A 70354-nucleotide genomic window follows, 5' to 3' on the forward strand; every position below is an offset into this window, starting at 1 on the left:
TTGAGCATAGCCGCAACATCTATTGCGATGTGTTTGTTCTAGGTGGCCTGGTCATTAATCAAGGTCACGAGCTGATCGTGGTTTGCTTGGCTTCGCTAAGACATGCTATCCAAACGCCCGTACTTCTGCTGCAATCCTTGCCCTAGGGTTTGTACCTGATTAACAAGGTCGTCAATCTTTCGTTGCTCTTCCGCGAGCCCTTTGCTTGTCTTTTCATAGTACGATGCATTGTTTTACTGGAAGATGGCAAGCTTCTCCTCTATGCTCGCATTCGGTGGGATAGGAATGGGCATAAAGCCATCCAAAAAGATTTTGCCTCCCACCACCTGAGTGGTGTTAGATGCATTACTAGTCCCAGCGGGCTGGCTAATAGGATCATTGTTGCCCTCAGTGGCGGTGAGTGGAGAGAAAATCTTTGGATTACCTGTTCGTCAGAAAGACCACGACAGTCTGCACGAAAGTGCGGGCTGTAATTGGAGGTCTTGTGTTTCGGGCAGTTAACGTAAACCTTTTGATAAGGGTTTGCGCTTGACTTCCCAATGGCTTCTAGATGTCTAAATTGAAAAAGTAGCTAAATTTAATAAGACATTGTGGATTAAGGTTTAGACATGCAGCCCAAGTATAGTCGCCTAGACACAAATTTTCTTTCAAATCCTTTGGGCAACCTTACTGAAATGGCCAGGTGGGGGGAGGGCGAACAAGAGAGGCAGGATCTATTTTGGCATAAGCTATTCCCACTTAGTGGTTTAGGCCCATTTGCACACACTTCTGGATTCAAGAATCTATCATGAACGTTGTCCCCTTTCTAGACACCATTTCACATAGGCTATACTTACTAAGATGAAAAATGTCATAAGTGTGAAGACAGTTCAACAAGTGTTAATAAAAGCCGCCCTTAACCTTAAAGGACCTGAACTAGGCACCAATAAGGAGTTTAGGCCAATATTAACAAAAGAGACTTCACCTATTCCGTTATGATTCACAACCCCTTACCAAGCTAACTGTCCCACTGGGCCTGCCACAATGTTTAGCTCCAGTTTTTCTTGAGCTGGTCAACAGTCTCTTTTCTTGCGTGGACGTGCCAGCACAGTTCGGGTGCGGTCGTCGGGGGTGTCCCTTGACCTGACTTCTTTTAAGCGATTGTGGACGAGGAGAGCACCAACCTCGTCGTGGGACTCTTTGTGTCTCGTGGCGAGGACTTTTGTTGAGCTTCTTCAAAATCACAATCGATACTCAATGTTGTAGATCGAGCAGAGCGAGAACCACTGGGAAGTGAAGAGAACTTGCTAAAGCATGACTTTAGCTTGGCTGGAAGGTTTAGTAGCATTGACAGTCGGCTCCTGAGAAGACTAAGACTGGAGTGTGACTACCGGTAAGAGAAGGAGAGGGGTTGCTCTAGAGAGGCTTGGATAATCTTAAAGATTGTTGTTGATGAATTGTCTGTTCAAGTGTTTCATTGTAACCTCTATTTATAGGTTACAATGCCAAAATGGTTGGCCTTAAACAAATGATAGTGGAACACTAATTGGAGATAGTGGAGCACTAAATGGGATAGTGGAGTACTAATTGGAGATAGAAAATGATGAGTTTTGGAGTGATTTTGAATCACTTTAGGCTCCTTTATTCCTTCAATTATATCTTCATCAAGAATTCAGAATGGGCCTTCGACTTCTTCATATGAAATGATCCACCATGAGTGTAGATCATTCTATCTAAATTTCAGAGCTTAATTCCATGTGGTTGGGCCGGAAACGCTGCTGGACTCCTTACAGGTCTAGTTTTTCAGTTTTGTTTCTGTAGAAAATTGGACTGATTGTTTGAAGGTTTTCCACTCGAAACTAGCTCTGGCACTCTTCATAAGAAATGATCATTGGGATGTCTAGAATTATCTAGCAAGTTTTAGCCCATTTGGATTTCGTTTGGTTAGTCTGCCGCCCCTCCTTCCTTGTTTAGCTCGGTTTCTCCTAGCCGAAGTAGGAAAATGTCCTAAAGTTGACTTTTCATTTCTATACTTCCATCATTTCCTTTTCTTGTAGCTTGCATAATCTTCCATAGTAGGCTTTATTTAGCCTCTAAATAATATATTTCGAACTTGTCGACAATATATACCTTGAGTAACTGATATTGGCTCAATTTCTCCAAGACACGCCTTGTCAGGCCAAAATACTTATTTTGGGTCCAAACAGCTACTGGTGCTACTGGTGCTATCAAAGGTCTCTGCTACTGCTACTACTGAAGGTAAGCTTTGCTACCACTCCAAGATAACCTTCACTGTTCCCAATTCAATAAATGTAGAGATTTCACAATGTTAACCCGAACTGGAATTCAGTCTACATAGTAACAGTCCTAATACTCCATTGCTCACATAAACAATTACTTCAAACCTCTACTAAATCATTCCTATCTGGGACCTCATTTATCACATTAACCCATTACATATTATACATATACTAAATGTGAGTTCAGGTTACTATTTTCAATTGTTCATCCGCGTTGAGAAATGACCCAACTGTCCTTGGGTTTGGGTTTGAATCACAAAATTGCTGCAGGTGTTTTTGGAGAGTCAGAAAAGTGCTGTGGGGGGTTTTTAGGGAGAGTGCATATTAAAACTGAGTTGAGGTGGTGAGTTGAGATCGGGGTGGGAAATGACGTAGCTGTCCCTGCTTTTATTGACGTAGATGTTCGGTATGTGGGTGAAAATGTGAAATCCCTAATGTTGTTTAATATATCAACTATGAAATGGTTTGGTTTTTGTGTTTTGTTTTTGTCGAGAATCCAGAATCATCGAGAGAGAGAGAGAGAGAGAGAGAGAGAGAGATCTGGTCCCTCATCGTTGCAGGCAGAAAGAGAGAGGTATTGAGCTTTGCTGTTTTGTATTGGTTGTGTTTTATTCAAGGTGATTTTCTTGAATTCATTATGTGTGTTTTTCAGTTTTGTAGTGGTTATAATCGGTGTTTGCTTCATTTTTTGTTTTGTATTCAGTGATTTGCGTTTTGATTGGTCCAGTTTGTGACGAGAAGATTGGGTTGAACACAAGTGGAACAGGTATGGTATTTGGTTGTATTTTTCTTTCTTTAAGTGATTAGTTGAAAATTGTGTGTGTTCTGATGGGGCTTTAGCTTGAGAGCAGATTCGCATAAATACTCTGAACTTTCATTCTGGGTCTGTTTAATCTTATTGGTTTCTTCCATTTCTGAGTTGAATTGACAGAGTGGGGGTTGATTGGTTTGATTACGTTTTGGCTGTCCAGTATTTGATTCGAAAGTTTGGTTCTTCTGAAGAATTTGTAATTGATTGATTGCAGATAGAGGTTCTAGGCGGTTGGTTGGGCTGATTGGGGAAAATGGTGGAGCTACAGACGCCAAAAATCTACGGGTGAAGGTAATTTGTAGGCGCAATTGATGAAATTAATGCTATTGTTTAAAAAGTTATGAACTTTTTAGTTTTGTTCTTCTTGCTAATAGTTATTAAGTTACTGTGGGTGTGGAAAAGTGTAAATTGAAGATTATAGGATGAAGAACATTATGGTTTTAACTAATCACTGCTAATTAACTACTATTGTTATATCAACAAAGGCGTTGGATCCCTTGAAAGATTCAATTTTTATAAAATTTTCAAGCAGACTTCACTTACAAACCAAACAGAATTATTTTGTTTGACTAAGAGCTCTCTGCCCCTCTCTTCTCCTTCTTCCCCGTTCTTCTCTCTCTCTCTCTCTCTCTCTCTGGGCGAACAACAAAATCTGAAAAGAAAAAACACCTTTTATCGAGGGCTAAAACCTTGATAGTCTGCAAGATCTGATATCGGTGTAGAGATGTTGCAAATCAGCATTTCCAGAAAGGGCAAGAACCATCATTTATCCTTCTAATTATCAAAGTCAGAAGAAATCTGTACATCAAATATGTACATTTGTTGTGGACAATCATTTACTTTTCTAACCCTATTTTGAAACGACATTATAATGCATACACACTTATTATATGTCTAAAAGTGTTCTCTATCAGTTTATTACTATTACATGCCAAATGAGTTCATTGCTGATTTTCTTTTTTTATATTTAGTTTATACATGACTAACTGATAAATTTACTGTTTGTATTATCAGCTATACTTGAACCATTGAATCAACTTTTGTCATCAGAGGTGACCAACTTGGTAATTCTCTTGCTTTTTCAGTTCATATGTGAACTGATTGTTTAGTTGTAACATGTTTTATCAAAAATATTGATCGAGTTTATAGACATGTTCATATTCAAGAACACCTCTTTGGTCAAAATTGTAGACATGTTCATATTGGTTGCGTTACCCTGTTTTGAAACATTGTCTCCAACATTCTTTTTGTTATGGTCTTCAATTAATTGAATTATTTTAGTGAATCCATTAGAGAGTCTTCAGGAATGTAAATCTGGTATCATTATTTAGTCAACAATGTTTAAACATTAAATCTTTCTCATTCTAGGAGCTTTGGGGAAGTTATCCAACTTATTTTACAAGGCAGAATCATCAAACTCCCAAAATAAAAATAGCAGTAATGAATCCAGAGGAACTAAAGAGGAAACGTCATCTCTAGAAGGGTTCTACGAAGAACTCCCTATCGCAAAAAAAATTGCCGTAGTGAATTTAGTAACTGTTTCTGTCAGGAAGTGCCCTGAGACAGCTAAGAATCTTCTATATTTGGAAACAAATTTACCTGATCATGTTGTTGTTGTTCACTAGGGAGTTTGCAAAGATGATGCTAAAAGATGGGAAATTCCAGCAGTCCCACATCCGCCAGAAACAGTAGTTTTCAAGGATAGGGCTTTCCAAACCCGACTGCAGGTTTGTATAACCGTATCATCTTTGCTATTACCTCTCCTCCCTTATTTGATTCTTTTTTTTTTTGCTGGCTGGACTTGGCCATTATTTCTCCTATAAACAGTGTGTGTCTACTTCTTTTACATGCTCATATGCTAGCTCTGACACCGTGGTTAATTTTTTTTTGTTTTTTAGGGAAGGGAAAATTTCCCTCAAGTCTGCGTGACAACATATTAAGTTATTACTGGGAAAGGAGTTCTGTACATATTTTTCTCCTTTGGTCATGCATAGGTAGTGCCACTTTTTAGGTTTCCACTTCATTACCAAAAAAAAAAAAAGGTTTCTATTTGGATTATTGTTCATCGTCGTCATCTGAAGGTCATGGAATCTGACAATGAGAGGATGGAATATTTTTTTGAGCATGCATGTGATCAAAGGTTCATGGTAAGGATTTTACTAGAACTTTGTTCAGTGTCAAGACTTATAATACATTGTTGATAGAGAATAGTGGCATTGAGTATTGGCTATATGAATCCTCATGCTCGGAACAATTTCTTTAATGAAAGCCTTCATTTACTTTCATCTTTATTAGAAGCTGTCTAGAAAAAGCTGAAAAACATGTTAATTGTGGCTACTTAAAGAGATTTTTTACAAAGCTAATAAATTATTTTCTTGGTTCCTGTCTATAGCAAAAGGAGGGAGCAAATGGACGTTGGGCATTGTTTACTTGAGAAGAAGGAACTGCAGGATTTCTTTTTGTTTTCAAGCTAAGTGAAAGTACATGGTTGAAATGTAAGGGCAATGACTTCTACATTCCCCTTTCAAGCGCAAATAACTCACCTGCTGCAACAAAGGAGGATCAATCTGAAGGTGCTGATGTAGATGAGGGAAGTGCAGAAGAAATAGATGAAAGTTCTTTTACTGAATATGCCAATGGAATAATAAATGAAATAAGGACCTTGGTGAGTGGCATTTCCTCTGAGAAGAGTCGAAAGACAAAATCCAAAGAAGCACAAGAAAGCATTCTTCAAGAAATAGAAAAATTGGCTGCTGAAGCCTATAGTATCTTCAGAAGCACTGTTCCCACATTTACTAAGCTATTTCAGAATCTGAAGAATTAGCACCCTCTGAAAATAACCTCAGGGACAGGCACGGGATTTGAAATATTGTGCCAATGTTTTAATTGGGAATCTCATAAATCTGGAAGATGGTACATGGAGCTCAAAGATAAAGCTGCTGAATTGTCTTCACTAGGTTTCACTGTGATTTGGTTACCACCCCCTACAGATTCTGTGTCGCCTGAAGGGTACATGCCGACGGATTTGTATAATCTGAACTCCAGGTACCCTAATACCCTATGACGGATTAGTTAGTGGTATCTCAATCAACTACTGTTATTCAGGTAGAAAGTTTAAAGTCCATTGGATAATTATTATGTTAAGTTTATAATTTGCATAACTATGGTAATGTTGACTTTTCTGACTGTTTCTGTTTTGTTTTTTAGACAGGGTGTGGCATTGAATTTTTCAACTGGTTGCAGTCCAAGTATGGATTTTCAAAGGAGAGTGAATTTTTGTCTGTGATTTTGTAAATAAGACACTAAATATGAATTAAACTGGAAGCATTTTATTAGTTTTTATCATTTATAGCTTTGATAGTACTTATTTACATCAACATTTTTAAAGGCTAATAATAAAATTCATTCTGTTTCAAGAAACGAACAAGCCATTCTGATGCATAAGATACCAACCTTCTTACTTAGTTCTGTAACTTATATCTCATTTTGTTTTTCATTTTGAATACAGTAATGGCAACAAAAACTGGAAGAACAAAGATGATGAGACTTTTACGAGATGATGATGCAGAGGATCAAGGTAGTCAAAGACAAGGAGAGAGAATATCTGATTATCAAGCTTTGGTTGCTATTTTTGATATGGACACACGTCCTCAGATTATATCAAAAAAGTGGAAACAAGGTAACAGTCATTAAGAAATTTGAGTTTTCATGTATTGGGAGAAAAGAAACCGCAGAATATATTAATTCAATTAATAACTATAACTTTGAAATTTTGTGATTTAAATTCAAATTCCATCAATATGACATCGGTCCCAACTCCAGACCAAATGGCCTGTAATAGTTAGCACTGCAATTGATAGCTAGATGGAACCTAGAGGAGGGGACCTAATTGTCATTCTTGCTGCGATTCCAACTTCACCTTCTTGATCGATCATCTTATAAAGTTGGCCATGTTAATTGGGTCAGTTGCTTAATTGCGTACCTACTAATTTTGGTTTGGGGATGGATTCATACTTGCATGTATCTCTATCTATTTGATAGATTTAGCTAGGATATCAGTACTCCTTAATGGAAACAGTTAACAAGATTAGATCATGGAGATATGGTATAGGCTGTAACTAGGCCACAGATTCAGATGAGGTTTTACTTGCATATGAAATGAATGGAGAGGTAAATTATGAACAACTTTGGTTTTGTGGGTCATTTTGTGTGCTGCTGTGTTCAATTTCTGTCTAGATTTTCAAGTTATGTAGATCTCCTAGTTTCTTGAGTAAATTCATCCATGATGCTCACAGGTGTTCTTCAAAGATCGATGATTCCATGAGCAAGAAGTGACGTCTCTTCTTCCTGGTAGTAGACGCAAAACCTGGGGCAAATATTTGCCCTTTTCCTCTGTTTTTAGGTGATTCGTTTTTCACTTTAGATTAATTGTTTAAATCTTCAATTTCGTTTTGTTTGGTTTGTAGTATTTGTTGCCTCCTCAAGTGGGAAGGAGTTGGGAAAGTGGAAATCCCCATGAGGCTGTAGATTTCTAGGGTTTGGCCAAAACCCAGGTGAGCAAAACTTCCCAAGTTTGATTTTCATTTGGTTGTGGAAACAGTTTGTTAGGATTTTATTCAATTGGTCTGTTTTGGGTTTGATTGCTGTGTGTGAGTGGATTGATTGTCAGAATACTTCACAATGTGTTGTGGTAAGAAAAAGTTTGAAAATTGGATTTATGCCAAATAATTGAGAGCTTAGAGCTTCATTGAGGGTCTGAATTTGTTCTGCCTTCAAGTTTTTTGACTCAGGATTTCATGGGTTGAAAACAAGAGGGGAAGAGAGGGTTTGGAGGGATTAATTAGTAAAAAGGAAAGTGATGGTGAAGAGGTCAATGTTGAGAAGGTACAGTCAGAAGAGTTCAGAATAGTTATAAACACCTTTTGCAGAGTGTGGTAGTCTTACTTTTCCTAATAGCTCATTTTTTCTTTTTTTTCCCCTTCCATTTTGAATCTATTAGTCACAATTGTCCTGTGTTATCAAATCACTGATATCAATATTGTCAATAACAGGTTGTTGACCCATCCACTGGAGTACAAGAAAGTCTACTGGTCGAAATGATTTCTCTCTTGAATATATTCCTTAAATAGTGCAAAACCATGGTATTAATCAAGCAAAACATGGTGATACATCAGGCTTCAGCAAAGGAGATTCTCAATGCATGGTAGATCAAGAGACTTCAGATCAAATCAGATCTAAGCCATCAAACAACCAAAGAAGTTTGTGCAGTAATGGTGGCAAATCTCTAGAAAATTTGACGCTACTATGATAAGATCGTTCTTTTAAGTTTGAGAGTAAGAAAAGACATTATGATTAAGATTTTCATCCCGCAGCAAAGCGCGGGCACTATTGCTAGTTCATTTCTAATACTAAACTTGCAGAAACTATTTTTTATTAAACATGCAATTAGCCTTTGTAGAGTAACACAAAAGAGTACCAAATCCATCATTACTGGGAGTCACAAAATATATACAATTGGGCCTGCCCACAAATCCGACTATTTCTCATCGTATGTGTAAACGAGAGACTTGCCTTCATTGAAGAGGCCTTTGGTTTCGGAGTAGCGTATGGATTTGGATTAGGATTGCTATCTGAACGATTCGAGTGCTCCTTCAATATCACTAGCACCACCGCTATACTGCTGCTGCTGATGGTAGTTCATTGAAGCCGTCAATGCATCTTGGACAGATAATGATTACTCCTCTTTGCGCTTCACGATTTGATATTTGCCGTCGTTGTCGAATTAGAAATTGGCGTGCAGCGGCTTGATGTCGAAATTGAAGTTGTGGCTCCAAGTCTCGGCGTCGTCGTCGTTGACATGGCTTAACGGAATCAGATCGAGCAACTGAAAATGAAAAAGGCCTACTGTGCGGCGATTGAAATGAAATTGGTACCTACCGTTCAGGTACGGCCGGTCTCGGAACGCCGACGACAAAACTCTCTGGATCGACGCCATTGATCTCTGAAACCCGAAGATTATTGGGGATTAATTGATATTGTGGAAGAGAGAGAGTCGGTGGCGGTTATGTAATATTTTCAAAAAAAGCTGATAGTTTTAGTCATTTTCAGTTAAAATGAGAGCTAGGCCTGCTTCAATTCGATTTGGGCCCGGGCTGCGTGTCCTGATTTGTTTAAATCTTACAACATATGGTTTTTCAGTCTTTATATATTTTGTCTGGTAGTAGTATGTCATTTTCTTTTTTCTTTTTTCCCCCAACACCATAAAAAAAAAAAAAAAAAAAAAAAAAAACCCACCCCTCCTCTCCGCAACAGCCTCTTCCAATTCTTTTTTTGTCTGAAAACCAAATTCGAAAACCCTAATTTTCTCAATTTCGCGGATTTCCGGTTGCTAATTAGGGTTTGTTTTATGGAACCGCAGCATGACAAGGACGCGTCGTCCATGGCGCCCAAGACGAAGAGCGCTAATTCGTACCAGATGCTGAACGGGCAGTCGCTGACGCACTCGGCCTGGTTCGAAATCCGGTTGTTCTACGTCCAGATCGCGCCGTGCGTCATCGACAGCGTGCCGGACCACCTCACGCTCTGCCACCTCCGCCGTGACATTGGCTTGTCTCTCGAGATCAACGGCGCCAGGATTCCGAACTCCGACTAGGCCTCGTTCACGCTCCGCCACGACCGGCTGGACAAGGAGTCGTCGGAGGTGACGTACGTGGCCACCGACAGCGTGAAGGTCACCGGCGGGGTTGAGTTTGAGGTCTACGAGAACAATGACATGGTGCTGTGCGGTTCGTTGGAGAGGATGGAAGGCGTTTGGCTTAATGGGAATGCGGGGATGGAGAATGATTCCAAGACGGGTTGGAGTATGGATTGTTATATGGCTGCGTCTATTAATTCCGGCTCTTCGGCGTTTTTCCAGCCGAAACTCGAGGTTTCGGCGCCGTCTATAGAGGTTTATATCGCCGGGTGCTGCTCTGGTGTGCCAGTGATATTGACAAAGACAATACATATTAGTCCCAGGCGGAAGTGCCCAAGGCATGCCACTCTAGATGCTATTCCTGAGGAGGAGGAGGAGGAGGAGGAGGTCGGGAAGGAGCATAGCAAGAGCTGTAATGGGTTATTTCGTCAACCCATTAATGGGTTGGATTTTAGGACTTCTACAAAATGTATTCCATTCACACGCTCTAATGGGTTGGATTTTAGGACTTGTACAAAATGTATTCCATTCAAAACGCTCTAGCCGAGAAAAAAAGCTCCTTAAGCCTTATAGCCCTATCCGAGTTTTCGTGACCGTCCGACGGCGTGTCCTAACGACATTGTCGTTAGACAGGATGTTAGGATAAACTCGTTTGTGGCTGCTATATTGGTTTCTTATGAGACTTTGGGTTTGAAATCCATGTTAAGGATGGGGAAAGGAGGTTGGGCTGTTGGCCAGAGACGTTCTCAGGATCTATAGTGGCGGATGGGTGCAAAAGGTCGGATAAGGAATAAGATGGTGTGATATGATGGTGAAAGGGATGAGAAGAAGCTCACGTGCTGACAGGACCCGACCCAAGAAACACCCCGTAACCCTGGATACGAGTCTGCGGGGCCCACGTTAAGCGAAATCCTACCGAAAATTCGGCAGAACCTCCGCTAAATATGGGCTACCCAAAATGTTCACAAACCTAGACATGATTAAAACTTTAACTTCTACTCAACCCACAATACCATATTTAGATTCCAAGCATATATATTACATTCGGAAAGTTCAAATCCCAACACAATCTCCGTAAAAACATCAATTCGAACAAAAACATCCACCAAATACTAAAAAGGTTTATCAGAGCAACACTAATAACTAAGCCGATATCATACAAGGTAGGTTAAGTAATAACCTACGGACAAAACGGAAGCGCTGATTCCAAAGTCTCTAGAGCCTAGACGCGATCTCGGCAGATCTGAAATCTGGGCATTTGAAAACGAAGGGCCAAGGGGAAAACATATAAAATCCATTAGAGTGAGTGGACAAAACCGAAACAAAATCTGAAACAATTAATGGAATGCCTCCCCATTTCTCTTTTTAACAAAACCAACATGTAGCGAGACTCCATAATAAATCCCACTCAATTCTTTCCAAGAAAAACTCATTCGATGACTAGGAATGACTGCTTCCTAGGCATCTCATGCCACCTGGGAGGGACTGCCACCCAGATGACGCATCGGAAGGGACTGCCAACCGGAATAGGAGGCGGTGGTTAGTTAGGACTGCCAACTAGCCACAGGTAGTTAGAAAGGACTGCCAACTAACTACCTCATGTCATCTGGAATGGACTGCCAACCAGATGAAGCATCGGATGGGACTGCCAACCGGGCTGTAGCCTAGAAGGAACTGCCAACCAGACTATTACCTAGAAGGGACTGCCAATTAGGTAAGATACGCATGTGCCAAAACTGGCCTCCTTGTCAACTGCTTTCTTTTTAAATCCTTTACTTTCCACAGAGTCACATTTTCTCAAATAATAAACCAACTGAAAACTTAATTCCATGCTGCATGCATTATTTAAACAAAATAAAAGTCCACTCACAAGTAAGTCCCGCAGCTAATCCTGCTGCCTGCCCGTGTCCTCCTCGCTCGAGGGCTCAGTACGTCCTGTAATAATTGGGCATGATAAAATTAACCTCACAAAGGAAATCATTAAAGAATTGAAACTCATTCCCTTGAAAATTTAAGTAACTCGTTACTCAACAATTGCTCTACAATTTCGAATCTTTCCAATTTGGATATTTAACATCCGACAACGGAAATCCTAACATTCTCAACATCCTCTAATTTCTTTTTAGCCTTCAAAAGTCACTTGTCACTTCTCAAACAATAAATTTCAAATCCGTAATCACAATTAACCACCAAAATAATATAATTTCCTTTTCTAAAAATCTCCATATCAACTTCAAATTCTCAACCAAGTAGATTAAATCTGTACTAGGCCTAATAGCAAGTTATCAAGGGATTAACCCAGAAGATTGTGAACTATAACATCAAAACAACCAACCAAACAATTAATCACAAGTCTAAAACAATGCCAACCGAAAGTTCCAACAACAACAACACCTCACAATGCACTTAACTAGCCTGAAAACAACTCAACACGCCACCACCAGTGGCGGCGCGTGGTTTCACGCGCCATCACACCAAACTCCATCTCCGGCCAACCTAACTAGCCTAAACACTTCACCACAGCAAACCCAACAATCTTTAAACCTGCAATAACATCTAAAACTAAGCAGAAGTAGTCGAAAATTCAACCCAAAATCGGAAAAACCCGACAGCACTGTTCAACACCACTGTTCATCATCCCTACCACTTCCTCTAGCCAAATCAAGCTACAAGGAGGTTGGAAAAGTGTTCAACCCTTTACAGAGAACCAAAATCACAAGGATTTCCGGCCGGAGACCCCCGGAAATCGAAAACCCAGCCGGAGGTTCTCAAACCCGATCGGCAATCTTCCCCCAAAATCGTTCAAATCAAGGCTACCCAGCTAAAATCACGTACCTGAGATGAAAGAGAATGAAGAGAGGAAGCTGCGGTGGCCGGAGGCGAGTCCAACGAGGTCTGGCTGAGGTGAATCGCCTGAAAAACGAGTCCGGTTCGGGGAGAAGAAGAAAAGGCAAGGGGGAGCGTTCGGGAGGTCGGCTCTGTCTGATTCTCTCTCTCTCCCCCCCCTTTTAATTAACTGATTTCCCTTTCTTCTTTTTTTAATAAAACAAAACCAACATTTTAATAAGGAACAGTACCTTCCAACACTTAAATCACAACTTTCCTGTAAAAACTCCGATCGATACAAACTGCGTGTCCACGAACTAAATTTTTCGTAACCTACGACGTACTTAAGGAATATTCTGACGTAACAGACAAAAATAGAAAGTCAACTCCTCGGTCAAAACCGATAAAAACGTACTTCATAAAAATGTTAAGGTACGGGGCCTTACATTCTCCCCTCCTTACAAAATTTCGTCCTCGAAATTATACCTGTCAAGGAAAAAGATATGGATACTGTTGCCTCATTTGATCCTCTGGTTCCCAAGTAGCTTCTTCAATCAGGTGATTCCTCCATAATACCTTAACCAAAGGTATAACCTTACTTTGGAGTACTTGCTCACGATGATCAAGGATCTGTACTGGTTCTTCTTCATATGTTAAATCTTCTGTAAGTGTAATGGGTTGAGCTGGTAACACATGTGAAGGATCAGTTATGTACTTGCGAAGCATGGAGACATGGAAAACATCATGTACTTTAGATAATTGTGGAGGTAAAGCCAAGCGATAAGCGACAAGACCAATTCATTCCACAATCTCATAGGGACCAATATACCTTGGACTTAGTTTCCCTCGTTTACCAAACCTTACCACACCCTTCCAAGGAGATAATTTCAAAAATACCCAATCACCAACTTGAAATTCAAGATGCTTCCTGTGATTATCGGTGTAGCTCTTCTGTCTGCTTTGAGCCGTCTTGAGCCTCTCTCTGATCACTTTAATTTTATCTGTTGTGATTTCAATAATCTCAGGACCAATGAGTTGTCTTTCTTCCACTTCATCCCAACATAATGGGGTCCTACACTGTTTCCCATATAAAGCTTCGTAGGGAGCCATACCAATACTCGAGTGATAACTGTTGTTATATGCAAACTCCATCAAAGCCAGGTGCTTATCCCAACTTCCCTTAAATTGTAGAGAACAAGCCCTCAACATGTCTTCCAAAGTCTGTATAGTCCGCTCAGATTGTCCATCAGTTTGAGGATGAAAAGTAGTGCTAAATTGTAATTTTGTTCCCAAACATTTGTGAACCTTCCTCCAAAATTTTGATGTGAATCTTCCTCCAAAATTTTGATGTGAATCGAGCATCGCGATCAGAAACAATGGACTCGGGAACACCATGAAGCTTTACAATTTCGTCCACATACAGCTTTGCTAATTTATCCAAACTAAAGGTTTCCTTAACCGCCAGAAAATGAGCTGATTTGGTGAGTCAATCCACAATCACCCAAATACCATCATTACCATCCTGCGTACGAGGTAACTTGTAAATAAAATCCATGGTGAGATGTTCCCATTTCCATTCCGGAATTGGCAAAGGTTGCAACAAACCCGACGGTTTTTGCGTTTCCGCTTTCACTTGCTGGCACACAAGGCATTTACCCACAAAAGCTGCAATTTCTCTTTTCATGTTTGGCCACCAATAGTATTCTTTGAGAGTCCGATACATTTTTGTACCACCAGGATGCAGGGCATACGCGGAGTTATGAGCTTCATCAAGTATTTCTCGTTTAGGTGCTTCAACATTAGGAACACAAAGTCTCTTTCCAAACATCAATGTCCCATCTCTTCGAATAGAAAACTCAAGTTGCCAACCACCACGAACACCTTCCTTAATCCCTTCAATTCTTGGGTCAAGAGGCTGAGCTTCCCGTATTTTATCAATGAATGCTGGTTTCACATGAAAACTAGCCACCAGAGTACCAACCTCATCAACCGATAACTCAACCCCTGTAGACCTCAACTCTGACAATAGGGGTACTCGAGTGGCCCATAAATATGACAAGGTCACGGATGGGTTCCTACTAAGTGCATACGCCACCACATTCGCCTTACCGGGGTGGTACTCAATGGTACAATCATAATCTTCAATCAATTCCATCCATCTTCGTTGTCTTAAATTTAAATTTGGTTGTGTATTGAGGCTTTTATGGTCAATAAAAATCTGACATCTGGCTCCATACAGATAATGCCTCCACAACTTAAGAGCAAACACAATAGCTGCCAACTCTAAATCATGTGTAGGATAATTCGACTCATGTGGCTTCAACTGTCTAGAAGCATAAGCAATCACATTACCATGCTGCATTAAAACACAGCCTAAGCCTTGTCTAGAGGCATCACTGTAAATTACATACTCCCCACTAACATCAGGCAAGGATAGGATTGGAGCACTAGTCAACCGACTCTTAAGTTCTTGGAAACTCCGCTCACAATTTTCAGACCAAACAAATCTGACACCCTTTCTCGTTAACTTGGTAAGAGGAGCGGCAATTCTAGAAAAGTTTTGCACAAACGTCGATAGTAACCAGCAAGACCCAAAAAACTACGAATTTCCGTTACATTGGTAGGTCTTCCCCAATTCAATACTGCTTCTACTTTTTGGGGATCAACGCTAACACCAGCAGCTATAATGACGTGACCCAAGAATGTCACATGGTCGAGCCAAAACTCACACTTACTAAATTTAGCATACAATTGGTATAGCCGCAGAGTCTCCAACACAATATTCAAATGCTCAGCATGTAACTCCTCACTCTTAGAATAAACCAATATGTCATCAATGAACACAATCACAAAGCGGTCAAGATACGGGCTAAACACCCTGTTCATGAGATCCATGAAAGTAGCGAGTGCATTAGTCAACCCAAAAGGCATAACAAGGAACTCATAATGACCATAACGTGATCGAAAAGCAGTTTTGGCTACATCCTCCTCTTTAATCCATAACTGATGATAACCAGACCTAAAATCAATCTTTGAGAATGTTTGGACCCAAAATGAGCATTTTGGCCTGACAAGGCATGTGTTGGAGAAATTGAGCCAATGTCAGTGGCTCAAGCTATATATTGTCGACAAGTTCGAAATATATTATTTAGAGGCTAAATAAAGCCTACTATGGAGAATTATGTGAGCTGTAAGAAAAGGAAATGATGGAAGCATGGAAATGAAAAGTCAACTTTAGCACATTTTCTTACTTCGGCTAGGAGAAACCAAGCTAAACAAAGAAAGAGGGGCGGAAGACTAACCAAACAAGATCCAAATAAGTTGAAACTTTCCAGATTAATACTAGACATCCCAAGGATAATTTCTTATGAAGAGTGCAAGATCTAGTTTCAAGTGGAAAGCCTTCAAACGATCAGCCCAATTTTCTACAGAAGCAAAACTAGAAAACTGGACCTGTAAGAGGTCCAGCAGCGTTTCTGGCCCAGCCACTATACCAAAAGCTCTGAAATTTTACCAGGATGATCTAAACTCATAGTCATTTTTTATGAAGAAGTCGAAGGCCCATTCTGAAGTCTTGGTGGATAAATAATTGAAGGAATAAAAGGGGCAGAAACTGACCTAAAACCAGCTCAACATTCATCATGTTCATGTTTCCTACCCACATGAAGAAAGCTAGATGCTTTTCTCTTTTTCCTTGGATATATTTTTCTACTACAATCTCTTTAATAGATCATCATCACTTCCATGTTTCTGCACCTTCATGCTTTGCTTTCATTTCATCATTATTCTATCTTTTCCATATTTTACAAATCACTTCCATACTCCACTTTCATTATTTTTCTTCCACTCATCATTTCACTCTTCTTTTTCTTCCCTATATAAACACCTTCTCCTATCATTCTCAAACACACATTCACAACATCAAAACATCTCTAAGATGATCTAAGTTCTCTCCAGAGCAACCTCTCTAAGAGCAACTCCTCTCCTTCTCTTTCTCTTACCGGTGATCACACTCCTAGTCCTAGTCTTCTCAGAAGCCGACTTTTAGTGCCACCAAACCCTCTGCCAATGTACTTCAGTCCTAGTCTCCCTGGGAGCCGACGGTAGTGCCGCGACCACAACGGTTACAGAACCAGCCAAGTAAGGGTAACGTCCTCGCAAACTAGCCAAGCTAAAGTCAAGCTTTAGCAAGTTCTCCTCACTTCCCAGTGGTTCTCGCTCTGCTCGATCTACAACATCGAGTATCGATTGTGATTTTCAAGAAGCTCAGCAAAAGTCCTCGCCACGAGGCACAAAGAATCCCGCAACGAGGTTGGTGCTCTCCTCGTCTACAATCGCTCGATAGAAGTCGGGTCAAGGGACACCCCCGACGACCGCACCCGACGGTGCTGGCACGCCCGCGCAAGAAAAGAGACTGTTGACCAGCTGCAACAAAATTGGAACCAACAGTGGGAAAATTTACTGATATTACTGTTTGTTTGTTTGTTTGTTTTTTTTTTTTTTTTTTTGAGAGGATTACTGTTTGCTTCTACACAAGCGAAATGTCATAAATTAGTTTTCATTAAAATTAAGATTTAAGAATTAGGCATCTTTAGCATTTTTACATAGAATCTAATGCTTCCTTCAATGTGAAACAGATGAGTTGTTTCTATAAGAAGAATATTTGCTTTTTGCATAGATTTATAATTTTATATCAAACTAAAAAAAAAAAATGTTTTGGCTCCAATTTTGTTGCAGCTGGTCAACAGTCTCTTTTCTTGCGCGGGCGTGCCAGCACCATCGGGTGCGGTCGTCGGGGGTGTCCCTTGACCTGACTTCTGTCGAGCGATTGTAGACGAGGAGAGCACCAACCTCGTTGCGGGATTCTTTGTGCCTCGTGGCGAGGACTTTTGCTGAGCTTCTTGAAAATTACAATCGATACTCGATGTTGTAGATCGAGCAGAGCGAGAACCACTGGGAAGTGAGGAGAACTTGCTAAAGCATGACTTTAGCTTAGCTGGTTTGCGAGAGCGTTACCCTTGCTTGGCTGGTTCTGTAACCGTTGTGGTCGCGGCACTACCGTCGGCTCCCAGGGAGACTAGGACCGAAGTACATTAGCAGAGGGTTTGGTGGCACTAAAAGTCGGCTTCTGAGAAGACTAGGACTAGGAGTGTGATCACCGGTAAGAGAAAGAGAAGGAGAGGAGTTGCTCTTAGAGAGGTTGCTCTAGAGAGAACTTAGATCATCTTAGAGATGTTTTGATGTTGTGAATGTGTGTTTGAGAATGAGAGGAGAAGGTGTTTATATAGGGAAGAAAAAGAAGAGTGAAATGATGAGTGGAAGAAAAATAATGAAAGTGGAGTATGGAAGTGATTTGTAAAATATGGAAAAGATAGAGTAATGATGAAATGAAAGCAAAGCATGAAGGTGCAGAAACATGGAAGTGATGATGATCTATTAAAGAGATTGTAGTAGAAAAATATATCCAAGGAAAAAGAGAAAAGCATATAGCCTTCTTCATGTGGGTAGGAAACATGAACATGATGAATGTTGAGCTGGTTTTAGGTCAGTTTCTGCCCCTTTATTCCTTCAATTATTTCTCCACCAAGACTTCAGAATGGGCCTTCGACTTCTCATAAAAAATGTTCCACTATGAGTGTAGATCATCCTGGTAAAATTTCAGAGCTTTTGGTATAGTGGCTGGGCCAGAAACGCTGTTGGACCTCTTACAGGTCTGGTTTTCCAGTTTTACTTCTGTAGAAAATTGGGCTGATTGTTTGAAGGCTTTTCACTTGAAACTAGATCTTGCACTCTTCATAAGAAATTATCCTTGGGATGTCTAGTATTAATCTGGAAAGTTTCAACTTATTTGGATCTTGTTTGGTTAGTCTTTCGCCCCTCTTTCCTTGTTTAGCTCGGTTTCTCCTAGCCGAAGTAAGAAAATGTGCTAAAGTTGACTTTTCATTTCCATGCTTCCATCATTTCCTTTTCTTACAGCTCGCATAATTCTCCATAGTAGGCTTTATTTAGCCTCTAAATAATATATTTCGAACTTGTCGACAATATATAGCTTGAGCCACTGACATTGGCTCAATTTCTCCAACACATGCCTTGTCAGGCCAAAATGCTCATTTTGGGTCCAAACATTGCCCCCCAGACCTCGAAGTCAAAGGTCCTCGTCTTGACTGAAGAGGTCTTGAATCAGTACCGCTCTTATAATGTCGTTGCTTTAAAGTCGTTGTTCCAAAGCCACTTTTATTGGCTTGGAATTGCTTGACTGATTCCATATAGGCCTCTAAATAGGCCATAAAGCTTGAACACCACAATCTGAATTGCCTTTGTCATGAACTGACATTTTCTTTATCAACTTTATTGCCTCTCATGTATCTGATGTCTGGTATGCAGTGAATTGGTGAAACTTGGGTAGGTTGTAGGAGATCAGAACTTTAGCGTGCCACTCCCCCCCCCCATGAGAAGGAGACTGGTTTCTATCGCGAATGAGGATCCTTCTCTTCCTTGGTGGTAACTTCACCATGTGTATAGCAGCAAGTATCTGCCTTGTTCGCTGGCTCTCTGTTGATTTTCTCAAATGTAGGTGTTGGAGCCACTTCGCTGGCTAAATCAAGTTTGATCAAGGCCTACGTACTTGGCGAAATAAGATGCAGAATAGCAAACTATTTGCTGTCATTTAATCCTTCACGAGTCTTAAGCTGAAGAGGATGATTGGATCATGGCTATCGACATCATGACATGTGACCAAGCGAAACCACCATACTTGCTGCAACTTTAGCATCTAAAACCGCATCGGTTTTAATCATGTTTTAATTAAAAAACATCAGGCCACTATGCTGGCCTTGCGGTGGTTGGAAAAGGTGGAATATCTTCACTGTTTCCTTAGATGCGATTCTTAAGATGGAATAATGATTCATTAATTATCAACTAGGGCCACTCACTGGCCCAACTAATAAATTAATCTCCAAAATATCTGAGCTATAAATCAAGGTGTAATGGAGAAGTATCTTCACTGTCACCTTAGATGCGATTCTCAAGATGGAATAATGACTCATTAATTATCAACTAGGGCCACTCACTGGCCCAGCTAATAAATTAATCTCCAAAAATATCTGAGCTATAAATCAAGGTGTAATGGAGAAGTGTTCCTTGCGACCTAGAAATGGCATCCAAGAAACCATTCGTTATATATCAGGCAGATGAAATCACTGAGAAAGCCGCATTCACCTGGTGGACTAACATGAGTGTTCGATGTAGAAGTCAGACCGGAGAGGAGAGAAGTCGACTGATGGGCTTTGGTGGCGGTGATAGTCAAGCGAGTCTGGGTCCCACACCTCGCGATCGTTTGCCAGATGATGCTATGGCCTATTATGGGCTTCCCATCCGCCGTCCCATAGCGGCTCTTTAACAGGTGCCTGGTGATTTTAGTAGTTGGGGACCAAGGAGGAAAGTGGGCTTCTGGCCTACCGTCGCTCACTAGGAAAAGGTTTGGTATCAGGAGGTTCGAGCGAGAGATTTGGCCCGATGGGATGCGGTGGGAATCACCCAAACCATCGATCTATGCTTCTGTCTTCCCCATAATACTAGCCCTGTACCGCTAGCCGCCACTCTTTGCTTCTGGAACACCTTTAGCAATACATTCGATTTCCGGTTTGGGCAGATGAGCATAACTCTGCTGGATGTTCTTACCATCACGGGGTTGCCCATTGACTTTGACCCCTATGTGCATGGTCAGTTTGATGACATTCAATTTTCTTTGAGAATGGATATGACTAGTCGGGGGCATCACAGCAGATCCTACCCAATCTGGCGCGACTATTACTGTACCCAGCATGACCATACAGGAGGTATCGCATTCCTGGAATTCTGGCTTTCACTACACCAATTTTTCAATCAGACAACACATATCAGACGACAGCAAACATTTTAACTGTCGTCTGAAATAATCAGACAACAGCAAAAAAAAATATGTCGTCTGAATTTTCGAATCCAACGACAGTCATTACTTGGCTCTTGTGCAATTACTTTTCAGACAATGGTTGATATAATAGATGTTGTCTGAATGGATCAATTCAGACAACAGTTATTATTTCAATGTTGTCCAAGGTTTATTCAGACAATGGTTGATTTTTGATGTTGTCTGAATGGATCAATTCAGACAACAGTTATTATTTCAATGTTGTCCAAGGTTTATTCAGACAATGGTTGATTTTTGATGTTGTCTGATTGTTCAATCACACAACTGTTATTCATTGTCTGTTGTGCAATAACTTTTAAGTCAATACTTGCTAAAAGATATTGTCTGATTTGGTTTCACACAACTGTTTTTATTCATCTGTTGTCACATTATCTTCAGACAATGCACCCTAAATGATGTTGTCTGAAGTTAGATTCCCCTAGGGGTCATCATGGGCCGGGCTAGGGCCGGCCCTACCCTAAATTTTAGGGCTTAGGGTCGGGCCGGGCTGGGCCTAGTCAAAGTCAACAAAATTTAGGGCCGGGTAGGATGCATTTTAAAAAATTCTATTTCGTCCCCCATTTTGCTCATGGAGGGTAACAAGCCTAATAAACTAGTTATACTACATTACAAGACATATAAGGATTATGTGCGATCCAAAAATTTTGAAATGAAAATCGATCAATTGGAAATTCTTATATGTTTATACAATAGTGATAGGTATTGTGTAAAGAAATTAGACCGATCCGCCGTGAATAAGGCACCTAACGGAGCGGTCAACGCTTTGCACAAGCAAACTTCCCTAAGGGGAGCGGCACCATGCGCGGACAAACGTTGCGGAATTTTGACATCCATAAGTAGACGCCCTACCCATGAGAGTGTGGGAGCTGAAATATTGAAAAAAGTGAATTGCCAAGGACCGGTTAAGAGCATATTTGTTTTATGTTCTATTTAGGGTATTGAGTTGACCGGGTAGATCGAGGTCCAAACGAAGGCGGAAATTGCTGAAATTTCTACCACTAACATATATTCATATGCAAATAACATCCAGCGGTGAATTTTAAAAAATTCCATTTCGTCCCCCATTTTGCTCATGGAGGGTAACAAGCCTAATAAACTAGTTATACTACATTACAAGACATATAAGGATTATGTGCGATCCAAAAATTTTGAAATGAAAATCGATCAATTGGAAATTCTTATATGTTTATACAATAGTGATAGGTATTGTGTAAAGAAATTAGACCGATCCGCCGTGAATAAGGCACCTAACGGAGCGGTCAACGCTTTGCACAAGCAAACTTCCCTAAGGGGAGCGGCACCATGCGCGGACAAACGTTGCGGAATTTTGACATCCATAAGTAGACGCCCTACCCATGAGAGTGTGGGAGCTGAAATATTGAAAAAAGTGAATTGCCAAGGACCGGTTAAGAGCATATTTGTTTTATGTTCTATTTAGGGTATTGAGTTGACCGGGTAGATCGAGGTCCAAACGAAGGCGGAAATTGCTGAAATTTCTACCACTAACATATATTCATATGCAAATAACATCCAGCGGTGAATTTTAAAAAATTCCATTTCGTCCCCCATTTTGCTCATGGAGGGTAACAAGCCTAATAAACTAGTTATACTACATTACAAGACATATAAGGATTATGTGTGATCCAAAAATTTTGAAATGAAAATCGATCAATCGGAAAATTCTTATATGTTTATACAATAGTGATAGGTATTGTGTAAAGAAATTAGGCCGATCCGCCGTGAATAAGGCACCTAACGGAGCGGTCAACGCTTTGCACAAGCAAACTTCCCTAAGGGGAGCGGCACCATGCGCGGACAAACGTTGCAGAATTTTGACATCCATAAGTAGACCCCCTACCAATGAGAGTGTGGGAGCTGAAATATGGAAAAAAGTGAATTGCCAAGGACCGGTTAAGAGCATATTTGTTTTATGTTCTATTTAGGGTATTGAGTTGACCGGGTAGATCGAGGTCCAAACGAAGGCGGAAATTGCTGAAATTTCTACCACTAACATATATTCATATGCAAATAACATCCAGCGGTGAATTTTAAAAAATTCCATTTCGTCCCCCATTTTGCTCATGGAGGGTAACAAGCCTAATAAACTAGTTATACTACATTACAAGACATATAAGGATTATGTGCGATCCAAAAATTTTGAAATGAAAATCTATCAATCGGAAAATTCTTATATGTTTATACAATAGTGATAGGTATTGTGTAAAGAAATTAGGCCGATCCGCCGTGAATAAGGCACCTAACGGAGCGGTCAACGCTTTGCACAAGCAAACTTCCCTAAGGGGAGCGGCACCATGCGCGGACAAACGTTGCGGAATTTTGACATCCATAAGTAGACCCCCTACCCATGAGAGTGTGGGAGCTGAAATTTCGAAAAAAGTGAATTGCCAAGGACCGGTTAAGAGCATATTTGTTTTATGTTCTATTTAGGGTATTGAGTTGACCGGGTAGATCGAGGTCCAAACGAAGGCGGAAATTGCTGAAATTTCTACCACTAACATATATTCATATGAAAATAACATCCAGCGGTGAATTTTAAAAAAATCCATTTCGTCCCCCATTTTGCTCATGGAGGGTAACAAGCCTAATAAACTAGTTATACTACATTACAAGACATATAAGGATTATGTGCGATCCAAAAATTTTGAAATGAAAATCGATCAATCGGAAAATTATTATATGTTTATACAATAGTGATAGGTATTGTGTAAAGAAATTAGGCCGATCCTCCGTGAATAAGGCACCTAACGGAGCGGTCAACGCTTTGCACAAGCAAACTTCCCTAAGGGGAGCAGCACCATGCGTGGACAAACGTTGCGGAATTTTGACATCCATAAGTAGACCCCCTGCCCATGAGAGTGTGGGAGCTGAAATTTCGAAAAAAGTGAATTGCCAAGGACCGGTTAAGAGCATATTTGTTTTATGTTCTATTTAGGGTATTGAGTTGACCGGGTAGATCGAGGTCCAAACGAAGGCGGAAATTGCTGAAATTTCTACCACTAACATATATTCATATGCAAATAACATCCAGCGGTGAATTTTAAAAAATTCCATTTCGTCCCCCATTTTGCTCATGGAGGGTAACAAGCCTAATAAACTAGTTATACTACATTACAAGACATATAAGGATTATGTGCGATCCAAAAATTTTGAAATGAAAATCGATCAATCGGAAAATTCTTATATGTTTATACAATAGTGATAGGTATTGTGTAAAGAAATTAGGCCAATCCGCCGTGAATAAGGCACCTAACGGAGCGGTCAACGCTTTGCACAAGCAAACTTCCCTAAGGGGAGCGGCACCATGCGCGGACAAACGTTGCGGAATTTTGACATCCATAAGTAGACCCCCTACCCATGAGAGTGTGGGAGCTGAAATTTCAAAAAAGTGAATTGCCAAGGACCGGTTAAGAGCATATTTGTTTTATGTTCTATTTAGGGTATTGAGTTGACCGGGTAGATCGAGGTCCAAACGAAGGCGGAAATTGCTGAAATTTCTACCACTAACATATATTCATATGAAAATAACATCCAGCGGTGAATTTTAAAAAAATCCATTTCGTCCCCCATTTTGCTCATGGAGGGTAACAAGCCTAATAAACTAGTTATACTACATTACAAGACATATAAGGATTATGTGCGATCCAAAAATTTTGAAATGAAAATCGATCAATCGGAAAATTATTATAGATGAGGCCTAGATTCCCCACCCTCTCCCTAAAAAACTTTTGTTAAAATTTTTGCGGGAATCACAAAAACCGGAGCGGTGAACTTAAAATTAAAACAGTTGAAGGTGGGAACAAAAATTTTAATTCCCACACTTGGATATATTTTCCCACACGTGCATTTACTCCCCAAACCCTAACCGAGAACAGCTCATTTTCTCCCAACTCTCCTCTTCATCCTTCCCCGCCTCCGACCAACACGTTTCTCTCTTCTCCTTCTCTCTCGCTTCCTTGTCCTTCCAAACCCTACTCTCTCTCTCTCTCTCTCTCTCTCTCTCTCTCTCTCTCTCTCTCTCTCTCTCTCTCTCTCTCTCTCTCAGTTTCTAGTTCACCAACCTCGAGAAAATCAAGAGCTCCGCGGCTCCGATTCATTTCACAGAGATCGAGGGATTCGAGGTCGGAGATTTCCCGACGGTGATTTTGAATTCGGAATTTGTGCGGAAGCTGGAGTCGGCGCTTGGGGTTTCGCTGGGAGGCTCGGTGACGGACATGGCAGTGGTGATAGCGACGACTTCAATTGAGTTGATAATTGGGTTTTTGGTGGTGCTGTGGCGGAGATCGTCTGATAAGACTAGTTGGGTGGTGAAGCAGCTGGCTCTGGCTCAAATCGGAAATCCTCATCTATAGCAGATCTCTCCTTACTACTCCTTTTGTCTCACAGCTTCAATTACCCGCTCCAACTTTTCTTCAACATATGCCCAGAAACCCTAATCCCAAAATTCGCCCTATTCGCTGTACCAAATTGAGAATTCGTTTCAAAGCCGAAGGATATAAATGGGTAAGTTTCTGTACAAAAATAGGTAAGTCGCTCTCCGAATCGATGTGCTCTGATTCTCAATCACCCAGCGCGCATCACTGACTTCGATCTATAGCTTTTCTTCCTTGAATAGCCTTCTTCTGTTGTTCTCAAGTGCTTATGAAAAATAGGCTGGTTCTTATTCGATTATGCTTATATATCTCTACTCTAAAGGTACCAACTTCGCTATTTTTTTCTCAAATAATTTCTTCGAGTTTGTTTGTAGGATGTTTATTTTTGGCATTGATATTGATGATTCTGAAGTGGGTATTTTAAATTCATAGTTTATTGCGTATTTCTTGAGCTCAATTTTGAAATGGGTCTCTGTGCTTCGCTTCTGAATTAGAGTAATCATGTTAAAGATTAGATTTTGTCAAAATTGGTTTGTCTTCTCTATTCATATAAGGATTATTTTGTCTCATATGGTTGGTACTTGAATTTTGTCTCATCTTATGGCTGATTGCCCTTGTAATGATCATCAGGAAAGATTGTTGGGGTTTTAGAAATCACTTGAATAAGGTTGATGCTGCAGATGATGGAGATGTGCGCGCATCTACTTAGTGTTGCCCCTCAAAGGGATGGGGGACGAATCAGAGGAGCAATTGAAAGTTCTGCAGCAGCATGCGACTGAGGTGAAGGCGGAAGTGGAGGCCTTGAGGTCGAAGCCGTCGCCTTATGAGGCATTGGAGAGGGAGAAGAGTATGCTGGAAGAGGATGTGAGCAAGTTCCATGAGATGATTGAGAATCTCGACAAGAATGTGAAGAAAGTGCAGAAAAGTTTTGTTGGGAAAGAGAAGGCATTGGAGGCCAAGAGGGAAGAGAAGAAGAGGATTTTACAGGATAATGAGGAGTTGAAGAAGACAGCCTAATCGTGGAGTTTTAACAAGAGGGATGTGGAGAGAATGAAGAGGGAATTGCAGGTTGTGGAGAGGGACATTGGGGAAGCGGAGCTGCTAAGAATGTGTGGGAGAAGAAGGTTTAGGATTTGGATAGCAAGCTTGGCCCACAGGTTAAGGAGTTGTTGGAGGCTTTAGCCACGGAGTGCAACCAAATCATAAGGAGGTTTGTCATCCCTCCTTATAATTTTATTTTTCAGTTTCCATTATATTTGCTTTATTGTGTGGTTAGTTGATTATTATTATTATTTTTTTCTTATGATTAGCTTTGATGAAACATGTCATTGTAATAGCTCTACGCATGGAGCCATTAAACTAATCATGTACCTTTGTTAGTGCTTTAAACTTGCTTGCTACATCTTCTCAATGTAAAGAAACCTCATGTAATTTGTACGCTATACAAATTGCTTTCTGTTCAAGGTTTACAGCATACAAGTCAAGAAACTTTGATCTCTCTCATAAATTGGTATCTGTTTCGTCGTAGCAAGTTGAAACTATGTAATAGCTTTCAGTATGTATTGAATCCTAAGGGATCAACGGCTGCTGAGGTGACGGGGTTACCAAAATGGCTTTCAGAATGACATTACCAATTTCTTGTTCGGTTATTCAAAAATTAGTGACTAAGCAACTAAAAGCTATTTGACCACATACTACAATAATAAATATAGAAGCAACCGGAATTGTGATACCCTGTAAAGTCTAAATCCTTGGGCTCACTTTTACTGCACCTTTATTTCTCTGTTTCCCCGGAATTCTCAGCTGCCAAAACCTGAAATAATTTTTTAGGATGCTGGTTTCTGATTTAATATCTTAAACTTGCTGCAGATGTTGGGGATGTGCGCGCATCTGGTTAGTGTTGCTGTCATAAACGGTATTAATACTTTTTTCTTTTCTTTTCTTTTTTTCTTTCAATTTTATGATTTCTATTGAGCTTTTTAGTGTACATATATAGCTTGCAATATGTGTTTTGAGTGTTGTAGTATTTCACTTGGATCGAGTTCCATCAGTATTTCATTTTTTCTGCTTATAGGAAGAAAGGATGGGGACAATAAACGATTTTCCTGCTTACGGGAATTTGTCAGGATATTCCACAAAGGGAAAGAAAGCGTGTCCAGTATGTGGTGTTCAAACATCCTCTCAATGGCTGCCAAATGGAAGAAAGCATGCATATATGTGCCATAGGAGATTTCTTGCACATGATCATCCATATCGGCATAACAAAACTTGGTTTAATGGAACTGAGGAACATAGAGTGAGGCCTAGAAAGCTAACTGGTTCAGAGGTATTTCAGGTGGTGAAGAATATTAACAATAATTGGGGTAAGGAGGCTAAGTGTTGCACAAGAAAAAAGAAAAAAAAGGTTGGCAGCAGTAACAATAGAAAAAGGAGAAGAACTGAAGGTATAAAAAGTTCAGTCAATCAAATGGAGGATGATTCCTACGACAATTCAGATGATGATGGTGATGATGACAGTGAGGATCCTTTAAAGCCTTCGAAGAGATGGAAGAAGAAATCAATGTTTTTTGAGTTACCATATTGGGAGGTACGTTTTATTTATTTATTATTATTTAGTTTCATTAGAGTTTGCTGAAACCTTGTAACATTGATTGCAGTAATTTAATATATACATTCTCTATGTTGCAGACTTTGTTATTGCGACACAATTTAGATGTGATGCACATTGAAAAAAATATATGTGAGAGCATCATTGGCACTTTACTCAACATGAAGGGAAAGACAAAGGATAACTTGAATTGTCGGAAAGATTTAAAAGTGATGGGTATTAAAAAGAAATTGCACCCAAAAGAAAATGGTTCCAGCAACTCTAAAAGTGATGCAGCACCTTACGTGCTTTCAAAGAAGGAGAAGAAGATATTTTGTAAAAGGTTAGCCAAGTTAAGATTGCCAGATGGGTATTGTTCCAATCTTGCAAATCGTGTCTCTTTACAAGACAACAAGATCATGGGTTTGAAGTCACACGATTGCCACGTTTTGATACAACAGATTCTTGCAGTAGCTTTAAAAGGACTTCTGCCTAAAGGACCAAGAATTGCAATTTTTCGCTTGTGTTCTTTTTTCCATCAGTTGTGTCAGAGAGAGATTGAGAAGAAAACTATAGGTGTTCTTGATGAAGAAATTGCAGAAACTATGTGTATGTTTGAAAGGTTTTTTCCTCCCTCTTTCTTTGACATTATGGTTCACCTACCGATTCACCTTGCACAAGAAGCTCTAATTGGTGGCCCTGTACATTATCGTTGGATGTACCCCTTCGAAAGGTGAGCTTACATTGCATTTTATTAACTACAATTGGTTATCTCTCCTGTAAAGTATCAATACTAATGCAGATTTTTTTTTCCCTTTTAGGTTTATGAAGGACCTAAAAGGATATGTCAAAAATCGATCAAACCCTGAAGGATGCATTGCAGAAAAGTATTTGGCTGAAGAGGTGACACGTTTTTGTAGTGGATACATTAAAGGAGCAGCTGAAATAGGTGTTCAAACTAGACGCAATGAGGATTTTGAGCATGAAACAATACTAGAAGGGCGACCACTTGGTGAGGGGAAGCTAAAAGTGTTCAGTTCTTCCATGCTAGAGATTGCTCATCGATTTGTGTGGACAAATAGTTCAGAAGTTGATCCATGGAGAGAGTAAGTTTGATTACTAAATTTATTTGTTCTAGTTTACTTTAGATTGTACTTGTCCAGTTTTCTTAAACATTTATTTCCTATCAGACTACACAGGGAAGAACTAAAGTGTTTTGATACACGTCTTAAACAAGATGAAAACCTTCTTGAACAGAGACATCTTAGTACTTTTAGTGGATGGTTAGCTGATAAAGTTAAATTTGGTGATTCTAGAAATATGTCAGAAACGGTGAAATGGATTGCTTGTCGACCAAAAGCAGATGTGGTATCACATACAGGCTTCATTATCAATGGAAATCGATTTCAAACTGAGGACAGTGAGAAGAGCACACAAAATAGTGGTGTTTTTGTTGAAGCAGACACTGTGTCGAGCAAGTGCAAAGGATAATTTACAAAAGATGGACAGAGTCTCCTACTATGGTGTTATAAGAGATATAGTTCTTCTAGACTATCGTCAATTTCAGGTCCCCTTATTTGATTGTTATTGGGCTAACATAGGGACCGGTATCAAATTGGAAGATGGTTTTACATTAGTGAACTTCCACAAGGGGCAGCATCAGTTTGATAGAGATCCATTTATTTTTGCTTCCCAAGCGAAACAGGTTTTTTATTCAAGAGAGAGTGACACATCGAATTGGCATGTTGTACTCAGAGCTCCGCCAAGAGGCTTTTTTGAGAATGATAGTGTTGATGAAAGTGCTTACATGCCAGTAGATATATCACAGCTATACCTTGACGTTGAGGATGAAGAATGTGATAGATATGATAATGAGGAAATCAATTCGGTAATTGTAGGAATTGCATACAATAATATACGTGTGTGTGTACTATTAATTATAGTTATAGTTTTAATTTGCTTGTTTGTTGGCTGAACAGAGTGACGGTGACTGAATAACTCAAATTCCACTGAAGCATTGATATAATCTATCAGCACAGCAATCTAAGGGTAAGATCTAGTTTGGTTTCTGGTTTTGGATAATATTGTTTTACATGTTAGTACATTTATCATAGTTTTTTTGTGTTTCATAGAACATATTCTGTTGATCCTATAAAGTATGGATGGAGGAGAGACTTCAAAACAAGGTGGAAAGAGAGCCAAAAAGCAGGAAAAAGCTGCAAGAGCTGCTGTTGTTGCAGCCAGGGAAGAAAGGAATGAATCTTTGAGAATCTCTAATGGAAGTTCAAATTCAACCCCTGCAGAAGATGATATTCCAGAAGTCCAAGCTACATCAAACCCAGAAAAGAAAAAAATTCCACCTCGGGGTAAAGCCAAATTATTGGATATTGGCAAAAAAAAAAAGAAAACGTCCTATTCTAGTTGAATTCAATGAAAGAGGCCAGCCTATTGGACAAAATGCAGCTCTATTCTCCTCTTTCATTGGAGCCTCAGCAAGAGAGCTAATACCAATGACTGCTGCAACTTGGAAAGATCTATCTGCTACTTTCAAAGATCAGATTTGGATACACATCACAGTAAGTTTTCTAAACTCATATATAGGAACATGTTGCAACGAGCTTTTTATGTTCACCTTTGAATTCACTTATTTGCTTTTGTAGACAAGTTTCATTGTTGATGAATTCTACAAGAAGCATATTTTTCAAAAAATGATGAATCTTTGGCGAGATCATAGATCGTTAGTGATAAAACAAGTGGAAGAGCAAGCCAAAGTTGTTGGTTTACAACGTGCTGCTGCCCTTCTCAAGCCTAACAACATAGAATCCATGGATGAGTGGTTAGCTTTTATTAAAAACAGAACTAGTGCAGGATTTAAGGTATGTTTTAGACATATTTTATAATATATATACAAGTCTAAATTTGTCTTGCAATATATCAGATTTCAGAAAATGTTTTGACCATATGTTTATCATAGGAGAAGTGTGAAAAATTCAAGAGAATGCGGGCAAGAAGAACTTTACCACACAGAACAAGTAGAAAAAGTTTCGCACGGCTTGAAGAAGAATTGGTAAGAATAATGTGGTTATTAACGACATATGATTTTGTTCATTTGATAACATAAAGATCATTTTTACTTGTTGATTTGTAGAGGGAACAAAGTGAAAATCCTGATGCGATATCAAGGTCTGATATATGGATACATGCTTATGAAGCAAAGAAGAAGAAGGGTTCAGAGGAAGTAGTTGAGGATCCGGAAATAGTGGTCAGTATACTCTTCTTTATGGCTCCTCTTTTGGTACTTTTTTTTTCATAATGAGTTATGGATTTAGTTTGGATTTTGGTGAAGAGGTACCAGAAGGGTTGGTGTAAGTCTGCTTTGACTTGTAATTATCATTCTTGCAAGAATAATATCTTCATCTCCATTAATTCTCTGACTAGAAGTAAATTTGGTTCCATTCTGTGTCTATTTTCAATTTGCTTGCTTTGCTAGTTTGGATTATTTTTTTAATGGAATGCCATAGATATTTTTATTTCTTTAACCAAATACTTCAATAAGAAATCTATATCTATGCCACAAAACTAGCTACTTGACAATCTAGTTGACACATGGTATCTACAGAAACAAGTGAAGCAGAAAAGGGCAGAGCAAGAACCCTCACAAACACCTTCTTTGAAAGATGATGCTGTAGCACAAGTTCTAGGTCCTGATCCACGAGGACGGGTAAGAGGTTTAGGATTTGGAGCAGTCCCTTCAAAGTTAGAATATCAAACCAAAGTTGGAAGCAAAGTTGCTAACTTAGAGAAACAAGTGTCTAATCAAGCACAAAATATGGTTTCTCAATCACAAGAGATTGAACGATTGAAAGAAGTGGTTGCCACTCTTTTAGCAAGATCAGAGAAAGAAAGGAATAACCATGTAAGTCTTTAAAATACATATATGAACTTTTTTATTTATTTGTAATTATTTACTTTGGGTCAATAAGTCAACCAAGTTATTGATTTCTTTGCTGTTATAATAGCAGGTTAGTAACAGTGTTCAGCATTCTGCTAATAAGTTTGCACTACGAACGCAAAATGAAAATCCAAGTGTTCAACATCATAGCAGTGATGGAATACAAAGCAAACACAATATTGCTAGTGTTCGAGGTTCTGAAAGTGGGAGGCCACAAAGCAAGCAGAGCAACCAAAAGAAAACTTCAAGTATTCAACATTCTGCTAGTGATGGGTCGCAAAGCAAAGACAAGGAAGGTAAAAGGACCAAAGTTACAAAGGATGATCAGAATCGAATCGAATTGTTAAGTTGGTTTGAGATGGAAGAACAAGTTGTTGCAATTGCAAAACTAGAGTCAAAAGATCCAAATGTAAAAGTCCATCATGTGCCCCTTGGTCATGAATGCTGGAAAGTTTGGGTGCTTGATGTTTTTGAGGATATAGCTTTATATCGACCAACTAGGGAGTTTGGAACACTGAGTATGGCTCAAGGAAGTACAGTTGCATGGCCTATCAAGTACATCAAACAAGTTTAGTTTATAAACTTTTAGGTAACATATTCTAACACTAATCACCTCTTCCTTATTGTTTTGAGTAGTGTTATTTGTTTTTGGTGGTTAAATAACATCCACCTAGATTCTCTATTCTGGTTTGTTCTTATATTGCAACTATCTGGATTTGCTTATAATTTAGTTATAGTTGTAAGATTAAGGTTGTTATATGAGGACTATCCCATTATAGTAGGGTGAATACTAAATAGCACTTTCATTGGTTCCAAGTTCAAATTATAAATATTTTCAACAACTTTAGTTCAAGTAGTTCATGAAGATAGGAATTTCTTTTGAATACCAATTGTTGGACAGATTTAGAGAACTACATGAACTCATCTTATTTCTTATTTCCAGTATTGTTCTATGCTTTTAGTGATTTAGAATTTGTTTTGATCATTTGCTAGTATCTTATTTAACTCTAGTTTAAAGAAGAAGAAAATCATGCAACCAATGTGTAACATATATTCTCCTAATTGCTTCACTGGCAGGTACTGCGAAATTTTGAGGTGTATGCGGATTATTGCCTAATGCTGCTATTGTCGGTAACTTGCTTGAACTGATTGGGACATGCATTTTTGCAGTTGGCTAATGGTGCTTGAAAGCTTGCAATTACCCTGCAATATATTTTTGAACTGTAATATGTTACTTTTAAACTCAAGTTTGTAGGGACATGCAAATGCAATTGTTTTGTAGTTCAGTTGCATATGGCATGGAGCCAAGTTTGTACAGACACCCTATTTCAATTGATGGAATATATATATTTGATATATCATTGTGATGACCTGGATTTTCATTTTGTAATTTTGGTAATTAATAATGGACTGGTTGTACGAATAATTGTTATTAGGCTTTATTCGTAGGTTGTATGTGGAATGGAATGGTTTTCGTACGTATAAATATTTGAATTTCACAGTTTAGGGGGTCGTGTGAAGTTTGACTTTTTATATGTTGGGATTCTCGGAAAACTTCCTTCACGAAAGTTGTAGAGCGCGTCGATACGAGTTCGTGGACATGCGGAACGCGTGAATCGGAGTCCGTATGAGGAAGTTATGGCTATTGGAAGAAGTTTCCATTTTGGTATATAAAGGAAAAATCAGTTTTTTTTTCATTATTCCTCATTTCCGTTTCCGGAAGTTTTTATCCTCTCTCTCTTCTCTCTCGTCCGCGCCCTCAAAGTCGAAGTTTTTCGACTGACCCGACCCGAACCCGGAATTCCGACCCGACGTTTCCGGCGAACTGCGGCCACCTCCGGCGACGAAACTTTCCAGACAGGATCGCCTCCGCCGTCTGGTCGTCCCTCTAGTGTTCTCTATCGCCGATTCTTCTCCACGGCGGCGCTGCAAGGTGGTGCAGCCTTGTGTTTTCGGACCCGGCCGGAAAACACAACTCCGGCGACCTCGTGGCTTCAGGCTTCTTGGGTTGAGTTCAGAACAAGCTCCCTGGTCGATCCTTGGTGTTTGTTTCGACCGGTTTACGTGAAAATTCGATCAACTCAGATTGGATTACTATTCACGGCTTGTGAGGTAGTTTTCGATCCCTTAAGCTTGTTTTCTGACTTCGATCCAGTTATGAAAGTTAACAAGCATGCTTAGATGAAGCTTTTTGATGTTGGGAGTTTTGAGAGATTTTGAGTTTTGGCCGGCGGCGGTGCGCCACCGGCTGTGGCGGCGTTCCGGCGGTGTTCCAGCCATGTATGGGACTGTTTCTGGTATTATATGTCTTTTACTCGTCGATACGAGCGTTTCGATATATAATATGCAAATTTTGGAGTTCGAATGGATTTGTTTTGATTTTTGCCGTTTCATATCGGTGAATTTATTCGATCCGTGAGGATACGAGCGTCCGATCGACTTGTGGTTTGGTCACATCGATCGTGGACGTATTCCGAAGACTTAGGGAGGTCTTGGATGTGGTTTTGCCTCGATTGGCACCACTTTGGGGATTTTAGTTCAAAAACAGGGGTTTCGAACTTAAATCAAATGTGAATCATTACTAAGTTGGAACCATATGTGAATAGGTACTTGACGAAGTATTCAGACGAGTGGTTGGTGATAGTTTTGGTTCGGTTCTGTATTGAAGACGCAGCAGGAGTTCAAGGTGAGTAAATCTCACAAGGACCTTTATGAACAGAAATACCATTATTGTTTTGGCGTTAATTATTTAACTGCAAACTATAGTTGGTATTAGTGGGCATTCCTGAGCGAATGACTACATATATATATATATATATATTTAGATGAAATATATATATCCTTGTGAATGATTGTGATGAATAATAATATGCATGATGGTGTTCATATTATTGTTAAATGCGACTTTTCAGGAAACGATATTATAGAAAAAGATGTTTTCTATTGTTTGGAAAGTATTGAGCTTGATGTTACATTTTGAGTCAAGCGTGACTCATTTTAGATGTATTGGTTTTAGTATCAAGGGTCACAGATGGTGAGCAGGGATTAGGAAAACCGAAACTAGGTGTTGTAACGTTTTTAGGTCAGATGCGACTTACTTAACGTTGACCTTAAGACCAGATAGGGTCTAAGAAGATCTTACGTCACAGATGGTGATAGATCATAGATAGTAACAGGTTGCAGATGGTAACCTTGATGTTTGACTTCATGACCAGATGGGGTCTGAAGATCATGAGTCACAGATGGTGATCAATGGTTGAGCTGAGACCAGATGGGGTCTAATGATTATAGGTCACAGATGGTGACAGGTTGCAGATGGCGACCTTGATGTTGATTTCCTGACTAGACGGAGTCTGAAATCATATGTCTCAGATGGTGACAGATCACAGATGGTGATAGATCACAGATGGTGATCAAGGCAGGAAATAGGTAATCACGTTCTGGTTAGGACGAGTGATTACAATTTCAATAGGGTTCTAGTTTATCTGCCATGATAGCTTATGGGAGTAACAGTCGAGGTTGCTTGAGACTCATAGGTTCGCAGCTTAAAGGAGAGTTCAGATGGCATTCTTCTTTAATTGTCTAGATGAGACTTGAATTGCTACTTGATGGTTAAGTTAGCAAATAGGATATGGTCATAGCGGTGACTCATGTTGTCCTTTCTGTGGAAAGGATATTGAATGTTAGAAGGATTCATGGCTGCATGTTTCCTTAAGTAGATTGATGTGAGTTGTTGATTGATGTTCATGAGTTACTCATACGAGCTTGAAGAAGCTTACCGGGTTTGTTGTTTGGCAACCCCGGTGCACCATTCTTTTGGTGTAGGGGTTAATCCTGCAGGTCAGGAAAATCGTGGCTGAAGCAGAGGCAGCTTGTTGGCAGCTGAACGGGTAGGAAGCAAATTTTGTTGGCTTTGCCATTGTTATGACTTCCGCTATGTAGTAAGCTCTGAGGAGCATTTACGCTTTATTTTGTGATGACAATTTAATTCGTAAATTTGTATAATATATAACTCTGTGGAGCGAGTGTATGTTATCTTGGATGATTCAGTGTATCAGTAAGTACTTGTTTTATGGGAAAGATGTTCCAGGTATTTGTATTGATGACTGAATATTCACGCATGTATAATTATGGGATTATATATATCGATTTTTATTGTTGTAAAAATCAGGGGCGTGACAATCATATATGTTAATTCATATTTGCTCGATCTTTGACAATCTCTATCTTTCATATGGTTTTGAAATGAATTATTGTTAGTTGAGTAGCTACATTGAATATACTACCATATTTGGCAAATAAGCAGCAATATAAAATTTCCTGCAAACAAGAAATGTCAACAATGGGGTGCAGAGTCTTTCACGGCGTGCCATACGCATCGTAAATAACTCTATGGGCATTCTTTTATGGCATACCATGTGTGCCGTAAATGAGTTCCACAGAAAGTCTTTTACGGCGCGCTTTGTTGAGCATTTACGGCGCACCTATATGTCAGATTTGAGATCAAAGAATCGCTTGGAACACTTTTACAGCGTGCTTGGATGAACATTTATGGCGCACAAATGCGTGCCGTAAATGTGATATGTCTTTTACGGCGCGAGCTTTTACAGCGTGCTTTTGTGCGCCGTAAATAGGCTTTTACGGCGCACATGGTGGGCCGTAAAAGACCAGTTTTGGTGTAGTGTCACCTTGTTACAGAATGCTTCTCTTCCGAATCAGTTTTGGTATCATGCATGTGCTATTGTTGCCTACTTGATCAACAGGATGCCTACTCCAGTACTCAAAATGCTATCTCCATTTGAAAAGCTGTACCACTCCACACCTCAAATTGAGATGCTTAGGGTTTTTGGCTGTGCCTGCTATCCTTTGATGACTCCATACAGGTCAAATAAGCTTCAACCTAAGACTATCAAGTGTGTCTTTGTTGGATTTGCTGCCGGTTACAAAGGTTATATATGCTTTAGTCCTACCACTAAGAAGTATATTATCTTGAGACATGTCTTCTTTGACGAACAATCCTTTCCATATGCTGTCAAATCTTGTGACACTCCTCCAGGCTCTTCATCATGTTCTACACAGGCACTCACTGTTATGCAGCCTCCTGCTCCTTTTGTGACTTCTTCTGTGACAACACCTAATGTGTCTCATGTTATTCCTGATCATTCAACCACTCTACCACTGCCACACACCTCTTCTGATCCTCCCTCTGCACGAACAGAAAGTTCTAGTGATTCTTATCACACACCACTTATAGTTCAACAAGAGTGTGATTATGTTGACAATGAGCCTGTTATTAGAGTATCTTCACCTCCAAATAATGCCTCCATATCTTCAGTGCCAGTTTCAGCCCCCATATTTGCACCTACTTCTTCCACACGAGTCGAGATTGCTGAATCTAATGGAGAGTTGACCATTATTGCGGAACCTGGTGAAGGCTGAGTCTCTGTTGTACTAAACTCTGATGATACCAGTCCACCTTTATGTCAGGTATCCGATTCCAACATTCTTCATCCTGTGGCAGGCTTATCTAATCAGATCATTAATGAGCACTCTATGCTTACCAGAGCCAAGAGAGGTATACAGAAGAAAAAGTGCTTTCTTTCACTGCTACCTAATACCAGTCATGACAATGCATTCACTGATCCTGAAACAACTGAACTGTGCAATTACAAAGCTGCTCTACAAGTTCCCTCCTGGAAGCTTGCCATGGAGGAAGAATACAATGCTTTAATGCATCAGAAGACTTGGACCTTGGTTCCCTTGCCCTCAGGTAAAAACCTTGTATCTTGCAAATGGCTGTTTAAGATAAAGAGAAATGCAGATGGCACAATTGCTCGACATAAAGCTAGGCTTGTGGCTAGAGGTTTCAGCCAGGAATTTGGGATAGACTATGAAGAAACTTTTTCCCCTGTGGTTAGGCACACAACCATGGTTAGGCACACAACCATCAGATTTATCTTGTGTCTTGCTGCTCATTTCAATTGGACACTTCACCAACTTGATGTGAAGAATGCTTTTCTGCATGGTCACTTGAATGAGGAAGTATATATGACTCAACCAGGTGGCTTTGTCAATCAGGATTCCCCACATTTTGTGTGCAAATTAAACAAGTCTCTCTATGGTCTTAAGGAGGCACCAAGGGCATGGAATGAGAGATTTACCAATTTCTTGCCAACCATTGGTTTTAGTTCATCTTATGCAGATCCCAGCCTCTTTGTTAAACATTCTGCTTCAGCTCAAGTTTTCCTCTTGCTGTATGTTGATAATATTATTCTCACGGGCAATAGTGATGATCTTATTACTGCTGTTAAACTTGCCCTTCAACAAGAATTTGATATGAAGGACCTTGGTATGTTGCACTACTTTCTTGGCATTGAAATCAAGTATCTGGACTCTGGATTGTTTGTGTCTCAGCACAAGTATGCAAAAGACCTATTGCATAAATCAGGTCTTGATGATTGTCACACCCACTCCACTCCTTGTAAATCTGGAGTTAGACTCATGAAAGACTCAGGTTTAGACTTTGATGCATCTATGTTCCGAAGTCTTGTTGGATGTCTGCAATATCCCACCTTCACTAGGCCAGACATTGCCTTTGCCGTGAACTCTGTGTGTCAATTCCTACATTCACCATCCACTCATCATCTTGTTGCTGCACAAAGAATTCTACGATATGTCAAGGGTACACTATCAAATGGAATTCTTCTTCAGAAAGCTTCAATTGGTAGTGATCATCAATGCCTGTATCTACATGCCTTTTGTGACGCTGACTGGGCTGGTGATCCTAATGATCGAAAGTCAACAACTGGCTTTGTTATATTTCTGAACAATTCCCCCATCTCCTGGTGCAGTAAGAAACAATCTGCAGTTTCCAGATCATCAACTGAAGCTGAGTATAGAAGCATGGCTGATACCACTTCTGAACTTCTTTGGCTCTCTCATCTCCTGCATGATCTGCATATCCACCTTGCTGATGTTCCTACATTACACTGTGATAACATTTCAGCTCTTGCTCTAGCTACCAACCCTGTGTTTCACTCTAAACTGAAGCATATTGAAGTTGATATTCACTTTACAAGGAATCAAGTCAAAGCTGGGTCTCTTAAGCTTCAGTTCGTCACCTCAAGGGATCAGATTGCAGACTTGTTTACCAAAGGCCTGTGTGGTCCTAAGCATTCTCATTTCTGCTCCAACTTGATGCTCATGTCTCGCCATCAAGTTGAGGGAGGGTGTTAGGCTTATTAAACCTATGTTAATTTCTGTTAATTTTGTAATAAGCAATTAGAGTAATTAGCAGTCTGTTAATTACTATTAGTTGCTTGAGGTAATGTTTAGTGCTCCACAGCTGTCTTGACACATGTCAAGCTTAGGAGATCAGTTGCTACTACTATATATACCTATCTGTACGACTCAATTCAATAATTCAAGGCATCTATCAGATATTTTCTTTTTGTTTCTTACAATTCTCTCTAGAACTTTCATTGATAAGTTATAAATTCAATATTGTAAAGTTCATGGGTTTGGTTCTCAATGACATATGTAAGGATGGGTGGGCTAGGGTTTTTTTTTTAAAATAAATAAATGCATACAACCATGTAAGACTCAGTATACAACATAATTAATGAGATATGTGGCCTAATATTCTCATGTGAGCTCAGAGGTACTACAACAGAATTAAGTTTGGATATGACAAGCATGTCAGGTATTTGGCAGTCCTAATGAGGATGCCAAAAATTTAAACAATATTGTGATTCTCAAGTTTTGTTTATGTGGATAGGGTAAGCATGAATTGAGTTACACATCAGTCATGAAAAGATTCAATACTCACTATAGAGGACTTAAATGATAGAACCGACAATTCTGTTCCTCTCACTTCCAAATGTTCAATTTTATTTGCTTTCCATTTGTTTGTGGGTTGGGGAGATTCAATCCTATAGACCTATCCCGACCCAGCCTAACACTTGCACCTCAGCCATATAATTGTGCCCACTTTAGATTCATTTATCCATAGGAAGAAAAGGTTTTAATTTTTTGACCATTTGGTTTATGCATGACAAATAGGATCCACCTACAGTATTTTTATAGCAGCATAGAAAAAAGTACTAAAGTAGCTCGGCTGCTCCCTACATCATTAACTCTCCCCACCCTTATATCCAAAACCATGCAAACATTTGGCCAATTTATGGGACATCTCCTTTCAAACCTTTGAGCAAAATGCGGCAAAAGGAAAAAAAATCCATGGACCAGCCCCGTCGTCTTCCAAAGATGGGACTTTCAAGATTTAAATACTAAAAAAATCTATAATTTGTATAACTCTCGTCCTCAAGCATAAATAAAACTTGACAACCTTTTTAACTATTGGTGTTATGGTCTTTTTTTTCTCCTTTGAAGAAAGAAACTTCCATTAAAACTAAAAAAAAATTTTTTTTAAAAAGTACAACTACACAAACAGCGGACGAGGAGTCGACTCTAAAAAAGCAATAGTACAACAGAGATAGAGCACTACATGACCAAACTCAGAACTAGAAGAGTCCGAAGTAATAGAAACCTTCCCGACTATCAAAAGTAATGAACCTAATGGTCACTTTTAATAAAATTGTTAAATCCTTCATTATTTGCCATAATCTATAGTTGACAAACCTGTCCGCGGGGAGCTAAAATATTCACAATGGAATCTACTAAAGGCTTCTGTACAACCCGTCTCTTGTGATGCTTTCTCTTAAAATACGGATCTGGGCACTGCATATAAACATGAGCAAAGAATTCATTTAAATAATGTTACTGCAGCTACTTTTTTTTTTTTTTTTCACAAGTTGAAAAGACGTAAAGAACCTTTTTGGACTACGTAAATAGGTGAACTCACCAGGATTGAAACAAGCATATCAGTGGTCCAGGGTACGTAGACACCAGTTGATTAAATGAAGTAGTGGCATTTGCATACATGAAATGTCTGCATGGAGTTAAATATAACATATCAGTTGCCAACAAATGACATACAACAGGTTTCAACAACCAATATGATCAAGGGAACTCACATGTTACTAAGACCCAGCTCTTTAACCCAGACATCAGCACGTTTGACAAGCATCACACAACTCCCGCACTTCACACATCCCAGAAATAAGCACGTTGTAAGGCATGACATCTGGAGGCTCACTCGTCTCAAACTGATCAAACAATTTCCTGGCTTCCCACACTTCCTCCCTTCTTACAAAGCCAGTCTATGAGAGTGCCCAATACGGCAATATCTGGCGTGCAATTCTTCTTCCACAGTTCACAAGCATCCTCCACCTTCCCCTCGCAACACAACACATCAATCACCTAACAACAGAGCTTTGTGCTCGGTATGTACCTCTCCTCCACCACATCATTAAGCAAATTAACCGCGTCGCCCGACTTCTTCTCCTTACAATAAGCTTCAATCATAACCCCATAAGTAACCTCATTGGCGCCAACCCCATTATCCTCCATCTCATCCATAACGTTAATAGCCTCAACAAGCTTCCCCTGCTTCACATACCCATCCATCAATACGGTATATGTAGTCACCAGACACTCTCTTGGAACCCAAAACGGGCACAAATCCCATGGCAGGTATTTCGTCGAGCACCTGGTGTGCAGACTCTAGATCAATATATTACTAATAAACACATTCGGCGCCGCTCCGAATCTGTACTCGTGATTCTGAACCAATTTCGGGGCTTGAATGTGATTTTGGGGCTTGAAACGACGCCCTAATTGGCTCCAATCTGTTCTAAGGGAAACTGTTTTCAGAAAATGAAACTGTTTTGGCTTCACCTAAAAACAGACTTGAAAACATTCTGTTTTGCTCTGTTTTGTTTGCTTCACACATTCGCAAAGCTAAACTAAATTATTGATGCCATTAACTAAAACTACACTTTCTAGTTGCTGTATCTGTATCTGGATTGTGATTTATATATATATATATATATATATATATATATATATATTTATGCTTTCGACAAAAAATACCATGTCCTAACAGAATTTGAGTAAGAGTTAATATTATTTGATTTACTTCATGATGTTGTTATTTCATATGATTAACAAGAAATTAAGATGGAATTGAACTTATTTAAAAGATATACCTCTTTTTGATCTTGTGATGTTTGCTACCACAAATGAAGAGGGATTGCACAACCGTACAAGTAAAACTCCTGGAAGTTACTGATACTCAACATTACAAATCCTCCCTACCTAGGAATGCATACATATAAGAAATTGGAAACACAACTTAAAAACAAAGAGCAACATGATCCAACACTCAATTTCTTATCCTTTTCGAAAACACGATCAGTACTGCAACAATCTCAATGAACCACACATTCCACTTGGTAATCACAAAGTCTGCAACAACCACTCCCACCAACAAGCCACTCCCTGACCCTGCCACAACAAATTTCCAATCCAATTCAATTCCAGAGCCCGAGTCATTATCTTCTGATGTTGAAGGTGGAAGTTGAGTGCCCTCAGAATTTCCACATTTCTTGGGCAATAGATCTCTGCACAATCCTTGGTTTCCCAGATATGAAGTGCTGTCAAATGTAGTGAAGTGGATTCCCCGTGGTACAGGGCCTGTGAGATTGTTGTGAGAGACATTGAACTTTGAGAGAGAATCGAGTTGTGCCAGTTGCTGAGGAATCTCACCAGAGAGCTTGTTATGTGAAAGGTCCAATGATTCAAGCCTTGATAAGTTGCTCAAGGATGATGGGATCCGACCGGTGAGAATGTTATTGGAGAGATTGAGTGACCAAATCCCCTGGAGTTTCCCAATGAATTCAGGAATCTTTCCTTCAAAATTGTTGCTTGAGATGTCAATGAGTATCAAGTCCTCTCGAACTCTTGGGTAGTACCTCTCCACGCCTTTACAAATTATCGTGATTGAGTAATACCCAACATTAAATGAATAAATGCGGTAATACTCCAAATCATGAGTGATACTTGTAGTCCCATTTCCAGAAAAAATGTATTCAAATGGAAACTGACCTAAGAAATCATTGTAAGACAAATCAAGAATACGCAGCACCGGGAATTGAAGATTCTTCTTATCATGTTTCAGAATCACTCCATGGAACACATTGTGGTCCATTTTCAAAATTTTCAACTCAGGGAGAGCCCCCAACCAAACGGGGAAGGTATCATTAAATTTATTGTGTGAAAGGACTAAACTTTCAAGACGTGCACAATTCGCCAGTGACCTCGGTAGTTGCCCATGGAAATTGTTGTGACCAATATCTATCATCCTTAAATTGCTTCCATTGGTGTATGATTGAGGAAGATTTCCATGAAATGAGTTGTTTCCAAGTTTGAGATATTGCAGACTAACACTAAAGTTTCCCCCACACTGAGGTAGGTCGCCAATCAACTTGTTGTTTGACAAATCATAATATCTTCCTAATCCTTGGACTAACCATATCAGTCCATCTTTGAACTGCCACTCTTCTATTTGCCATCCTTACCATCATATCCATCCTTATCTTCTCCAACATTGTTATAATAGGCTTGTCCGTAGCTGGCAGGATTGCTGCATTGAATGACTTACAAAGATTGTTCAACAAAAGGTCACACCTTGAATCATCCCTAAAATAAGCCCTACTCCATTGTTCTGGAGACTTGTCCTGAAACCAAGTCCATGCCTCATCATCCAATCCCTTCATCTCATCCATGTGTTTATTGAACCAAACCTTGGTGCTTGATCTAGCTGCATCCCACAGTAGTTGCTTCAGCCCTTCACCCGGATGCTTGCCCTTAAAGTTGTTGTATAGGTGTCGGACACAGTGTCTATGTTCTACCCCAGGAAATAATTCAGCTATGCCCATCCCCAAACCTTTTTGCTTGTCTGTGATAAATGTGTAAGATGAAGGCCTTTCCATCTTCAGATCCCAAGCCAAGTACTCCAGAAACCATCTCCAAGTGTCTCTGTTTTCAACTTCAGTGCCCATCAATGGGGAACATACCATTGTTCCCATCAACACCAATAGCACTAAGTAGTTGACCAGGGTGCTGACCTTTAATATGGTAGCCATCTAATCCAATCAAAGGTCTACAACCCTCATTCCACCCTTTCTTGCAAGCTGCCAGGCAGATATAAAGCCTATGAAACCTCCTCACCTCACCTACCATCTCTGTCTTGATCTGAACTGTAGACCCTGGGTTGCTCCTCAGCAACTCCTTCTTGTAACTTGCCAACATATTGTACTGCTGTATGTAATGCCCATCATTCATCCTTTTGGTCTTTGCTCTCCCTCTTGCAATTTTTTGCATGCTTACATCAAGATTGAATTTCTTTTGGATATGGTTCTGCATCCCCTTCCTGGACCACTCCTCATCCACCAACAAGTCTTCTTGTACTTCCTTCGTTATTCTGTGGTATGTTAGATGATGACTCTCTGTAAGATGAGCACACTTATGCTCAGGTTTCAATGTCTTGATGACAAGAGTGCCTGGACCAAGTTCTGCAATGTTGCTAGCATACAACCAAAATGGGCAGCCCAACTGACATTTAACCTCAATCTTGTTTTTGCTATTCTTTTGAAACCACAATCCTCTTCTGGTCACCAACCCACACTCTCTAATTGCTTCCTTAAGTACCTCAAAGTTTGCAAAAACATGGCCAACCACAAACTTTGGGTTCTTCAAATCTACCCTTCTATTCCAAGACTTCAACTTAATTCCTCTCCAAGTGGGGAAGGGAAGTGGATTACCTTCTTCATCTTCTTCACTTCCAGAACTATTCAAACTCTCAAGCTCATCTGTCCCTCCACCATCATCACTGCATTCCCCTCCGAAGCCCATTTCTTCAAACTCTTCCACAACTCTCGGATTGGACACATTTTCTTCAAACTGGACATCATCTTCAGAATCAACGGGATCGTAGTATGAGTCAACGTAAAAATCAGAACCTCCTGAACTTGAGTCACTGTCCTCTTCAAACTCATGGACCTCATCCCTTTTGCTTCTGGTCTTATACCTTGCCTCCTTTGTTTGTCTCCCCTTCTTTTTGAATGCAGATCCTCCAGCAACCTTCTTGCCTTTCTTTTCAAATGCAACTGGTTCAGCAACCTTGTTGCCCTTCTTTTCGGATGCAACTGGTTCAGCAACCTTGTTGCCCTTCTTTTTGGATGCAACTGGTTCAACAACCTTCTTACCCTTCTCAACCTCACTAAACCTCCTATTCTTGCTCCCCTGTTTGCCACCTACTTCTCTTCTTGGTTTAGTTGCTTGTTGAACTGGTTCAGGCCTTGGTTCAGCTGGTTCTTCAACTGGTTCAGGCCTTACTGCAGCTGGTTCTTCAACTGGTTCAGGCCTTACTTTAGCTGGTTCTTCAACTGCAGGCCTTGCTTCAGCTGCTTGTTCAATTGGGTGAGCTTCAGCTGCTTGTTCAATTGGGTGAGTTTTAACTTCAATTGGCCTTTGCTCTCCCTGATCTTGGACCACTTCTGTAGCTTCAACCTCAGTTGCTTCAAATTGAGATGCTTGAGCAGCTTCTATACTTGACTCCTTTGCTAGATCTGTTTCTTCAGCTGGCCCTTCAGAAAACTTCAGTTTCTTACCCTCCCAAGGTCTCTTCACTACATGTTTCTCTCTAGGGCTCTTAATGAATGTGTTGTAAAATCCACTAAATACCCCGAATTCCCCTTCAGACCCTCCTCCTTTCCCATTGTTACCATTCTGCCCCTGCCCCATTTGACTTCCATCTCCTTGACTAGCAAACAAATCAGGCACCAAGTCACTAAGACCATTAAAGGTACTTTGACTTGCCTGCTGCTCCTCCACCCTGCCATCCACATCACTATTTGAGTCTAAATTGATGACACCATCTACCCCTTCCATCGGCCTGCTTCCTTCACCAACCACATTAACTCTACTAGAACCAGAACCCCCCACACTTGACCTATTTAGCTTACTTTCAAAAATGTTGGCATCTTGTTCTGCCTTTGCTTTCTCCGCTGCTGTCATCCTATTCAGAGGATTCTCCCAATCTGGATCAACAGGTCTCAAATCATCCTCTTCAGCCTCTTTTTTTCTCCTCCTACCACCACCAGTTACGAAGACACTAATCTGCCTTGTCTTCAGCGGAATAAGCTTCACCATTTCAAGTGCATCAGCATCATTCCTAATCGACATCCAACCCTCATTGCAGAGTGTCCTAGGCAGCTTGAAGTAGTATGATATAGGCTTCTCCCTATATCCTAGATCCCATGCTATGTTCCCAAACTCTGTCCATGCAATCTTATCTGGGTCTAGACCATCTAGCCAAATTCTCCCACCATCCTTGTTGAACCTAGCTACTTTGTACTTCTTCCTACCATCAGGCATCTTGTCAAAATAACCACCATGGTGTATAAATCCTCTGGAACTGAAAACCAAATAAAAAAGCAGAAAGCTTAAAAATCCACTTCTAATCAAATCGAAAATGCATACTTAAAGCCTAACCCTTGCATATTGGCAGAAAATCCAGAAATAGCTCATCTATAAATGCCTATAATTTCACAATTCATGTAATTAGAAGATTACAAAACTGTTCTGGAAATTCAAACTTCAAGGTTCCAATGCAAAACGAAAAATAGAGGGAATAGAATACATGGACCACTCCCAATTTGAAGTTTAAAAATTCACCCCCAAATCCCGAAACCCTAAACAACCATTTCATCTAAATCAAAACCCTAATCTTTGTTTACCCTAATCTGGACTCAGATTCTCTGTAAAACACGTTTTTTACCATGTCCGACACTATTCTCACAAGGAAGGAGATGAAAGTGAGACTTACTATCTTTGCGTCTCGGTCCAGATTCTCTGAAAAACCTCCACATCTTAGCCATCGATCACTTTTGTCGGGAATCCAATGGAATCAAATCCTTTCCAGCCTGGTTGATTCACTTTTGTCGACTTTTGGGTTTGGGAGGAGTGGGAGTTCAGGTATGATTTAGGTCGAGTTCTCTGTGTAAGTGTACTTAGTTTGGGGGGAATTGAAGTTTTCATCGAGTTTTGGGACTGATGTGAGTAAAAAGTCCATTGAGCCCTCTTTTTAGGGGTCACGAGCGTCACACGTGACTCGAACAGACGGACCCGTGACAGAAAGTCCCCGTTAGTACTACGTTGACAACAAATTAGAAGTCAAGGTATCACTTTGATACATTTGAAAGTTCAGGTATCATTTTGACAGTCCTCCGAGTGTCCAGACACTGTCTGTGCATTTTTCCCTATTTTTATTTTCTTATTATTATGTTGTTCTTCAATTTTTGCGCATTTGTTAGAGCAAGTTCACCCGCTGGGTCATTTTATCAGATACTATCCACTGTGACCTACAAAGCCAGGTCAGTTTGTAGGTGCTTTGACCCAGTGGCCTAGATAATAGAAATAAACATAAAAAAACAGTGAACAATATCTGACCCAGTAACCCAATGGATGAACTTTTTTAGATGTCGTCAATTTTCAACAGTTTTATCTAGTTTTCTATTAAACTCACATGTCATGCCTGGAAATACAAAAATATCGTGTTGGAATGAAAAATATAAAATTATTGAAATATTTTGAATGAAATTATTGAAAATTGATGACAAAAGGTAAATCAATCGAAATTATAAAAGAACCTTTTTCTTACAAAAGGTATAATTTATCATAACTAAAAAGTTAAGGGGGTTAATAAACAAACATGAGAAATCTTATGAATTCATTTAGAACCTTTTCTTACAATGGCAAATCCCCAGTGAAATCTACTGTTTTGGCTACAACCAGAGAGTAACAGAAGTAATCCAAAAACTCAGCCATCTTGTGATCTTGACTATTAGAGTTAAGAGGTGAGTAAATCAAAATCAACTGAGAGAGAATTTGATAATTGTGCTTACAACTCAGACATCAAGACAAGGCATTATTGGGCCTGTGAGCAATCTTAACATTCGCCTATCTCCAGCAAGTCCAAGAGTTGAGACCCTCAAAAAATTTGCTCACCATCTTATAATGCTGCATATCAAGAAACAGGGCAGAAAGAGGAGACATTACCCAGCTTTTCCAAGTATCAATTGACAATGACATGTAAAAATGGGAAGGGCAAAGACCAGAAATTGGCAAGTGCGACATACCGTAGGAAGTGCGACATATCCTATGAACTGTGGAAACCCAAATCTCATCGATCCTGAGGTGGGGGGATGTGAGAAATCTTGGGCCAATCTTCACCTGTTTCTGTTTGGCACCGTTTCTTAAGGAAAGGACATCCAATGATATGTAGATGAGAAAGAGAAGTGGGTAGCCCACTTTCTGGCAAGCACCGGAGAGCAGAGCAATTCCAAATTAACAATTCTCAAAGAGAAGTGGGTAGCCCACTTTCTGGCAAGCACCGGAACGCAGGGCAATTCCATATCAACAATTGTTCAAGAGAGTTGAGATGGCCAAACCACTTGGTGTCGTCGATGGTCTCACAATTCAGACGGTAGATGTGGAGAAAAATGAGAGTGCTGGGCAACTGCCCCTCCTTCGCAAACCAATCTACTTCATCGTCGAGTCGAAGTCAAATGCCAAGTCTGCAAGTGTCAAGTAAGAGTTTATCAAATTCTACACACTCTTTGCATTCAGTTTTTTACACTCCCTGATGACAAGTGAGTTTAACTTTGACGGGAATCCCCCTTCCGGAAAACATTCCAATTCTCGGCAATTTTCTACCCACAAAAACACAAGAGTACCTTCATTATGTTCACCCCCACCACAAGACCAATATTTCCATCCACTCATATTGTTGAATTTTAAAGACTGGAGAGATCTAAATGGTTTTTTCACACTAGAAGTATTGTCGTCACCGTAATAGAATTCAGAACCTATAGACATCACTCAATGTAACCCAGAAATATAATATAAAGCTCTCTGGGGGAAGATAACTGTCCCAATGGTGGCAAGGAGATACAATTCTCACAATTAACAAGATGAAGATCAACCAGAGCAGAGGAATAATAATATTCTGACCAACCTGGAAACATTTTGCCTCCATAACCTCTAATTCTAAGCCTTTCCAAGTTCAGGTAAGGTTGGAGCTTCTCAATTAAGCACATCTCTTTCTTCAGTTCTGTTTCCTCGCCAATCCAAAACTTGGTCATTGAGCTCTTCTATTTCTTCCCTTATGATTCCTTCCCAATTTAAATCTACTAAATTATTCAAATTATCAGACTCTGCTTTTTGTTCACTTACATCCCATTCTGCCCAATTCAGAATTAGTTCATTAAGAAACTTCTTGTCCCTCAGAATGTAGACCTCCAAACTGCTGCTATGCACAAGCCCTGAAATACAAGTCTTCCACGCAAATTTTGAAGCTTCTTTAACTGTGGCAAATTATCCCCAGCAGTGTGTCTATCTAGCACAAACTCTGGTAACATTTGGAGGTCTTTCAATTAAATTACCCATATATGGTGGCATCTTTTTTTATCTTTGTAACTTTAATATTCAGATGACTCAAGTTGATCAGTCTTCCCAAGTAGTGTGGCAGCTCAGTAAGGTGCCAACAGTGTGAGACAACAACAATGCTTGCAAGTTATACAAATTACAAATTGTATCAGGTAAACTTTCGATGGAACTGTAAGACAAGTCCAAGTGCTTAACATGTTTCAAGTTGTTAATTGAATCAGGCAATTCCTTAATATTGTACCATGATAACTTCAACATTCTTAAACATTGAAACTTTGGCAATGCCTCGTAGAGTCCTTTGCCCGACAACTTCCACCGCACATAATATGGTAGTAATGGTAGAAAGGTTTGCAAACATTTAGCTTGCTGTAAAGCCGGCCTCAAACATCTCATCATGATCTTCCGGCATATATGAAAAATGACGAGTCTTGATCAAATTGGTGGGTGGATCACTGCCCTCCCACCTAAAAGGCTAAAACAAAATTCTCCTGGTACAAAGCTCGCTAAATCATTGATAAGGTCATGCATGGTGAAATATTGATCAGATCGTGATGAAACTTGAAAAAATGACCTTGAGATTAGATCATTGAAGTTGTCTTCTCCGATTTCGTCTGTTGTTTTGTTTCTTATGGGTTGCAATAGATCTTCAGCCTTCCACAAGTAAACCAATTCAGATGTTTTGAACTCATAGTTCTTGGGAAATATCAAGCAATACGCAAAACAACGCCTGAGATGTGGAGGCAGATGCTTAAATCTAAACCAAAGAGATGGCAAAATGTCACTCTCCTCCTGTGGCAACTCCCACATCTCACTGTTCAATATACTTTCCCATTCCCCCATAGTTAATTTAGAACATAAGAGACCCCCAAGGCACTTAATAGCCAAAGGAAGGCCATTGCACTTTCGTACACTTTGTCTACCTATTTCTTTAAGATGTGAGCGTGCACCAATAGTTGCATTTTTGAAGGCATGTTTTTTAAATAATGACCAACAATCTTCTGCAGACATTGGCACTAGACAGTGAGCTTCAAGAGTACACACCATACGTGCAACATCTTGATTGCATGTTGTGACAATAATCTTACTTCAATGTGCTGCAAATTGGAAAGGACACCTCAAGACCTCCCATTCAGTATAATTCTTATTCCACACGTCATCAAGAACAAGGAAAATCATTTTCCCCTTCAAAGCCGCCTTCAATTTTGACTGAACTAGATTTAAGTTCACAATGTTGCAAGCATTTGAAGTAAGGGACTCATAAATTTGTTGTGATATCCGAAGAACATCAAATTTTTCAGAAACACATGCCTATGCTTGGATGTCAAAATGTTGTTCAACTCTATCATCGTTGTACAAAAGCCGGGCAAGGGTGGTCTTTCCGATCCCACCCATACCCACAATAGGAATCACACTTATCTTATTATTGCCACTCTCATCATCTGATAGCAACAATTCAATAAGTCTCTCCTTCTCGTCATCTCTACCACACACACCAGAGTCTTCGACCAAAGATGTTGACGGTAGTGTTTGTGATACCCTGTATCCAGCACTTGCTTCCAATTTATTTTTATTTTATAATTCTTGTTGGGATTTTTATTTATGGTATGGTTATCTATTTATTATTTTCCATAATTTTATTTATTATATGTAATTTATTTTAATTAAAATTAGCTAATATATCTTAGCGTACCGCTTACCCGTACCACAACGTTCCCTATTTCATGTAACTCTGCCACTAGAGATGGTGTGAAGCTCCCAAGTTATCAGGGAGACAATATCATTGGTGATGCTATCATGATGTTTCCTAGTACAAAAATTTTGGAGGGGTAAAAACTATTAGTATACACAGCCAAAGAGTTATCTTGTGTTGTAATATATTTATCTGTTTGAAAATAGTTACATGGAACTTGCAAAGCGAGTGGATGAAGCTATTGGATTCCTTAGTGCTGTTGAGGTTACTAGAGACAATCTAATCATGAATACAGTTGAGTTTTGGATATCTCATGAATGCCTCCATTTACCATATGAGCAAGCCTTGACTAGGGAGGATTCAACAACTGGCCGTTTATGGGTTTTGATTGTTTTCAGTTATGGGTTGTTTTTGTTTCTCAAAATTGCATCTTGGATCTTTGATCTGGAAAGAGAGAAAGAAGAACAGAGGGAGAGAGAGGAAAAGATTGTTTAGAGAAAAAAAAATTAATAAATTAAGATACAAATGGATGAAAATAATCTTCAAAATATGCCAGCTATCAGACGCCGTTACAAACCTAACGGGTCCAGTTACCAATGTTCGGTCAAGGTCAGAATCTCAAGTGTCGTTATGATATTTTTAAAATGTGAGGTACTAAAATTTATGAGGAGCAATATTTCATGTATTATATGAACCAATTTCCCTTAACTTAAATATACATGCAGTACATCAAAATTTCTATGTAATCTCTTGTTCAACAGGTCGTCTAACAACATGGACAAACAATTGTTTGTCCTTGAACGTTTATTGATTTGAAAATATTCCAGCGAATGAGGATCCTTCCATTCTGATGCTGGACAAATTACATCCAAGTTACATGTCATTGAGCCTGGTGCCCAACCAGGTCAGCAGTGTACATATTCTACTAGAAGTTACATATTTACTATCAATTCACCTGGACCATCGTTGTATGTGAACACGCATTTATTTCTTTATCCATGATCTCCTAGTTTTTTTAGGACAGATCATTTTTTCTTGGATATGGACTAGAAAATCTTATATATGATAAGTGGTAATTAGTTGATGAGATATTGACTACATCTGCTAAGAGTTTGAGACTCCTTTTCAGGAGGAATTTATAGGGTCATAAGATTGATCAAGAATGGGTAACAAAGTTTCAATTTATGGTAGATTTTTACCTAGTTAATTAAGTCAAACAGAACAAAGGCAAAGATGAAGTTTGGAAATCTCTGATGTATTGATCTTCTCCAAAGACGGAGTACATATACAAAGTATACATAATCCTAATAGAAAACTCATTACACCGTGATATTCTCCCACGCCACTACATAATATTCTCCTTAACTATACAATCCTAATTATACTACAATTCCTACAATTATGGAGAGTGTCTCACGCTAACACTCCCCCTCAAGTTGGAGTATACAGATCACAGATGCCCAACTTCTCAAGTGAGTCATAAAATGCCTTGCTAGAGATTGCCTTTGTAGAATGTCCGCCGGCTGCCCCTCAGTAGGTATGAAGGAAAAAAAGATGATTTGTTGATTCAGCTTCTCTTTGATGAAGTGTCTATCAACCTCCACATGTTTTGTACGATCATGTAGAACATGATTATGAGCAATTTCAACTGTAGCTTTGTTATCACAGAACAAGGGCATGGCTTTCTTTTGCTTGAACCCCAAATCCCTCAACAAGTGCCTTAACCATCATTATAGCTTTCAAGTTGAAGGTAGACTTGGTGAATGCATCATATGCAGTAACCCCATTGACCCATAACTCTTTTAAATCTTCGATAAGGGGTTCCAAGTACACATCAATGTCATTTCCCGGTTGCTTAGGACCGGGGATTAGTAATGTCAACATTAAATGTTCCTTGGACATGCAAAGCGATGGGGGGAGGTTATATGCAACCAAGATCACAGGCCAACAACTATATCGGGAACTAAGATCACCAAACGGATTAAATCCGTCGGATGAAAGACCAAGTCTAAGATTACGAGGATCTTCTGCAAATGAAGGCCACTTGCTATCAATCTTCTTCCATGCAAGTGAGTCAACTGGATGACACATCTTGCCATCTTGACTTTTATGAGTGTGGTGCCATGTAAGCTGTTCTGCCTTTTCAGAATCCTTAAACATTCTTCTAAATCTAGGGATTATAGGAAAATATCTCAAGACCTTTGCAGGGACTCCTTTCTCAATCTTTTGGGTGCGCTTATTTACTTTCCACCGAGAGGCACCACATTTAGGACAAGTCTCTGTGTGCTCTAGACTCTTTCTAAATAAACAACAATCATTAACACAAGCATGAATCTTCTCATACCCTAGATCAAATGCTTTGAGTAATTTTTTTGTTGAATATAGAGAACTAGGAAGTATGTTATCTGGAGGTAGAAGACTACGAACCATCTCTAGAAGTTCATCGTAGCCACTATCAGATAAACTATTCCTTGCCTTAAACTTGTAAAACATTACTGTTGCTGACATCTTTGAGGAAGGACAACCTGTGTATAAAGGAAGTTCTGCTTCGGAAACTAAATTTGCAACATCAGGCTCTATTGGTTCAGGGGCAGGTTCCATAAATTCATCATCAAAATATGCATCTCTGTACATTCTATATGTTTCTAAATTCTCTATGTTATCCACCATTTCTTGTTGTACAGAAGTGTTCGGCTCATCCCTATGAAAGGTACAGTTACTATAACTTTCATATAACCCATTTGAGACCAAGTGATCTAAAACTTCATTAGGTGGATGGGACCAGATATTTATACAGCCACTACAAGGGCATTGGATCCTGTTCGGGTACCCCTTACTTGCATGAATACTAGTAACAAACTTTCGCGCTCCATCATAAAAGGTCCTAGGATTGCTAAGACAATAAAATAATAAAATGTTTATCAAATGGAATTTTGGTTTATATCATCAGAATATAAGGGTTCCTGGTTTAGATATAACCTGTTTTTACAGTGTGCCCATTCTGTATCCATTTTGTTTCACCTTCGTATTCCTTGGGCCACGTTCTAACTTGTATTTAGACAGCAAACATTTTACAATTTAAACACTATAACTGTACTTATCTAGATACTACTAACCATTACAAGTAATAAAAAACAGAAATAAAAACAAACTAACCAACTAAACACAGAGCTTCACATATGCATTTCTTTATATTACATTGTTTCAATATGTGCTTGCCTTAGTTAAAGGAACTTTGAAATCAAATGACAAGGACGAGGGGGAGCGAGAGAGATCTTACCGCTAAATACATTTCACGAAAAGCAGATCATTTAATACTTCATTGCATACAAAGCTGCTCTGCTACCAACTCTAGCTAGTACTGAACTGTCAATGTTGATATCTCCAAGGGTTGAAAAAGTGTAGCTGGATAATATGATAACTATATCAGAAATCATATAAAAATGCAGCAATTATGAAAAAAAAAAAGGCTAGATAGAAGTAATACAACAGAGACGTCCAGAAGGCAACATATAACAAATTTTCATAAAAATAATAACTCGTCGGATCAAATTTGCAAGCTTTCAATTGTAAAAGTATACTAATAGCTAGGTTTCAAGATTCAATTCCTTTTTCACCTAGTCCCATTATAGTTAAAAAGGAGAGAATAAAAAAGACAAAGTGTAAGAGGTAGAAACAGAACATAACGCATAGCTGATTGAGATTACAGATATAGCGCATCATTAGACTATCAATTTAATTTCTTATACACAATGAAAAGAAACCTACAATCATGGAGTTCTTGCTTAGAGTTTGACCTGCCCAAAATTACCAAGTGAATAGGAATGATCACTATGTTGATCATGAGAAGTACTATTGAATGACTATGAATATGCCAAATCAGGACCAAGCAACAGATGTTGACCACGTGCTAATGATTAGTTATCATAATTGAACCATATATATATATATATATATATATATATGATGTACTCGTTTCCAGTTTGAACCATATACATCCATGATGACAATATTAGATTAAACATAACAACCTTGACCAAATCATTATTTTGCTAAATGTTTAACAATGTAGCAATTAAAAAAAAAAAAGTGGCTACAAAGAAGTAATACTGCATAGACGTCTAGAGGACAAACATATAACAAATTTTAAGGGAGAAATATCCAACTCGAGCTAACACCCACACTCCTATAACACTCAGCTGAATTAGATACAATTAGCCACTGCTTTTCAGTGAGATAAATCCAAATGAAGAAACTTCTACACTAAAATCCCAGAAGAGTTTCACCTCAAAACCAACAACTTGTTGCTTGAAATCAAGCAAATATTGAAATTTGAAATCCAGTTGGAATCAGATCCCTAGACCACATATATGGAAGCAAAGAAACTCAATTCAATCTCAAATTGTTACCCAAAAGCAGAAATTTAAATTTAAATGCACAGATGCCACATCCCAAAGCACCTCAAAAACTACAGAAAGAGCTAACTAACTAGCAACAACCTGCAAGTGAAGCAATTAGCGCTGACCTCTTTAAAAAATGGAGCAGTAATCAACACCAGTCTCTACCTCAACTCAAAATCCCTTGACCAAAACCCCTAAGTTGCTCAACAACCATAGTCCTTTGTACCCACATCTCAAAAACATCACAGAACACCAACCATCAACACACATCATAAGAAAGAAGAAAAGGCCCCAGAGTAAATTTGAAAAAGGTTCAAGGTTTCACAAGCATTGCCATCACTTAGCAGATAAAGAAAAGTCCATTTATACATTGCCTAACTTCTACCAATGAGAAAGCACTTTTTCACAAATGGGTCTTCCCCCATTTTCAAAATCCATAGGCCTCTCTCTCTCCCCATAATTTTTCAAAGCAAATCCAATTCCAACGACCAAATGAACTCAGAAACTAATTCAATACACTGATCAATCAAACCAAAAGTTTCAGATTTACAAATCAATCAAACACCTATCTTAGATTACGAAATACCCAACTATAAATCCAACACTTTAGACACACCCAGTTCAATTTTGATATAAAAACCCAAGCAAATATACCAAAATCTATATGAATCCACAATATCACATGGCCATACCTGAATATATGATTAGAAATCACAATCTAAGACACCCATCTTTGTCCTCGACCAAACACACAACGCCAGGTCGCGAAATCTAACCGGTTGCCCAAGAGCAGAACTCGGGGAAGAGTTCAGATTTTTGCAGCAGCTTGAGAACTGGGTGATTAGACGATGTTTGAGATTTTTGCCATTAGGTAAGTGATTAGAAGATGTTTGAGGCTCTGCGAACTGGGTAAGGCTTTCTTAGAAGAGAAAACTGAGGAAACAAAGAAAATTTTGGGAAAGTCGAGAAATGAGGAAAGAGAAAATTGAGAGGGAAGTCAGAATTTTTAGGGAAAATTTCGGGCCTTAAGAATCCTTTTTTACGGCATGCTTCTTGTGCGAGCCGTAAATGACTTTTTTGATAGCTATTTTTACGGCATGCACAATATGTGTGCCGTAAAAGCATGATACAATTATGGCGTGCGCCTTCCGCGGGCCATAAAAGACTAATTGATAAAGACTTTAACGGCACTCCTATAAAGCACGCTGTAAAAGACTAAACGAGAAAGGTTATTTACGGCACGCAAAATATGCACGCCGTAAAAGAGTAAAAATTACTGCGTGCAATAATGCACGCCATAAATTTTACGCCGTAAATGCCTGGAATTCTTGTAGTGTGACTGCTGTTTCTCTAATATGCCTGTTCTTTCTTACAGAAACCCCATTCTGCTGAGGGGTATAGGGACAAGAGATATGATGAACAATGCCTTTTTGTTTCAAAAAATCTTGGAACTGCAAACTCATGTACTCACCACCTCCATCACTTCTAAGAGTTTTAATTGAACTGGAAAATTGAGTAGATACAAAAGCACACAGAGATTGGAAGTAAACAAAAACTTCATTTTTATTCTTCATGGGATACATCCAAGTGAATCTTGTACAATCATCTATGAACAAGACAAAATATCTGTAGCCATCAATGGATAGATGTGGGGAAGGTCCCCAAACATCAGAGTGTACAAGCTCAAATGGAACCTCACTTCTAGTAACTGAACTAGAAAAGGGAAGTTTATGCAATTTGCCTAGAAGACAAGGTTCACAGACAAAAGACTCACTATCATTAGCTACTGAAATGTTGCATTTTTCCAGAATGTGATGAGCCACCTCATTTGTTGGATGACCAAATCTCTTGTGCCAAACTGAATTCTTGATTAACTGTCCCACAAAAGCAGTTTGATGCTGAGAAGATGAACCTGAGCTAACTGTAGTAGCCTTATTGGATGGAATTGGTAGCTGTGAAGAAACAGAAGACTTGTTCACTGGAGGCAGCTGAAAAGGAATTGGATAGAGACCTTGTTTACATAGTCCCTGATAAAGAATGTTGCCCTGCACTTTGTCCTGAATTATGCACATGAACTCATCAAACCAAACAGAACAATTGTTCTGCTTGCATAGTTGATAGATAGAGAGTAAATGTGCAGTGAGTTCTGGAATTAATAGCACATTATCAAGTATCAATGGACCTAAAGTAGTAGTGCCAGAATGTGTGATAAACAAGTGATTACCATTCCCAACTTGCACAGAGTCATTGACTGGATAAGGAGCAGCATTGTTGAAGAGTTGTGCATTATTAGTCATGTGATTAGTGGCTCCAGTATCAGCCAACCAAAATTGAGGAGCAAAGTTGGTTGTGGCAAGCATAGCTGTCTCAGTGATAGTCTCAGATTGTTGTTGTTGTTGACCAGGAAAACCAATGATGTAGTAGCACCTTTCAGCTGTATGTCCTGGTTTGCCACAGTATTGACATCCATTGCTATTGAAGTTGGTGTTACCTTGCTGATAATTGCAGAGAGTTCTGCAGGTTTTTGCACCATGACCAATCTTGCCGCAAAGTTGACATGTAAAAGCTCCAGTTCCAGCATTGACATTATTCCCATTGTTGCCTCTGAATCCACCACCAGAGGTTTGCGCTCCAGCCATAGATTGTGCATTAAAACCACCTGAGCCTCGTCCAAAGTTTGGGAAACTTCTATTACCAAAGTTGGTTTGGGGCCTGGGATTGCCTCTGCCAGCATAGAGACCAGCCATGCCATAGTTGAAGTCAAAGGCAGGATATGGAGTAAAGGGATTATAACCATAGGGCATAGGAGTGTAGGGTGATTGGACTGGGACAGTGGCTAGGGGCTGAACATGATGTTGAAAACCAGGTGGCACAACTGGTGCACCATAGCAAGGTTGAGGAGCAGTACTAGCTGAAATAGCTGGAGCAGGTGTGGAAGCTGGAGTAGGAGTTGTAGTAGCAGTTGATGACGTAGATGTGGAAGCACTTGGAATATCTAATGTGGTCTTGGCAAGCATGGCAGTTAGGAGACTCTGCAATCCTTGAGTTTCATTGCTAATGTCAATCTCTGCAGCCTTGAGAAGTGTTTTAAGTTCACCAAGTGAACAGCTCACAAACTGAGCTCTAATGACAGTCTTGATAGCAGCAAATTCAGGAGGTAGACCTCTCAATACTGTGACAACAACGTCCTCATCATCAATCACAACTCCAACAGTCTCAAGTGCATCCTTGGCTACCTTAATCTTGTCTAGGTAGGTTTCTATGTCATCAGTTCCTTTCTTCAGGTTTTGAAGATTGGACTTGAGCTGGAGAACGTTTTGTCTGTTGGGAGCAGCAAACTTGAGCTTGAGTCTAGCCACATGTCTTGAGCTGACTTGCTTCCCACAACACAAATCATGGCAACAGTGCTCAAGGTTTGGCCCATCATGTTCACAATGCTTTGATCTTGAGTCTTCCAAGCAATATACTCAGAGGAGATCACAGAGGTGGTGCCATCAGATGATGTGGTAAACTGTGGAGGACAAGGAGTGGTGCCATCGACAAAGCCATAGAGGTTTTGGCCCTTGAGAAAAGACTCCATCCGAAACAACCAGGTAGGATAGTTGGTTTCATCAAGCAAGATATTAGGTAGGAACACAGTAGTCTGAGTTGTAGCATGAGGTGTGGATGAGGATGTCATGACTTCTCAACGTGCATAAACAAACAAATCAAATTTTCCAGGTAGATGAGCTATATGATGTACGAGAAATAACAAGAGAATCACACGAGCTGGATCTGATACTCTTAGTGTAATACTAGTGCATCACAGTAAAGCAACAACTCAGGAGTAGCAGGCCTTGTATATCTATGATTTTTAGAATCATCACCTTGAGTCTAACCATTTCAGAGGCTTAAAAATAACACATGAGCTACAGACAATCACCTCGAGCAATATAAGGCAGTAAATCATCATAGACTTGAAATAACACTTGAGCTAGTAAATCATCATAGAGTAGGAGCTAGGGTTTCAATGAGTTACGAATCACAGATCTAGACAGATTTTTGATAAACAACGACTATGATTGAGCTTCAATTACTATTAATGAGCTTCGATTCACAGATCTCATGTAATAACAACTAGTTTTGATGAGCAGAGGCAATTTTCGAGCTCGATTCACAGATCGATGCACTCGATACCAGATTTTGATGAACAGGCACTACATTTGAGTAATCGAAGCAAAGATTGTAGGCCACAAAGTTATAGATCATATCAAATCACAGATTCACCAACAGAAACATCATAAACTTCTTCATTTCTTGAAAAATTCATCAAAGAGAAAACTTGTCTGAGTTAATAACCTTGAGTAGAACGAGAAAGATGTAGAGGAATATAGATCTTCAAGCCACGATCGCAGCCTGGGGCTTTGATACCATGAAAGTTCTAGAGAGAATTGTAAGAAACAAAAAGAAAATATCTGATAGATGCCTTGAATTATTGAATTGAGTCGTACAGATAGGTATATATAGTAGTAGCAACTGATCTCCTAAGCTTGACATGTGTCAAGACAGCTGTGGAGCACTAAACATTACCTCATGCAACTAATAGTAATTAACAGACTGCTAATTACTCTAATTGCTTATTACAAAATTAACAGAAATTAACATAGGTTTAATAAGCCTAACAATCAATAGGTTACAGCTCACTAACATGGTTGTATGCAACTTGAGTTTCATTTCTATATTCATTTCTAGGGACGCCATTAGTGACTACTCATTTCCTAGATCATGTGAAATGTCATCAAAGCTAATGCAAATACTGTTGTATCTGCACGGAAGTACGTGCTAACTTTATCCCCTAACAAGGACTAGAAGTTTTATCATGGTAGGTAAGTGCAAGGATTTCAATGGGATGTTGTGGTGTCAAACTTGTTTGTTTTTGGGTGGTGCATAACTGTCGTGTATTGAATCTCGTTAACTTTGTTTGTGTTATTTTCCCTTATACAAGGGATTACAATGAGTAGCTTCTTTAATTACTAATCCTCTCAATGTTATGAGCATGTCCTGGTGGCCGATTTTGTTTCTTGATTAGAGAACATTCAAGCTCTGTTTCTCACAAAAACAAACTAAACCTCAAACTCATGCTTGTAAAAGTGCATGCCTTTTAGGGATCTCTTTCAAAGTTTCAATGATTTTGGTTTTTCATCCAATAAGGGTGTGTTGTGTTGAAGAAATGATTCTTTATGTCATTAACTGACCTGCAGGCTTCAGTGATATAACTAATCAGTGGCGGATCTAGGAATTCAGGTTCGGTGGGGCTTGAACTTCTTAACAAAGGAAAAAAAAATAGTAGAGAATCTCGACGGTGCGAGAGAATTTTATAAATTGAAAAAAAAATATACACCTAGTCAGGGGGACATAATGAGCCTAAGCAGCCCTCAAATGCATATACAAAATTAAACAATAAACTGAACAATAAAATAAACGTGCAATGCAAAAAAATACCGCGACTTTTACTCTCCTCTCTCTCTGCTCTGCTAGGGTTAGGGTTTCAAGTATACAAAGTTGTGCGGCGTCTTACCTTCATGGCTGCAGCGATCGCATCCATGACTGCCAGACTTACGACTAAACTGTCGCTCAAGGAGGGAGAAGAACCAGTTGATTTGGGGAATCTCCGAGTTCCGGGGAAAGAGTTTTTGGCTCGAAATTTCTACTTGGTAGAAAGGCTCAATACTTGCAGGGGCCTGATGCTGGAATCATTCTGGAGTGCTGTAAGATCTATGTGGAGGTTGACTGGGACCGTGGAGGTACAACCAAGGGGTGACCATTTTCTGTTTACGTTCACCCATGAAAGGGATGTTGCTAGAGTAAAGAAGGGAGGACTGTGGGGCTTCCAACGTGCCATGATTCTCCTGAATGACTACGATGGGTTTTCGGAGATCTCTGCAGTGCTGTTGGATTTTGTTTGGATCTGGGTTATACTTGATGGCATACCTCCGGGTATTTTGACGGAACCAACCGTCCGGTTGGTTGGTAGGACAATTGGCGAGGTGCTAGAGGTGGATCGTCCGGCGCTGCGTAGGGGCGATGCTCGGGTCAAGCTTGTTCTATCTATCCATGATCTGGTGCGTCTCAATCGTACTGTTAGGGTTTCTCCCTCGGACGTCCTAACCCTAAGATTCAGGTATAAAAGGCTCCTTGGGCGCTGCCACTCCTGTGCTATGTTGAATCATGGTGGCCAGCGATGCCCTAGGGTGGACGAGTTGGAAGTTGATGCTGGGGCAGAGTAGGGATCGCACACGGCTGCTTGGTGAACCAATAGCAGCTCCACGACGGCTTGTTTCTTCTTTGTGGAAAGGTACACAATGAGCCCTATTATGTCTCAATCACCTTATTCAAATTATAGGTCTTCATTGATCATTTTATGAATATTGTTTTTCAGCACAAGGTTCTTAGAATTGCAATTAGTAAATGCATTGTCATTTATGCAACTCATTGGAGTTCGACTTTAATTTAAATAGAGTAAGGATCTTTGTCATTCAATTTGAGGACAGTTGTAACCAATCTCATCTCTCAATAGTGCATTAAGTTTAGGGGCTGAGTTGTTAGTTTGTTGCATTAGTGTAGTCTAATTCTTTGGTTTTGGTTTTAGTAATAAAAAGGCTGATAATCGGTTTTGGTTTTTTGGATTGCTTCTGGGATCAGCATCTTGAACAGGGAATGGAAGATCCATAGCTTGATAGAAATCTAAAGACACAAAAAGTAGAAGGTAACTTTTGTCTAGTATTTCCTGGATCTATTGGCACTTGTTTATGATTGTCAATATCAGTTGGTACTTGTCTTCATTTCTATGATAAAAATTGGAACACACTTATATCGCTGTCTTCAATAGTAATGCAAGGATTTTACAAAGTCCTAGCAATAATTCCTGCGCATTAACTATGCCTTTTGTTTCAGTGGCAGCGACGATCCGAATTGTTCTGCACCCAAAAGGATGTTGATGTTGTGAGGTCAGAGTGGGCTAAGTTTGTGATGAAGTATCATATTGCATAGCTGTGATGGTTGTTCAAGGCAGGACTCTTATTTTGGTATTTTGATCACTTGCCTCCTGCTAGCTGGTTTTAGTTTTTGCTTTAGTTATAGGCATGGTTAATGCGCAGTTGAAGGCATTTTTGTTTTGGTATTTTGATGAGCCTCCTGCTAGCTAGTTTTAGTTTTTGCTTTAGTTATAGGCATGGTTAATGCAATGTGGACGCGTTTATGTTTTCCGGCTTTATGCAGTTATAGCCACTTAGGCAATGTTAATTCTTATGTAAATGTTGGGATGAATATTGCTGATGAATGAAATGGCTTTTGGAATCAAGGATGTGTTCAATTGTACAGAATGTATGTCTTCTCTTATATCTCAGACAATTCAAAACCAACAGCAAACCATTGTCTAACAAATGAACATGATGAAAAAAGAAAGAAAAATCTGTTGTCTGAATCATCTATCTACAATAGTTATTAAACATATTCAGTTGTCTAACAAGATATAACACAAAAAAATAATAATATGTTCTGTTGTCTGATGAAAACGAAGACCACAGAGAATTGAAAAGCTACAATTGTATGAATTGATCAACTAGTACAGCATCTTGGGAGGCCATATGGTTGAAAAGAGACTTTAAGGATCCATGAAGCAAGAAAGCTGTAGTTCAAGAAAATCTCAGACAACAGTTTATTTTAGGATGCAATAGTATGAAGCAATGATACACAATGGCTTTAATAGTTTTGCTCTTGTCTTGTTCAAAGTCAGTCAATAGTATTCAATTACTTTGCAGATGTACAAGCTTCCTTCAGACAACAGTTTTTTTACAAATCAATGTTCTCTAAATTTTCATTACACGTTCATATTCTTCTAGGGTCTGTCAACTGAAATTACTTTGCACAAGAGTTAAGTTGCCAATTGCTGTTGTTCTTCGTGGTATTCAGACAACAGACAATATAGTAGTCGCTGTTGTAGTAAACTTTATCAGACGACAGTTTTTTGGTATTATTGCTGTTGTTCTTCGTGGTATTCAGACAACAGACAATATAGTAGTCGCTGTTGTAGTAAACTTTATCAGACGACAGTTTTTTGGTATTGTCTGATTATGTATCAGACGGCATTGAGATAGACAACAGCAAACTCTATAATCAGACGACAGTGAAAAACTGTCGTCTGATTGAAAAATTGGTGTAGTGTTTGCAAATTTATCTTTTGCATTTCTTCCAACAAACCTACTGGGCCTTGGAATTCTCTGGCCACTGCTCTCTACAATGGTACTTGCGTTGGCCTTGGGCAACCTGTATTGGGTGCGTTATATCGTTCCCTTTATAGGGTCGTAATGCGCCCCTTCGATACCGATATTAATGGCCCTTTCCGGATTCTTGCCTTTTGGCTGCAGATTTATTTCCCTCGCTTCCGTCGCGATGATATTCCAAAGGAACCTCCAGTCAATTCCCTTTTGGGGAACTGGCTTTGCCGCAATGTAAAGTATCGAGCTCTTCCCTACTCCGAGTGTTTTATTTACTTGTACTTGCTGGGAGAGATGCCGGACCCAAAAATAGTCCTTTCTAGGCGTTTCCCTCCTCCCATTGACGATGGCTTTCTACCCAGTGGATGGGATCATAGCGAAAGAGCCCTCCTGGCCTTTCGTCGTGCCATCTCCTGCTTGGATATTCGTCTTGCCACCGACTGCGTAAGTTATGAGCTCTATACCCATAACCACTTCGCTCGCCAATTTGGGTTGGCCCAGTTGGTACCCTGGCCTCTGGTTGATTCTGCCAATTATTACACCTCTTGGAGGAGATTACCCCACCTGGGTCTGCCCCCTTTCAGAGTCAGTTTACTTTGATAGTGATTCCCCCTTGGGTCAGAGCGTTGTACCCTCTCAACGATGTCGACGATGATTATGCTGATTGGTGGAAAGAAGTGTCTGTGAACTGTTGGGACCTGCCACATGACGAACTCTTCGTCCTGATCATTCGTGGCATGAGTAGTCCTGGTCCGGAGGACCGCGAGATTCTTAAGCGCTTCTCCAACCCTGCAGCACAACCCCCGCGACCTATTCTACCTTCTCGCTCATCGCGTCCAGGGATACAAATCGACGAGCTTAGGGCAACAGTAAGTTTTTGTCTTTCTTCACCATTAATTCCTTTTCCTCATGAAATGATTTTCCCGCTCTTATTCCTGAGTGTGTTTTGCAGCAAACTACCCGGAGCAAGACAAACTCTGTTCAGGCCGGGAAACAAAGGGCAATAGTAGAGGAGACTCCTGATGGAGAGTCTTCTCATGATGTAGATCCTGCTGAGGTAATTTGGTTAAGAACGATCCCAAACTTGCATATTTGGTGCTTTCCCCCTTTTTGAATTGTGATTCTTTTCTCGTACAGGCCACTGCTGTCTTTGCTTGCAAACGCGATAGGTCTCAATCCGTCGAAGAGAGTTTTGAAGATGATGAACCTCTGGGAATGCGATTGGTAAACTCCGGCCCCTTCTTATTCTATTCCAGGCTTAGAATCTGGGCATGATCTTCATTATGTATCTTTTGACAGGTCCGTCAAAGGACCACTGATCCCTCTCGCCTGAGCGAGGCTGGACCCTCAGCCACTGCAGAAGAGCCAACTCTCTCGCTAGTTCAAGCATCAACTAATCCCGTGGTGCCTCTTCCATCTCCCAGATCTATAGAGCATCTGCAAGGTCCTACCATTCTAATAACGATCTCCAATGACGACTCCTTGGAGCATGAAAGCGTGGAAAGCCACTCTGAGGCTTCTGCCGCTTATGAGGAACTGATGACGACAGAGATTCTCGCGGCACTAGAGGTCCAAGAGCTGAATGAGGTGAGGCATCTTCCTCTTGGTGACCACGTACCAAATATTGACCCGACAGCTCGAGAGGTAAGCCACTGTTGGCCAATGCTTTCCATTTTCCTTTTTGATCCAACCCCGCTCTCTGACTTTCTGAATCTGACCAGGATTCTGTTTGTACCGAGGAGGTGGCTACAAACACTGAGGGTCCTATCGGCGGGACAGTCGCCCCAGAGATGGAAAATGCTACTGACGGTGGTGGTTCCCCCCAAGTCTCGCGAATAAATGAGACAACCGTCGAAGCCGAGGGCCCTGTGCTTGAATCTGCTCCACTTGCCCATGGTGAGCCGCAAGTTGAGTTTCCAGATTCTCCTGCGGCTGAAGGGATAGACCAACCTATTGAAGATGAAGAAACTGAGGAAGCTGTCCACCCTTTTGCATTGGTGGTTCGTGATCCTGTGGCGCATCTGCCGCCTCCTCCTCCTACCAGATTCGAGAGATTGATGAGGGTGTTGGAGGTAACTCCTCCTTCTGCTGTGGATGAGGCTAAGATGGTGCTTCACGAACATCTGGGCCCTTAGGTATTGGAGACTGACATCCTCCCGCGAGTCTTGGAAGCTCTAAGGTATCTTCGCCAGGAGAAGGTTTTGACTCTGTGGCAATTTAGTTCTATCGACTCTCTACTGAATGAACTTGATATGGCCCGCCGACGTCAATCGGCCGCGAACACCCAGGCTCACGACGCTCAAGAGGTTTTGAATAGTGTCTCTCGAGAAATGGACATCTCCCGCGATATTTTAAATGAACGATCCATCCACCTGCGGGAACTACAAATCCAAAGGTCCGACTTCAAACTTCAGATTGAGGACCTCCAAGCCCATTTAGCCTTTGTTGAGAATGCGATTGTCGCAGAAGAAGCTCAACTCGATGAGCCTTTGGCTGCTTCTGAAGAAATAGGCCGCAACCTGGCCCGTATCAGAGATCGGGCCACTCCGGCCGAAGCTGGTGCCATTGCAGCGAAACGCCACGTGGAGAAACTTTGTTTGAAATTGAGTTTTGCGGGCCAATCTTTGTAGGCCCCCTCATAAACCGGTCGGTCTCCTTAAATGCCAATAATCTCTTCTTTTAATAGCTAACTCCTCAAAAATCGCTCCTCACATGCTACTAGTCCCTTTTTTCCCGAGATTTGGAATCACTAATCTCGATTTACTGACATCGGTTTGACTCTTTAACCATCCATCCAAGGGTGGGGATTTTCCTGAAGTCCCTTTAAATAGTTGTATTTTGGGCAAGGAATACTCACAACAAATTTTCTGAAACATTCAAGAAATGGCCTTTCAGTCCTTACTTCTCTTTCTCCTTCTTCACAAATCTTCCCCTCATGAAATGACCTTTAGCCTCTAAATTTTAGGCTTTATGGCATAATCTTAAGCCTGGGTTAGGCCTTATGGCATAATCTTAGGCAACCCCTTGTTTTGCCTTTCTGGAATCTTGCAACAACAATGCCAGGCTTCAGATTGGTTTAGAAACACGAGGGGGCTCCGAGTGTGAGATCCACGATCATGCGAGATCATCTTTATTAGGATCCCCCACTTGGAGCAAATCGGGGAAGGGAGGGAAGCCAAATTGAGGTTCGTCTTTCCTCCTCTGTTTCCTTCCTTCTGGACCCGGCCTGTGTTGTGCCCTCCAGATGGAAGGGGCTTTGGTTCTCACCTCCTTCTCCCCCTTTCTCTTCTTGATAGAATCTTGGAAGGATGAGAAGGGATGGACTCTTTGAAGGAATAGGTTCAAGCTACAGAATGGCTGTTCCTATACTTCACGTCCAACTAATGGTGGTTACCAAGGCTAGAGGGGGTGCAGAGACTCAAGCTGATATTCGGTTCCTTCACTCTCTGCCCCTCCTTGAGATAATGGCGCGGCTCAACCCGACGTTGGATTCCATAGCTGCTTCCAATTGAGGGGGCTTGGAGGCTCCATTTTCTTTTACTAGAGTCTCCCCTTCTCATGGATACTGGCGTTGGCCAAGCCTATGTTGTATTCCTCTGCCGTTTCCATGTAAAGGGGGGGCGGGGCTCCGTTACTCCTCTTTTTCCTTCCCTGAAGTCTGCCCTCCTTGAGATAATGGCGCGGCTCAACCCGACATTGGATTCCATAGCTGCTTCCACTTGAGAAAAGATTCAGAAGATATCCGAAGATTCCTGTTTTGTATTCTAGCCACTTTTGGCTTTGTAATGAATGTACTGCTTTTGGCCACACAGCCACTTTATGAATACAATAATATTTTCTTATCCTGATATTCCAATATCCGTGAGAAGCCAATAATTGTTTCTCGCAAAGCCTCAAATATAGGCCCCCATAGTTGTATATTGAAAATAATATGAACTTTTAAAATATGTTCTGCGTCAAATCGAGCCTCGCGACGAGGGTTTTGAGAAAATATTTATCTTTTGGACCCACTTGCTAGCCCCAACTCAATTCGCCTTAATTAGCTGTTGAAAACTCCACCGTGAGAAGATAATATTGAAAATGGAATAGTTACATCCTCAAAAACCGTTCGGTTCCCTCACGCGCCAATAATTCCTTCTTTTCCTAAATTTAGGGCAACTTTAATCACGCTTTACTGACATTTGACTCTTCTCTTTGACCGTCCATCCAAGGGCGGACATTTGCATGCCTATATCTTCCTCCATATTATAAACCCAAATTTCCAATCCCAAAATCGTTTCATCAACAGCAATATTTCTTAATTACTTATCATCATCACTCTTCCATTCTCACATTCTCTCAATCCATCATCAATGGAACCACAAAACCGGCATCCAACCGAGGATGGAGGAAGCAACAAAGCAGCTGAGAGTAGTCCTAACATGCATTACAAGCAGAGTAATACCAGGTGGCTTCCTACTACAGATCAGATAAGAATCCTCAAGGAGCTTTACTACGACAAGGGAGTTAAGTCCCCCACTGTAGAGTAGGTTCAAAGGATCACTCTCCAGCTAAAATGGTACGGACAGATCGAGAACAAGAACGTCTTTTATTGGTTCCAGAATCAAAGGGCTCGGGAAACGCTGAAGAAGAAGAAGCTCACTTCGAATGTTCAAGTGCCCAAGCAAAGATCAGGGCTTGTTGGTGGATCCATTAATCTCAATTTTGGGTCAACTAGTTCTGCTGGTGTTGGTGGATCCATCATGGAACAACGAGGAGTAGATCACCAGGAGATTAAAACCCTTCCACTGTTTCCCATGCACGGTGAGGACACCTTTGGCAGCATGAGGACTACTTCCGATGGAGGTGGTGGTCACGGTGGTGGCTCTTACATTTCCCTTGAGCTCAGCCTTTCCTGCGAGGGCAAAGCTGGAAAAATTTTCCGGAGCCGCTGACTCGGCTTAGTAGCTTCACGAGTGTAGGGACACTTAGAATTGTCCCCGAAGAGTTGTATTTATGAGTTTTTTTTTTTTTTTAGCCATAATTTTGGAGATATAAACTCATCATAGACAGTTGAAAGGGCATCCTAAGACTCAAAATAAAAACAAGAACAACACGCAACATACAAGAAAAAACGTTTTGGACTTAGGGATATTTCTCTTCTCCTTTTGGTAACTCCTTTGGAACATGACCAGGTGAAAAGAGAAACGATTTTTGGCGGAGCTCAGCTTACTTGATTGACAGGGGACGAGACCCTTTGTCAGCACTTCTCATATCCAAACTAGACCTCACAACCCATTGGATGCGCCCTACGATGAAGAAGATATTTACCCAAAATTCAATTTGACTCTAATAATAAACAAACAACCAACGAAATAAAGAACAAAGATAAACCAAAAACAGAAATATGAATATAAAACCTAAAACAAAGTTAACGCAATTTTTTTTTTTTAGGCTAAATGGGCTTAGTATTGTATAGTGTTGCCCCCCTAGTGTTGCTAGGCATAGCGAAGAAATGATTATGGGCCTAAAAAACAGGCCTTTATGAATGGGCTTTGCAAGAGTAGGAACACTAGAATTGTCCCCCATGTCTTATGCGAATAAACTGTCTACGACTCCTCCGAGTCCCAGACATTGAGAAAGTATTTCTTCAAGTATCTCCCATTGATAGGGTTATGATGGACATCTCCATCCAGGTCCTTGAGATGAAAAGCTCCTTTCCCTAAGATTTTATAAATGATGTACGAGCCTTCCCATCTTGGAGTCCATTTGCCGCGACCATCTAATTTTTCGCCAAGCGGGAGAACTGCTTTCCAAACCAACTCTCCTTCGCTGTAATTCCTTCCCCTTGTTCGCTTGTCATAGGCTCGAGCGACTCATTGCTTTTCCATGACCAAACTATCTAAAGCCTCCAAGTGCTTTTCGCGAAGGTTCTCATGTTCCTGCCACATAGCCTGAACGTAGTCTTCTCCAATGAGATGATGTTGCTCTTGGACTCGTAACGATTGGACGTTGACTTCCAAAGGCAGGACTACGTCATGGCCAAACATCAAAGCATAAGGTGTAGTCGTGGTGGGATTTCGCTTCGATGTGCGGTAGGCCTAAAGAGTCTCATAAAGGGTCTCATGCCATTGTCGCGGATTAGCTTCCAACATTTTCTTCAGCAAAGTGATGATGATTTTGTTGCTGGCCTCCGCTTGACCGTTAGACTGAGCATAATAAGGACTGGAATGGACGAACTGTATTCCCCATTCCTTTGCCAGTTTATCAACTTCATCACCCATGAAAGCTGCCCCTCAGTCCGAAACAAAAACTTCTGGGATACCAAATCTGCATATGATGTTCCTAAATAGGAATTGTCGCAACGTACCACCAGATGCTTCTTTCAAAGGTTCTGCTTCGACCCATTTTGTAAAGAAATCGGTCGCGACGATGATGAACTTGTGCTGAAGTGATGAATGTGGGTGAATCATCCCAATTAAATCTAGCGCCCATCCTCTTGCTGGCCAAGGCTTAATAATGGGTTGCATTGGAACATTAGGGACATGCTGGACCGGCCCATGAGCTTGGCAGTCCAAACAACCTTTAGCGAATGCGATGCAATCCTTCAAGATACTGGGCCAAAAATATCCATGTCGTCTGAGCAACCATTGCATCTTTGGACCTGCTTGGTGAGCACCGCAAATGCCGGAATGAACTTCGCGCATAAGTTGTTTTGCTTCGCAGCCATAAACACATCTGAAGTCTATGCCATCTTCGCCGCGTCGTCGCAGCTCGTCACCTCTAAGAAAGTAATTTAGTGCAAGAAAACGAATCTTCCTATCGGCAGTGGGATCTGGCTGCTTGAGATAAGCGATCAATGGGATGCGCCAATCCACGTCAATGGGTTCCAGGGTCGCGACTGAGGTATCATCTGGAGGATCTCTTCTCGCCATCCATGAAGGAAGCGTGCGACGCTCGACTTTAAGGATTCTCTCCCGCACGCCATATCTCAATGTTACCCCTGTTGCCAGCTGGGCCAACTCGTTCGCTGTAAAATTTCGCTCGCGAGGAATGTACTCTAGATGTATGTTATCAAACTGGTCCAACAGTTATAATGCCCTGTTCCA

At 40.2% G+C, this 70354-nt stretch overlaps 7 protein-coding genes and 1 long non-coding RNA gene across 17 annotated transcripts; 3 read left to right on the forward strand and 5 right to left on the reverse strand.

The window, feature by feature from the left end:
- Window positions 1-2708: 2708 nt before the first annotated feature.
- Window positions 2709-10777, forward strand: LOC112181778 (uncharacterized protein At1g01500). The gene is given in 11 exon segments (XM_040516979.1): window positions 2709-2853; window positions 2983-3045; window positions 3305-3381; window positions 4716-4817; window positions 5483-6195; window positions 6298-6769; window positions 7386-7440; window positions 7557-7643; window positions 7868-7974; window positions 8142-9034; window positions 9509-10777. Coding segments are annotated over 2 exon segments (873 nt in total). The 5' UTR covers window positions 2709-2853; window positions 2983-3045; window positions 3305-3381; window positions 4716-4817; window positions 5483-6195; window positions 6298-6769; window positions 7386-7440; window positions 7557-7643; window positions 7868-7974; window positions 8142-8980; the 3' UTR covers window positions 10328-10777.
- Window positions 10778-13408: 2631 nt separating this feature from the next.
- On the reverse strand, window positions 13409-15505 carry LOC112168921. The gene is made up of 5 exons (XM_024305855.1): window positions 15360-15505; window positions 14834-15159; window positions 14267-14749; window positions 13906-14083; window positions 13409-13739 (listed from the first exon to the last, which is right to left on the reverse strand). Exons 1-5 carry the CDS (start codon window positions 15503-15505, stop codon window positions 13409-13411), a joined length of 1464 nt encoding a protein of 487 aa, XP_024161623.1.
- Window positions 15506-26773: 11268 nt separating this feature from the next.
- On the forward strand, window positions 26774-32865 carry LOC112182985. Of its 6 annotated transcripts, none has more exons than XM_040512678.1 (9): window positions 28531-28663; window positions 29537-29606; window positions 29690-30133; window positions 30218-30433; window positions 30532-30624; window positions 30706-30819; window positions 31177-31473; window positions 31577-32098; window positions 32587-32865. In XM_040512678.1, the coding sequence occupies exons 3-8, from the start codon at window positions 29834-29836 to the stop codon at window positions 32081-32083; spliced, it is 1527 nt and encodes a 508-aa protein (XP_040368612.1). In that variant the 5' UTR covers window positions 28531-28663; window positions 29537-29606; window positions 29690-29833; the 3' UTR covers window positions 32084-32098; window positions 32587-32865. The 6 variants fall into 6 exon arrangements, 3 of the variants coding, with proteins under 3 accessions (XP_040368612.1, XP_024177343.2, XP_024177344.2); XM_024321575.2 differs by lacking the exon at window positions 28531-28663 and adding an exon at window positions 29058-29445; XM_024321576.2 differs by lacking the exon at window positions 28531-28663 and adding an exon at window positions 29058-29445 and having other exon boundaries at window positions 31580-32098.
- A 7096-nt stretch (window positions 32866-39961) lies between these two features.
- On the reverse strand, window positions 39962-41015 carry LOC121050999. The gene is made up of 3 exons (XR_005804708.1): window positions 40545-41015; window positions 40373-40459; window positions 39962-40248 (listed from the first exon to the last, which is right to left on the reverse strand). It is a non-coding gene; the product is annotated as an uncharacterized LOC121050999 (long non-coding RNA).
- A 544-nt stretch (window positions 41016-41559) lies between these two features.
- LOC121050998 (receptor-like protein 12) lies at window positions 41560-43273 on the reverse strand. 3 transcript variants are annotated; one of them, XM_040512679.1, is made up of 2 exons: window positions 41714-42915; window positions 41560-41608 (listed from the first exon to the last, which is right to left on the reverse strand). In XM_040512679.1, the coding sequence occupies exon 1, from the start codon at window positions 42770-42772 to the stop codon at window positions 41795-41797; it is 978 nt and encodes a 325-aa protein (XP_040368613.1). In that variant the 5' UTR covers window positions 42773-42915; the 3' UTR covers window positions 41560-41608; window positions 41714-41794. The 3 variants fall into 3 exon arrangements, with proteins under 3 accessions (XP_040368613.1, XP_040368615.1, XP_040368616.1); XM_040512681.1 differs by having other exon boundaries at window positions 41563-41605; window positions 41711-42915; XM_040512682.1 differs by lacking the exon at window positions 41560-41608 and having other exon boundaries at window positions 41694-42065; window positions 42178-43273.
- A 165-nt stretch (window positions 43274-43438) lies between these two features.
- LOC121050997 lies at window positions 43439-47721 on the reverse strand. The gene is made up of 3 exons (XM_040512677.1): window positions 47613-47721; window positions 47379-47493; window positions 43439-45889 (listed from the first exon to the last, which is right to left on the reverse strand). Exons 2-3 carry the CDS (start codon window positions 47387-47389, stop codon window positions 43462-43464), a joined length of 2439 nt encoding a protein of 812 aa, XP_040368611.1. The 5' UTR covers window positions 47390-47493; window positions 47613-47721; the 3' UTR covers window positions 43439-43461.
- Window positions 47722-52191: 4470 nt separating this feature from the next.
- Window positions 52192-56343, reverse strand: LOC121051752. Of its 3 annotated transcripts, none has more exons than XM_040514928.1 (4): window positions 55704-56343; window positions 53892-54016; window positions 53591-53659; window positions 52192-53504 (listed from the first exon to the last, which is right to left on the reverse strand). In XM_040514928.1, the coding sequence occupies exons 3-4, from the start codon at window positions 53620-53622 to the stop codon at window positions 52274-52276; spliced, it is 1263 nt and encodes a 420-aa protein (XP_040370862.1). In that variant the 5' UTR covers window positions 53623-53659; window positions 53892-54016; window positions 55704-56343; the 3' UTR covers window positions 52192-52273. The 3 variants fall into 3 exon arrangements, with proteins under 3 accessions (XP_040370862.1, XP_040370859.1, XP_040370864.1); XM_040514925.1 differs by having other exon boundaries at window positions 52193-53504; window positions 53591-53655; XM_040514930.1 differs by having other exon boundaries at window positions 52344-52910; window positions 53039-53504; window positions 53591-54016.
- Window positions 56344-60572: 4229 nt separating this feature from the next.
- LOC112168940 lies at window positions 60573-61277 on the forward strand. The gene has a single exon (XM_024305876.1). The coding sequence runs from the start codon at window positions 60573-60575 to the stop codon at window positions 61275-61277; it is 705 nt and encodes a 234-aa protein (XP_024161644.1).
- The last annotated feature ends 9077 nt before the right edge of the window (window positions 61278-70354 follow it).

The sequence above is a fragment of the Rosa chinensis genome, chromosome 1 (assembly GCF_002994745.2).
Source record: "Rosa chinensis cultivar Old Blush chromosome 1, RchiOBHm-V2, whole genome shotgun sequence".
NCBI lineage: Eukaryota > Viridiplantae > Streptophyta > Magnoliopsida > Rosales > Rosaceae > Rosa > Rosa chinensis.

Bases quoted from the DNA above. Each gene is read 5' to 3' on its own strand.
- LOC112182985 (XM_040512678.1), top strand. From the start codon at position 29,834: ATGGAAGTTCAAATTCAACCCCTGCAGAAGATGATATTCCAGAAGTCC. The intron at 30,134-30,217 runs GTAAGTTTTCTA...TTGCTTTTGTAG, and splicing joins AGATTTGGATACACATCACA to ACAAGTTTCATTGTTGATGA. The intron at 30,434-30,531 runs GTATGTTTTAGA...TGTTTATCATAG, and splicing joins GAACTAGTGCAGGATTTAAG to GAGAAGTGTGAAAAATTCAA.
- LOC112168940 (XM_024305876.1), top strand. From the start codon at position 60,573: ATGGCTGCAGCGATCGCATCCATGACTGCCAGACTTACGACTAAACTG.
- LOC121051752 (XM_040514928.1), bottom strand. From the start codon at position 53,622: ATGGATACAGAATGGGCACACTGTAAAAACAG. The intron at 53,505-53,590 runs GTTATATCTAAA...TTATTGTCTTAG, and splicing joins TGGGCACACTGTAAAAACAG to CAATCCTAGGACCTTTTATG.
- LOC112168921 (XM_024305855.1), bottom strand. From the start codon at position 15,505: ATGGATCTCATGAACAGGGTGTTTAGCCCGTATCTTGACCGCTTTGTG. The intron at 15,160-15,359 runs GTATGCTAAATT...AAACTTTTCTAG, and splicing joins ACTCTGCGGCTATACCAATT to AATTGCCGCTCCTCTTACCA. The intron at 13,740-13,905 runs GTTTGGGAACAA...ATATAACAACAG, and splicing joins TTGGAGGAAGGTTCACAAAT to TTATCACTCGAGTATTGGTA.
- LOC121050998 (XM_040512679.1), bottom strand. From the start codon at position 42,772: ATGATAGATATTGGTCACAACAATTTCCATGGGCAACTACCGAGGTCA.